The 72,089-nt window shown below is 44.8% G+C and overlaps 1 protein-coding gene across 2 annotated transcripts; it reads left to right on the forward strand.

Moving 5' to 3' along the window:
• Window positions 1-10,120: 10,120 nt before the first annotated feature.
• On the forward strand, window positions 10,121-58,397 carry LOC129708798 (transcription factor E2F3-like). Of its 2 annotated transcripts, none has more exons than XM_055654793.1 (7): window positions 10,121-10,491; window positions 35,064-35,175; window positions 47,185-47,404; window positions 51,066-51,224; window positions 52,316-52,430; window positions 53,564-53,702; window positions 57,886-58,397. In XM_055654793.1, exons 1-7 carry the CDS (start codon window positions 10,318-10,320, stop codon window positions 58,158-58,160), a joined length of 1,194 nt encoding a protein of 397 aa, XP_055510768.1. In that variant the 5' UTR covers window positions 10,121-10,317; the 3' UTR covers window positions 58,161-58,397. The 2 variants fall into 2 exon arrangements, with proteins under 2 accessions (XP_055510768.1, XP_055510759.1); XM_055654784.1 differs by having other exon boundaries at window positions 10,122-10,503.
• The last annotated feature ends 13,692 nt before the right edge of the window (window positions 58,398-72,089 follow it).

Genomic DNA, 72,089 nt, shown 5'->3' on the forward strand with positions numbered 1-72,089 from the left:
TATTCCGAAAAATGCAAGGAATCATGGGGTTTGTCAGAGTTCATTCGAGGAAAAAAAAGCGAATGGGGGTGCCAGGTAGCGTGAGAGCGGGGTGTAACAGCGAGAGAGGGGGCGGATGCGAGTGGGAGACGAGGAGAGACTGGACCGGCGGAGAGACGGTGAGAGGTGGGGGAGAGAGAAGGGGATAAAAGACGTGCGTGTTTGTGTTTTGCTCACACATCTGTTTAGTTTAACATTCTGCTGGGGTTTGCTGGGGTGCTGGGGTTTGCACGTTTGTTGCAAAGGCGAGCAATATCCCCCAGTCCATCCCTCCAGTCCGGGGCAGGGGGATGGGGAGGTGAGTGGGGGTGGAGGGGGGGGGACTGTCCTAGCGCCAGGGAGTTCTTGTGGAGACGGGGGTGACCGGGTCTGCAGTGAAGCCGCGATAGTGAGTTGCTCTCTCCCCATCTCTCTTCCCATCTCTCTTCCCATCCCTCTCCCCATCTCTCTCCCACGCCGCCCCACCTTTACCCGCAGACAGGCGTCGCTCCGTAGGAAGGAACTGCAGATGCGGGTTTACACCGAAGGTAGACACAACGTGCTGGAGTAACTCAGCGGGACAGGCAGCATCTTTGGAGAAAAGGAATATGTGACGTTTCGGATCGAGACCCTTTAGAGATGTTGCTTGACCCGGTGAGTTACTGCAGCATTTTGTGTGTATCCCCATTGATGACTTATGCTCGGCTTTCACCAGCATCGAGGGGGTTAACCGGCAGCCACTGGATAAAGCGAGACAGGAGTTGGAGCAGCGCCGGAGTCCCGGTTCGATCTTGACTACGGATGAAACGCAGGTCTGTATACACACTGCCGAGAATGTGTAACTCCAGTGACCTATGACCTGGGCATGCGCAGTCGGAATACCGAACTTGCTTATTGATAGGCAGATTATAGATGATTGAACAAAAGCCAGAGATGAACCAACAGAAGGTGTGAGACGAAAGGATTGAAGAGTTATGAATTGTGAAGCAAGAGGAAGGTATATAGGTTTAAGGTGGCGGGGGGGGGGGGGGGGGGGGGGGGGGGAGTGGTGAAATAGGTGTGAGTCAGGTGGGGCATAGGGGAGAGTGGGGGAAAGAAGGAGATGTGGTTACATGGGGGAAGTTGGTGTTATAGAGGTTAGGATCTAGAATTCGCAACTCAGGAGGAAAACTGGACAGTTGAGGTAGAGCCAGGGGGTGGACAGAAATAGTGGAAATAGATTGAATTAGGACATGTAAGTATGCATTAAAAAGCTTCCCACTGTACCTCGGTACACCTGACAATAAACTACACTAAATTATTTTAGGGAAAGAAAATACAGTTCCTTGAGTAGATGGCAAGGAAGTGTGATAACTGGATTATGCTTGCATAGAGTTGGCAGAACTTGATGGACTGAATGACTTCCATCTGCACTCTTTCTATGAATCTGAGAAATAAAGACATGAGTTATCTGACATATGAATACATCTCAGGAGACATCTGTGAACTTCTACATTTTACCATAATAGAGATTCAATTTCTATATTAAATATTGGTACATTTTAAAACTTTTATCCCAGTCCTTATACTCGTCGTAGCCCCCCCCCCCCTCGGCCATGACTGACCTTGGGTGATGCATCCTAGTTGTTGGCTGCTTGCTCCAAACCTCGGCTAGAGCAGTGTCGTTTGTGGCTGAAGAGACCAATGCGGGAGTGACAGTCTCCATCGTAAAAGGTCACTTCTTTGTGTGGTCTCTGGTTTGTTGAAGTTGCTGCGCTCCTTTCTGTGTGCCCGCTTGTCTGCCACTGCGTTCATCGGTTTCTCTTCTCCCATTTTGAGGTGTTGGTTCAGGGTACCTCTCCACCTCTTGCGGTCAGCTGCAAGGCCCTCCTAGGACTCCACATTGATGTCGAGCGCCTTCATATCTCTCTTGCAGGCATCCCTGTAACGTAGCTGGGGGCGGCCGATGGTTCTCCTCCCAGATGTCAGCTCTCCACAGAGGATGTCTTTTGGAATACGGCCATCCTCCATGTGGTGGACATGGCCTAGCCACCGCAGTCTGCGCTGCCTGAGTAGAGTGTACATACTGGGAAGGCCAGCGCGAGACAGGATATCGGCGTTGGACACTCTGCCTTGCCAGGATATGCCCAGTATACGGTGGATGCTTCTAAGATGGAAGGTGTCGAGTCTTCTCTCCTGTCTGGCATATGTAGTCCATGTCTCATTGCCATACAGCAGCGTGCTGTTGACGCAGGCGTTGTAGACTGCTATCTTTATCTTCACTGTTGGTCCACACTCGAGTTGTGAGGCGAGCAAGAGTTGTAGCTGCCTTCACGATACTACAAATACAGGATGACATGGGATAGGCTGTGCAGCCCCTTGAATTAACTAAGATCATGATGGGAATCAAAGACCAGAGGACATAGGTTCAAGGTGAAGGTGAAAAGATTGAATAGGAATTTGAGGGGTAACTTTTCCGCACAAAGGGTGGTGGGTGTGTGGAACAGGCTGCCAGTGGAGGTAGTTGAGGCTGGGACTATCCTAAAATTGCAGAAACAGTTAGACAGGTACATGGATAGGACAAGTTTGGAGGGGTATGGGCCTAGTGGAACTAGTGTAGCTGGGACATATTGGCAGGTGTGGGCAAGTTGGGCCAAAGGGCCTGTTACCACACTGTGTCACTCTATGACTCTATCATCATCATCATCATCGTCATCATAATACTTTATTAGCCAAGTATGTTTTGCAACATATGAGGAAAGATGTACAGGTTTGTAGGTTAATTGGCTTGGTATAAATGTAAAATGTGAAGTGTGTCAGGTAGTGTTAATGTGCGGGGATTGCTGGTTGGTGGTGACTCGGTGGGCCGAAGGGCCTGTTTCTGCATTGTATCTCTAAACTAAACTAAGCTAAACTAAATTGAAATGAAAACCTTTGGATGATTTGGCAGTTCCAAAACAACTCCTCAATACTTCACATTGCCTCGGAAAAGCAGCCAACACTATCAAAGACTTACCCACTGCTTATTCCTTCCGCTCCTGCCCAGCAGAAGGTACAAAAGCTTGAAAGCGGGCACAGCCAAACTCAGGAACATCTTCTTCTCCTCTGTAATCAAGCTTCTGAACAGCCATTCCATAAGCAGGGGTACTGTTTGATTCACCTCTACCCCATTGAGGAAATTAGACTTTATCGAAGGAACTGATGCTCTACAATGCGCTACAATGCTGAGAACTATATTCTGCACTCTGTCTTCACCTTTGCTCTATCTTTAGTATGAGTTTGAACTGACTGTGGTATATCTGATCTGTTTGGATTTCACTGTGGCAATAACAATAAACCTAAACCTATTGCTCAGCTTTGACTAGTTCTTATTTCCTATCACCTTATTACTGTGAACACTATGAATTCCTTTCAGAATCCGATATTTATTCTTTATTTTTGGGAAGATGTCTACCTTTTCTAATCTATTCCATTAATGTAATTAAATTTGAAGCTGTTAACATTGTCTTTAGGTCCCACTCTAGTCTGAAGAAGGGTTTCGACCTAAAACATAACATATTCCTTTTCGCCAGAGATGCTGACTCGCTGAGTTACTCCAGCTTTTTATGTCTATCCCAGATTTGAAACTCTGTTGCTCTGAACTATATACTACAATCTGACATGATTCAAGCCATTTAGTGGTTCTTGCAAATTGCAATCAAAACTGCCCACGCAAACTATACCGCAACAGACTGCTTCACATTACTAATGTGTTTAAGAAGGAACTGCAGATGCGGGAAAATCGAAGGTACACAAAAAAAAAACTGGAGAAACTCAGTGGGTGAAGGGTTTCAGCCCGAAACGTTGCCTTGTTCCTTCGCTCCATAGATGCTGCTGCACCCGCTGAGTTTCTCCAGCTTTTTTGTGTACCTTTACATTACTAATGGACAGGTTTGGCCACAATGTCAGGAACTTGGAAGATTTAACAGAGTGGCATAGCAGTAGAGTTGCTGCCTTACAACGCTTGCAGCACCGGAGACCCGGGTTTGATCTTGGCTACGGGTGTTGTCTGTATGGAGTTTGTACGTTTTCTCCATGACTACGTGGGTTTACTCTGAGATCTTCGGTTTGCTCCCACACTCCAAAGATGTCCAGGTTTGCAGGTTAATTGGCTTGGTGTATGTGTAAATTGTCCCAAGTGTGTGTAGGGTAGTGTTAATATGCGGGGATCACTGGTCAGTGTGGACTCGGTGGGCCGAATGGCCTGTTTCCGCGCTGTATCACTAAACCAAACTAAACTAAATCTGGTTTCTCACATTGGACTTTCACTATATAATTTGTTGTATTGAATAGAACTTCTTTACTTTCAACATCTTATCACTCTAATCATAGGTTTAATCGAGCCAGGCTTTATTGAAAGGAAAATAGGCCACAAAATTAGTCAAACAGCTAATTTTCTATCCTCTAAAAAAACATAAAAATATAACATTTTGTTATCCAAAGTAATATGACAAATATGACAAGTATATTTAGAAATTATCATAGATAAATACAAGTGAACTTACTATAAGTTATTTAATTAAATGGATTATATGAATGAATTGATTTAATGTCAGTTATTAAAAAGATTCTTTAAACCATGAATATTAGGTATAGATTGCTTTGTAAAAACTGTTATATTTTGAAACCAATAAAAGCAAATCTATAGATAGGAACTGCAGATACTGGTTGACAAAAGAAAACACAAAGTGCTGGTGTAACTTAGCGGGTCAGGCAGCATCCCTTGAGAACATGGATAGGTGACTTCGTGTCAGGACCCCTTCTTCAGACTAAATCTATCTGACATTGCCAAAAATGTGTTGAAATTCTACTGGCAATGCTTTTGTCATTAGTTCTTGCAACATACTTCGCCATCTAGTGGTTTGGAGAATTGCTGTCAATAAATAAAACAACTGAGGGAAAGGATTTTATTTAGTTGAGTTAAATTTTATTTTGGTTTAGAAATACAACATGGAAACAGGTCTTTCAGTCCACCGCATCCACCGACCATCGATCACCTATTTATACTTGTTTATGGTACCCCACTTTCTCATCCACTTGGGCCACACCAGGGGCAATCTTTACAGAGGCCGATTAACAGACAAACCCTCACAAACTAGACTACTAATTGAATTAAAACCCGATAATTTAGTTTACTACTATCACGTATACTGAGGTACAGTGAAGCATGCTATCCAGTCCAAGAAAAGACGATACATGATTGCAATCAAGTCGCATATAAAGATTTGGAGAGGGGGGGGCGTATATATACGAGAGGGGGGGGGGGAGGAGAGAGAAGAAGGGAGGTGGGAAGAGAAGGGACGGGAGAGGGGAGAAAAAAAAAAGGAGGGGGGGAGTAAGGAGGGGGAGCGGGGAGGGAAGGGGGGGAGAGGGGAAGGGAGGGAGGGGGGGGGAGGGGGGAGGAGGGGGGGAGAGGAGGGGGGAGGAGGAGGGGGAGAGAGGAGGGGGGGAGAGGAGGGGGGGAGAGGAGGGGGGGGAGGGGGAGGGGAGAGAGGAGGGGGGAGGGGAGAGGAGAGGAGGGGGGGGGAGAGAGGAGGGGGGAGAGGAGAGGGGAGGGGGAGGGAGGGGGAGAGGGGGGGAGAGGAGAGGGAGGGGGAGAGGAGAGGGAGGGGGGAGAGGAGAGGTAGGGGGGGAGAGGAGAGGAGGGGGGGGGGGAGAGGAGAGGGGGGAGAGGAAGGGAGGGGGGGAGGAGAGGGAGGGGGGGGAGGAGAGAGAGGGGGGAGAGGAGAGGGGGGGAGAGGGAGGAGGAGGAGGGGGGGGGGAGGGAGGAGGAGAGGGGGGGGGGGGGAGGGGAGAGGGGGGGGGGGGGGGGAGAGAGAGTACCTTTTTACTTCAACCCAAACCCAAACAACCATTTGCAGGCAGTGGTTTTTTACCTCTAACCATATTTTAATTTTCAAACCAAATTAAGGGTACTCACAGTGCTGTAGACATTTGTCAGTGTCATTCAAAGCTCTGATTGAGGCGCACCACTTGTAGAGACTGAGTGAGGCACACCACTCCCTGGTTTTATAGTCCCTTCCCCTGCCTTCAGCGGGGGCAGCAGAGAGAATGGGGAATTTAGTAAAAACATTAATATCTCTGTCATATTTCATCGACGGGAAAAATCCTCGGCACACATACGGCGGAGGGGGGCTCTGAGCGAGGTGGCCAAAAATGCAAGCCATAGGTGGCGGCGTTCTCTCGGAAATCGCAGCACAGATCGCCAAAACCGGTCAAGAACAGTTTTAGTAATATAGATATATATATATATATATATATATATATATATATATATATTAGTCTTGTGATTCTGGAGTAGTTCCTGAAGATTGGCGGGTAGCAAACGTAACCCCACATTTTAAGAAGGGAGGGAGAGAGAAAATTGGGAATTACAGACCAGTTAGTCTAACATCGGTAGTGGGGAAACTGCTAGAGTCAGTTATTAAAGATGGGATAGCAGCACATTTGGAAAGTGGTGAAATCATTGGCCAAAGTCAGCATGGATTTACGAAAGGTAAATCATGTCTGACGAATCTTATAGAATTTTTCGAGGATGTAACTAGTAGCGTGGATAGGGGAGAACCAGTGGATGTGGTGTATCTGGACTTCCAGAAGGCTTTCGACAAGGTCCCACATAAGAGATTAGTATACAAACTTAAAGCACAAGGCATTGGGGGTTCAGTATTGATGTGGATAGAGAACTGGCTGGCAAACAGGAAGCAAAGAGTAGGAGTAAACGGGTCCTTTTCACAATGGCAGGCAGTGACTAGTGGGGTACCGCAAGGCTCAGTGCTGGGACCCCAGCTATTTACAATATATATTAATGATCTGGTTGAGGGAATTGAAGGCAATATTTCCAAGTTTGCGGATGACACTAAGCTGGGGGGCAGTGTTAGCTGTGAGGAGGATGCTAGGAGACTGCAAGGTGACTTGGATAGGCTTTGTGAGTGGGCAAATGTTTGGCAGATGCAGTATAATGTGGATGAATGTGAGGTTATCCATTTTGTAAATTGTAAATTGTAAATTGTAAATCTTTATTGTCATTTCCTGAGTATTCGCATACTCAGAGGAAACAAAAAAACGTTTCTCAACCAGTGTCCATTCAGTTTTCGTTACAAAATAAATAGCAATTAAAATTAAAATACATGTCATGAACAATTTAACCCTCTACTAACATTCAATAACATTCAACAGCCGTTCCGACCGGCAGCGGCACAACAGTGGCTCTGCTGCAGTGTGGGGGGTTTGTGCGCGATACTTGGCAGGGGGGAAAGTTCATTTAACAGTCTTATAGCCTGAGGAGCATCCTGCTGGTTTTGCAGCTGATGCTCCTGTACCTCTTCCCAGATGGGAGGATGGTGAAAAAGTCATGCGATGGGTGGTAAGGGTCTTTGATGATGGAGATGGCTCTGTTGATGCATCTCTTCTTGTATATGTCCAGCAGGAAGGGGAGTGGAGCACCAATAATCCTGCTTGCGGTCTTCACTATCATGTCCAGTTGGTGCCGTTCGTACGCCTTGCAGCTCCCGAACCAGGAAGTGATGCCGTATGTCAGTGTGCTCTCGACAGTCCCCCCTGTAAAAAAGTCCGTAGATGTGTGGTGGGGAGGCCTGCTTTCCGTAGTCTTCGGAGGGGGGGGTGAAGTCGCTGCTGGGCTCTCTTGACCAGAGCTGTGGTGTTGGCCGTGGACGTCAGGTCATCAGACAGGTGTAGTCCTAAGAACTTCATGCTGCTGACCCTTTCCACATCAGCTCCGTCGATGTGCAGAGGTGCATGGTGATGTTTCCCCGCCCTCCTGAAGTCAACCACCATCTCCTTAGTTTTTCCCACGTTAAGAATGAGGTTGTGGGATTTGCACCAACCTGTGAGCAGCTCCACCTCCATCCTGTACGCCGATTCATCATTGTCACTGATGAATCGGCGTTTTGGTGGCAAAAACGGGAAAGCAGACTATTATCTAAATGGTGGCCGATTGGGAAAGGGGGAGATGCAGCGCGACCTGGGTGTCATGGTACACCAGTCATTGAAGGTAGGCATGCAGGTGCAGCAGGCAGTAAAGAAAGCGAATGGTATGTTAGCTTTCATTGCAAATGATTTGAGTATAGGAGCAGGGAGGTTCTACTGCAGTTGTACAGGGTCTTGGTGAGACCACACCTGGAGTATTACGTACAGTTTGTTCCCGATGTTAGGGAAGTCCAGGACAAGGGGTCACAGCTTAAGGATAAGGGGGAATTCCTTTAAAACCGAGATGAGAAGAACTTTTTTCACACAGAGAGTGGTGAATCTCTGGAACTCACTGCCACAGAGGGTAGTTGAGGCCAGTTCATTGGCTATATTTAAGAGGGAGTTAGATGTGGCCCTTGTGGCTAAGGGGATCAGGGGGTATATGGAGAGAAGGCAGATAGACGGGATACTGAGTTGGATGATCAGCCATGATCATATTGAATGGCGGTGCAGGCTCGAAGGGCCGAATGGCCTACTCCTGCACCTAATTTCTATGTTTCTATATATATATATATATATGTATATGTGTACATATATAGAAATAGACACACACATGTATACACACACACACTCTTGCCGAGAGTAGGGGAATATATATATATATACACGTGTGTAATATATATGTGTGTGTGTGTATGGAGAGGGGGGGGGGAGAGGAGAGGGGGGGGGGGGGGAGAGGGGGGGGGAGGAGAGGAGAGGGGGGGGGGAGAGGAGAATGCGGGGTAGGAGAGGAGAGGGGGGGGGAGGAGAGGGAGGGAGAGGAGAGGGGGGGGAGGAGAGGGAGGGAGAGGGAGGGAGAGGAGAGGGGGGAGAGGTGTGTGAATGTTCAGTGATAACTGAATTTGTTTATCGCTTATTATATTGTTCGCAGAATACGATGTTTACATATTCTGTTGCGCTGCTGCAAGTAAGAATTTCATTATTCTGTTTGGGACATATGACACAAACAAAACACTCTTGTCTCACGGCAGTGGAGGCGGAGGAAGATCAAGGGGAATCTCCTGTGGACGTCAGAGCGTGGCGTGGCGCGGCCTGACGTGTGCGCGGAGCCATGGCAACGGGGGAAGCCACGCAAGCCGGAGGGATTCCCCGCCCGTCTCCGGCGCCCCGTCCCCTCCCCGGCGACCAATGGGAGGGCGGCAAGCGGATGATGTACTGGAGGGGGAGGGGTCTGTATCGCCCCACCTCCTCAACGTCGACCAATGGGAAGGCCGGTGAGCTGGTGACGGCGAGGAGCGGGGCGGGGCATGCAAATCAGGTTCGAAAAAGCGGCGGGAAATGAGAGTTTCGCGGGAGGCTTTTACGCGCGAAAAGTGGCTCCCTTCATACATTTACTCATTCATCGTCAGCTTCCTGGAGCCATTTTCACGACTTCGGGGCTGCTTTCGGGACTTTTAAATCGTTCGCGTCTGTATGCCCTACCCCGCCTTCAATCGTCTGCCGTGACCGAGCCCACAGTCACCCCGGGGGGAACCTGCCTGCACTTGGCGTTACAGGGGAAGTAGAGGGATGCTGCTCCCACGTTGCACTTACTTTGCACAAAGGGGTGGGGGTCTGTCCCCACTTGGCACCAGGGGGAAAGGGGGTGTTTGCACTCGCTTGTGACAAATGGGAAGGGGTGTCTGCCCCCGGGGGAAGGGGTGAAATCTGTACCCACACAGCACCAGTGGGAAGGGGGGTATGCACCCACATAGCATCAGGGGAAAGGGGCGGTATGCACCCACTTAGCACTAGGGGATGGCCATTATTTTGTTCTTTATTTTCCCTGTGGAAGGTGGCGGCTGGTTATTTTGTTCTCATGAATTTGTAGTCGGCAGGGCAGTACTCTGCCTATCGCCAACTTTATTCCCTTTATTTTATTTTTCTGGTGGAGAGAGAGAGAGAGAGAGCGTGGAAGAGAGATGGTGGTGAGAGAGAGAGAGAAGATGAGACGGGGAGAGGAGAGAGAGACGGGGGTGGGGGCGAGAGAAAGGAGTGCGGGAGAGAGGGGTGCGGGTGAGAAGGGGAGGGAGGTAGAGAGGGGGGAGGTAGGGAGAAAGAGAGAGAAAGGGAGGGAGGAGCGAGGAGCGAGAGGGGGAGCTTTTTTTTTGTTCTGTCTTTATTTTATTCCCCCGTTGTAGGAGGAGGAGGCAGGAGAGGGGGCTGGTTGAACTCGTTCTGTCTATCTTTATTTTATTTCCCCGGTGAAGGGGGAAGAGGAGGACCGAATAGATTAAATTCCGCCGGCTTGCGGCGACAGGGGTTGGTTGTGTGTGTGTGTGAGTGAGAGAGAGAGAGAGAGAGAGAGAGAGAGAGATGCGGAAAGGAAGCCAGCAGCACAGTCCGGCCGGAGCAGCGCTGGAGAGACCGGCGGCCCACGGCGTGTTGGCCGCGAATGGCAGCCCCGGGGTCCGGCTCTTGACTCAAGCAGCGGCAGCGGCAGCGGCGGACGGGGGCTGCTCCAGTCCCCGCATGGCGGGCTTGTCGCCGGTAAGGACTCCGGTAAGTCGGGGCATGTGTGTGTGTGTGTGGGTCGCTGGGCCTGGAGGCTGGGGAAGGGGGTTGGGGGGAGGATGATGTGTGACAGACAGATCATTGCCCCTGTGGCCCGGGGCCCACCTCCCTCCCACCTCTCACCCCGGGCTTTCGCTTCCCTCAGCCGGGCCAGGCTTTTACCTCAATCCCCCACCCCATGGGCCTCGGTCCATTCAACCTCCCTGCCTGGGGCCCTCGGTTACTGCAGCCGGGCCAGACATTTACCTCACCCTCCCCTCCCCGGTCTATGGTTCATTCAACCCGGCTACACTTCCCCCTCCTGTTCCCTCTCATTCCTCTCCCCGGTCTATGGTTCATCCACGGACCTGGCATCTACCCCCCCCCCCTTCTTGGGCCATGCTTCACCCCCCCCCTTCCTCCCGGGCCCCCCCGGGTTACACCGGGCCAGACATTTACTCGCCCTCCCCTCCCCGGTCTATGGTTCATTCAACCCGGCTACACTTTCCCCTCCTGTTCCCTCTCCTCCCCCTCCCCGGTCTATGGTTCATCCACGGACCTGGCATCTCCCTCACATCCATTTTTGCCCCGGCCATGCTTCACCCCCTTCCTCCCCGGGCCCCCGGTTCCCACAGCCGGGACAGACATTTACCTCCCCCTCCCCCCGGGGGTTCATCACACTCACCACCCAACAGGCCCCTTGATGTCGGCGCCCTCTCCCCCCCCATCAGCCCCCACCCCGGGGTGCTAGGGAGAGGGGTGGAGGGTGAGGACGGAGCCGGGCAGGCGAGGCAGGCAGGGCGGGTGAGGGATTGACCGGGAGCCGGGGCTGCTCGGTGCCGCCGCGTGTCTCCACAAGGGCCTAGTAAGAGTCTTGCAAAAGGGCTCCCGAACCACCACAGCAAGTGCAGGCCCCGAATTAAATCTCCTCGGCTTAACACACGGGTCGGCCTCTCCACCCCACACCCTTCCCCAAGATCATATTTTATTTTCTCCTGTTCTCTTCCACTTTAAATTGTTCAGAAGTTCACAGAGTCGGGCAAAACGTGGCGTAAATGCATGAAGAAAAAGAAAACCGCTCATGTGCATAGACGGTCTTGTCCAAATTTGCAGTGATATTCATTAAAATTGTGTTGATTTAGTGTAATACCTTCATTTTGCTTCGCCCCTCACCTCGCTTTCAACAAGCAGATGTTTCATAGTTTAGTTTATTGGTTTAGTTTCTTCAGGCAATTGCATTTCAAAAGGCACGAATTCCCATGAAATAATTTGTTTACTGCAACATAAATGCATTTTAATTGATTAGAAATGGTTTATGTGCGCTTGATTTTAAATATTCCAGTCAAACTTGGTGGTATGTGATTATTGCATTTCTTAAGTGAAGGACTTCCTTTGCAAGGTGCCATCAGTCCACTCTATATTGAGGGGAAACCTTCCTAACTATGACTGGGCAAACAGTTGTCTTTTTGTTGGGTTGTTTCAGTTTTAGATGAAGTTTGCAGCAATTTGAAATGTTAATAGAATGTGATCCAGTTTAGTTAACTTCAAGCAACTGTTTAAATTATGTATAACTATCTTCTTCGCTGTTTTAAAGCTGCAAGGAACACGTCATGGTACTTTAGCCAGCAGACATTTCAAAATGTCTTCTGTTTATTCTGGTTTCAAATTTTAAGCATTAATTTTGCAAACCTAATCACAAGTGACCACTTTTATTTTGCATGTCTGAGACAATCCCTTGATGATCGAATCCAGCTTTGATCTCTTTCCCTAAAAAATGTACATGCCATAACTTCTTGATTAGTACGGTTGTCAGGGGAGAAGGCAGGAGAATGGGGTTAGGATACATCAGCCATGATTGAATGGTGTAAGACTTGATGGGTCGAATGGCCTAATTCTGTTCCTATCATTTATGAATATAGGGGAGAGCAGTGAAGGTTCAGTAGGCTAGTTCAAAGAAGGTGTTGAGTTGACTCTCTCCTGTAGAAATCTGAGGCATGAGAGGTGATTTTGTTGACACTTTAAAATAGTTGAAAAGACTGAGCAAATTTGGGCCCTATATCTGAGGAAGGATGTGCTGGCTCTGGAGAGAGTCCAGGGAAGATTTACAAGAATTATTCCAGGAATGAGTGGGTTAGCATATGATGAGTGTTTGACAGCACTGGGACTCTACTCACTGGAGTTTAGAAGGTTGGGGGGGGGGGGGGGGGGGGGGAAGGACCTCATTGAAACTTACAGAATAATTAATGAAAGGCATAGATGGAGTGGATGTGGAAAGGATGTTTCCACTGGTGGGAGAGTCTGGGACCAGAGGTCTTAGCCTCAGAATTAAAGGGTGCTCTTTTGGAAAGGAGGTGAGGAGGAACTTCTTTAGTCAGAGGGTAGTTAATCTGCGGAACTCATTGCCTTAGAGGGCTGTGGAGGCCAAGTCAGTAGATATTTTTAAGGCAGAGATAGACACATTCTTGATTAGAACAGGTGTCTAGGGTTATGGGGAGAAGGCTGGAAAATGGGAATCGGAGGCAGAGATCAGCCATGATTGAATGGCGGAGTGGACTTGATGGGTCAAATGGCCAAATTTGTCTTCTATCTTGTGAACTGGCAGACGACGATGTTTCCCTTGGCTGAAAGTCAAGGACCAGAAGACTTCCCCAAATAAAGGTACACAATAAAGCTGGAGAAACTCAGCGGGTGCAGCAGCATCTATGGACGGAGGAAATAGGCAACGTTTCGGGCCAAAACCCTTCTTCAGACTGATCGGGGGCGGGGACAAAAAGGAAAAAAGAGGAGCCCGAAGGCTGGGGGATGGGAGGAGACAGCAGGAAGGCTGGGGGATGGGAGGAGACAGCAGGGGGACTGAGGAAGGGGAGGAGATAGCAAGGACTAACAAAATTGGGAGAATTCGATGTTCATGCCCCCAGGATGCAGATCCCCAAATAAAGGGTTGGCCTTGTTGAACTAATTGAGGAAAGAAATTGTCACTCGGAGGCTGCTGAAACTTTGGAATTTTTTGGCCTGGTGTTCAAATTATCCCTGCTCATCGTTTTCATTCAGAACACCGATCAATAGTTTGGAGCCAAAGGAATCGGGGATCTGGGGATAGTGTTGGGAAGTGGGCTGAGAAGGTTGACCAGTCGTACTCTCAATGAATGGTGGAGAAGTGCGAACCATTGGGTTTGGGATTTCTTTCTTCCCTGCTACTAGAGATGTCAAATTGTTCTTCGCTCTAAGTAACTTAAATTTGAATGTTTTCTCATGCAGCCACTTTGACTCAAGCTAAAGTTCTTAACTTTTAAAAAAAAGCTGGGTTTTGACCAGTGCAGACAATGATGTTCATAGAGCCATGCAGTGTGGAACCAGGCCCTTTGGCCCAACTTGCCCACATCGACCCACATGTTCTATCTACACTAGTCCACATGAATGTGCTTGGACAATATCCCTCTAAACCTTTCCTATCCACGAACCTGTGGAATTGCTTCTTTAGTTTATGTACGCCTGATTTTAAACTTCCATTTGCAAGATACCTCTATGCTGCAAATGTAAGTTGCTTCAGGTGAAGAACAATTTACCATATCTAGTGGTAGGTATGGTTGGTAGCATTTGACAAAATTTGATGCTAAGATGTGAGAATTGAATACATAGTTTAATTCTTTCAGAGCTGCCGTTTTTGTAAGTTGCTTACGATCTGGTAAAGTTATGTGGGAATGTCACCAATATGATTATCAGCATACTAGTTTCAGAAATGAACGTACTGACTGAATTTGGCTTATGGTAGTCATGCTCCTGATTGCCCAATTGGAACTGCATAGCTCTGCATTTTTTTGATATTTAAAAAAAAAAGAGGAAGCTGTTTAACACATCTAAGGTGGCATGGTAGCACTTTGTAGCTTGCAAATTGAAAGACACAAAAAGCTGGAGTAACTCAGTGGGACAGACGGCACACCTCTCTATATCACCGTCGATATCTCTCGTTTCTCATTCCCCTGACTCTGTCTGAAGAAGGGTCTCCACCAGTACTCTAGGGAGAAAGTACAAACTCACACAGACAGCAATCATAGTCAGGATCGAACTCGGGACTCTGACGCTGTAAGGCAACAAATCTATTGTCTCCCTAAAATCAAGATCAAGATCAAGATACAATAGACAATAGACAATAGTGCAGGAGTAGACCACTTGGCCCTTTGAGCCAGCAATGTGATCATGGCTGATCATCACCAATCAGTACCCCGTTCCTGCCTTCTACCCATATCCCCTGACTCAGCTATTTTTAAGCCCTATCTAGCTCTCTCTTGAAAGCATCCAGAGAACCCGCCTCCACTGCCCTCTGAGGCAGAGAATTCCACAGACTCGCCACTCTCTGTGATAAAAAAAGTTTCCTCGTCTCCGTTCTAAACGTCACCTATTCCTTTTCTCCAGAGATGCTGTCTGACCCTGCTGAGCTCCAGCTTTGTGTGTCTTTCTTTGGTTTTAAAACTGGCATCTGCAGTTCCCTCCTACATATTTTGGCTTGCAAATGTTCAGTTGTCATCTCAATCAGGCCAGGATGGAGTGGATGTGGAGATGATGTTTCCAGTATTGGGAGAGTCTAGGACCAGAAACAGAATTTTGCTGCTTGGCCCAAACAGTTAATGTCAGCATTAATGCTCCACTCCAGACCCCTCTCCTCATCTTTCCTTGTCTGCGTATATTGCTGTGACTCGTACTCCTTTCTGTTCTGAATTTGAATATGTCAAAACTGCACAAGAGCAGGATCTTCAGCCCACAAAACCTTGTTGAACTAATCTCTTCCGCCTGCACGTGATCCACACCTCCCCATTCCTTGGACAAACGTCTCTCTCCGAAGCCCCTTATCTGCTTCCACCACCACCACTCCTGACCGTGCGATCCAGGTACCCACCACTTGCTGTGTCCTGCATATCACTCCACTTCTGACCATGAAGGTATACCCACTTGTCTTTGACATTTCCACCCTGGGGGAAAAGGGTACTGACTGTCTACGCAGTCTCTGCCTCTCAGAATTCTATATACTTCTGATTGAAGTCTCCCATGAACCTCCGGTATTCCAGAGAAAAAAAAATCCAAGTTTGTCCAATCTCTCCATCGAGATAATACTCTCTAATCAGGCGGCATTCTGATAAACCACTTCTGCAGCCTCTGCGAAGCCTCCACATCCTTCCTGTAATGAGGCAACCCGAACTGCAAATAATGCTCCAAATGTGGCCCAAGCAAAGTCCTATAAAGCTGCAGCATAACTTCATGCTGCTTATTACAAGTGCCCTGACTGATGACAGCACGATTACCGTAACTCCTCCTTATCGGTCTTTTCTACTTGTGTTGCCACTTTCGGGGGGGGGGGGTTAGACCCCAAGAGCCTTCTGTACGTCAATTTTATTTAGGGGTATGCCGTTAACTGTGTTGGGGGTGACAAAAGGGAAAGGGGGCGCTCGGATGGGAGATGAGCATATGGAGGGGAAAGGAGCAGGGCTGTGAGTTCATAAGGTCATAAGTGATTGGAGCAGAATTAGGCCATTCGGCCCATCAAGTCTACGCCATTCAATCATGGCTGATCTGTCTCTCCCTCCTAACCCCATTCTCCTGCCGTCTCCCCATAACCTCTGACACCCCTACTAATCAGGAATCGATCTATCTCTGCCGCAAATATATTCATTTCCTTGGCCTCCACAGCCTTCTGTGGCAAACAAATCCACAGATTCACCACCCTCTGACTAAAGAAATTGCTTCTCATCTCCTTCCTAAAAGAACGCCCTTTAATTCTAAGGCTGTGACCTCTAGTCTTAGACTCTCCCACGAGTGGAAACATCTTCTCCACATCCACTCTAGCCAAGCCTTTCACTAGTCTGCATGTTTCAATGAGGTCCACCTCATTCTTCTACACTCCAGTGAGTACAGGCCCAGTGTCGACAAACGCTCATTATAGGTTAACCCACTCGTTCCTTGGATCATTCTTGTAAACTTCCTCTGGGTCCTCTCCAGAGCCAGGACATCATTTCTCAGATATGGTGCCCAGATTTGCTCTCTATAATCCAAGTACGGCCTTACCAGCGCCTTATAGAGCCTCAGCATTGTGAGAGAAATGCGTGCGCTCTGGGGTTGAAGGATGGGGAAAGAAAATGGGTTGTGTTACTTGAAATTGGACAATTCAATGTTCATGCTGTTGGGTCTTGGGTTGTGGTGAGGTTGTAAAATTGGTCAAAAAGAGAAAAGAAGCACATACAAGGTTCAGGAAGATGAAATCTGGGCCTTTGAGGAATAGAAGGCAAGCAGGAAAGAACCTGAGCAGGCAATTGGAAGGGCCAAAAGAGGCCACAAAATGTAATTGGCAGATCAGATGAAAGAAAATCCCTCGCTTTTGCTGTCCAAAAATGAGGGAATTTGCCCGTGGAGTCCAAGAGGATGTAGGCAAGGTTCAAAATGAGTACTTTGCATCTGTATTCACCAAGAACCTTTCCTTTAGAAGGATGAGGAGGGACCCTCATTGAAGCTTATTGAATAGTGAAAGGCCTCCAGAGTGGATGTGGAGAGGATGTTTCCACTAGTGGGAGAGTCCAGAACCAGAGGAGGACATGGCCTCAATAAAAGGACGTATACCTTTAGAAAGTAAATGAGAAGGCATTTGTTTAGAGAGGGTGGTGAACCAGTGGAATTCATTGTCACAGATGGCAGTAAAGGCCAAGTCATTGGGTATTGCAGGTGTCAGGGATGATGGGGAGAAGGCGGGAGAATGGGGTTGAGAGGGAGAGATAGATCAGCCATGATTGAAGGGCGGCGTGGACTTGATGGGCCGAATGGCCTAATTCTTCCCTTATGACGTATGAACTTAATACATCAATTCCGTTGGTGTTAACTGTTCTCTGAAGTTCCACATTCTGTCTGTCTTATTAGTTATGCTTTTCCTGTCGATAAAACAGTTTTTTTTCATTTTCTATTGTAAAATCTTTCATACTTTTTTAAAAGTCCTTTTTCCCTGAGCCTTCTCAAGAGATGAATCAGCCTATGTAGTCTCTATCCTTCGGTTATTTTTCCAATTTTTGCCGAAACTGTCAGTTCTCAAAAGCCGTAGCAAAATATTTAATATTTTATTTGCTGTGGCCTGATCTTCCAAGTCTAGATGCCCATTTCTGGAGACTTCAGTTGCTCTTTTGCTTTCATTATGATTATAAAACCCTTTAATAAAATATGCAATGTTTGCTTTGCTGACTTTAACACTTGGTGCATAGTGGAATGGTTTAATGTCTGAATGCAGTTCTGTTGTATTTTGTTTAAAGTTGGGAAGCCTTTGTTTTGCTGAAATTCCACAGAGCTGTTAGGTCGGGTTTTGATACGGTTTTCAAGGCAGGTTACTGACTTGTTCATCTTTGCATGGTGTTGAAGGACATTAAATCTTCTAAAATGGCAGGCAAACTAATCATTTCCAATGATGCAGGGAGCCCTTGGCATGACCTGTCTACTCCTCAAAAGACTAGTAAGGGTGTTGATGATTATGGGAAGAACGCTGGAGAATTGGGTTGAGAGGGAAAGATAAATCAGCCATGATTGAATGGCAGACTAGACTTGATTCATAAGTGAGTTCATAAGTGATAGGATGAGAATTAGACCTTTCGGCCCATCACAGTGGGGTAACATATGATGATCAGTTCCTGTGGATTGGAAGGTAGCTAATGTTATCCCACGTTTTAACAGTGGAGGGAGAGAAAACGGAATTATAGACCAGTTAGCCTGACATCGGTGGTGGTGAAGATGCTGGAATCAGTGAAGATACTGGAATAAATTATAAAAGATGAACTAGCGGCAGATTTGGATAGCAGTAACAGGTTTGGTCCGAGTCAGCATGGATTTACGAAGGGGAAATCATGCTTGACTAATCTTCTGGAATTTTTTGAGGATGTAACTTGGAAAATGGACAAGGGAGAGCCAGTGGATGTAGTGTACCTGGACTTTCAGAAAGCCTTTGATAAGGTCACACATGGGTTATTAAGTGGACAAAATTATTGTGGGACATGTGGGACATGTTATTGGGGGTAGGGTACTGACATGGATAGAAAATTGGTTGGCAGACAGGAAGTGGGGATAAACAGGTCCTTTTCAGAATGGCAGGCAGTGACTAGTGGGGTGCTGCAAGGCTCGGTGCTGGGAAGGCAGATTATTATCTGATTGGTGTCATGTTAGGAAAAGGGGAAGTACAACGAGGTCTGGGTGTCCTTATACATCAGTCTATGAAAGTAAACATGCAGGTACAGCAGGCAGTGCGGACAGCTAATGGCATGTTATCCTTCATAACGAGGAGTGGAGTATAGGAGCAAAGAGGTCCTTCTGCAGTTGTACAGGGCCCTAGTGAGACCACACCTGGAATATTGTGTGCATTTTTGGTTTCCAAAGTTGTGGAAGGACATTCTTGCTATTGAGGGAGTACAGCGTGGGTTCACGAGGTTAATTCCCGGGATGGCGGGACTGTCATGTGTTGAAAGAATGGAGCGACTGGGCTTGTATACACTGGAATTTAGAAGGATGAGAGGGGATCTTATTGAAACATAAGATTATTAAGGGATTGGGCATGCCAGAGGCAGGAAACATGTTCCCGAAGGTACACAAAAATGCTGGAGAAACTCAGCGGGTGCAGCAGCATCTATGGAGCGAAGGAAATAGGTAACTTTTCGGGCCGAAACCCTTCTTCAGACTGACAGATCAGTCTGAAGAAGGGTTTCGGACCGAAACGTAACCTATTTCCTTCGCTCCATAGATGCTGCTGCACCCGCTGAGTTTCTCCAACATTTTTGTGTACCTTCGATTTTCCAGCATCTGCAGTTCCTTCTTGAACAAACATGTTCCCGATGTTGGTGGAGTCGAGAACCAGGGGCCACAGTTTAAGAATGAGGGGTAGGCCATTTAGAATGGCGATGAGGAAAAACTTTTTCACCCAGTTGTGAAACTGTGGAATTCTCTGGCTCAGAACGCTGTGGAGGCCAATTCTCTGGATGTTTTCAAGAGAGAGTTGGATAGATCTCTTAAGACAGTGGAGTCAAGGGATACGGAGAGAAGGCAGGAACGGGGTACTGATTGTGGTTCAGCCATGATCACAATAAGTGCCGGTGCAGGCTCGAAGGGCCGAAAGGCCTACCCTGGACCTATTGTCTATTGTCATTTGACAGCACTGTGCCTCTATCCGCTGGAGTTTAGAAGAATGAGGGGGACCTCACTGAAACTTAAAGAATAGAGAGTGGATGTGGAGGATGTTTCCACTCGTGGGAGAGTCTTGGACCAGAGGCCACGGCCTCAATAAAAGGACATTCATTTAGGAAGGAAAGGAGGAATTTCTTTAATCAGAGGGTGGTGAATCTGTGGAATCCATTGCCACAGAAGGCTGTGGAGGCCAGGTCAATGGATATTTTTATGGATAGATTCTTGATTGGTATGGGTGTCAATGGTTGTGGGGAGATGGCAGGAGAATGGGTTTAAGAGGGAAAGATAGATCAGCCATTATTGAAATCACGCTTGACTGATGATCTTATGAAGACTGCTGGAGCCATCCGTTTGTAATGTTTGTGAAATTAGTTTATTCTGCCTCACACAAGTATTTTATAGGCAGCCATATCTTGTTGCTGGGGTTTAAGCAAGGCTTTCACAAGGCTGTTGAGTTGCAAAATCTTGCACATGGCTTTTGGAAGAAAGTTGCTGCAAGAGTAGGGACCGAACATTACAAAAGAATTGTTCGATGGTCACATTGGCCTGGGATGTTTTCAGTAGAAATTTGTTGCCAAGTAGTCTATACGGTTAATTGTAAATGTAGCTTTTACGTTTGGACATTGGAGGACTTCAGGCAATGGTTACAAGTATTTAATTTTTTGTTATGCCTCCATGTTGGAATTTTAATGTTGCTTGGCTGTACATCAGAAAAACAACCAGAGATCAAGTTCAAATGTCCTGCTGAGTTACTCCAGCATTTTGTGCCTATCTTCAATTAAAAATGATATGCTTCAGCTTTAGTGACAGTGATGGGGCTAAATATGTTCCACATCATTTGGGGGAAGCTTAAATTGGTAAAAAAGAATCAGCATGGCTTAACTTCAAGTAACAGCTGTATACCACCTTTTTCCATTCCTCCCCCCATCCAAGTCATAAGTGACAGGAGCAGAATTAGGCCATTTGGCCCATCAAGTCTGCCATTCAATCATGGCTGATCTATCTCTCCCTCCCAACCCCATTCTCCCGCCTTCTCCCCGTAACCCCTGACACCTGTACTAATCAAGAATCTATCTATCTCTGCCTTAACAATATCCACTGACTTGGTTTCCACAGCCTTCTGTAGCAAAGAATTTCACAGAATCTCTGACTAAAGTAATTCTTCCTCATATCATTTCTAAATGAACGTTCTTTAATTCTGAGGCTAAGCCTCTGGTCAGACTCTCCCACTGGCAGAAGCATCCCCTCTACCCAAGCCTTTCACTAATATGTATGTTTGAATGAGGTCCCTCATTCTTCTAAACTCCAGCGAATACAGTGCCATCAAACGCTCATCATATGTTAACCCACCCATTCCTGGGATCGTTCAGGTAAACCTCTTGTGGACCCTCTCCAGAGCCAGCACATTCCTATTCATCTCCTTGCTAAAAGAACGGCCTCTAATTCTGAGGTTATGACCTCTAGTTCTAGAGACTCTCCTACTGGTGGATACATTCTCTAGTGGAAAATCGTTTCCGCTTCTCATTCTCACCCAGCAAACAGCTAATTATGGCCTGTTTCCTTTATCATCGTTACTTTTATTGCCTATCTTTCCTTCGCTTGTTATACATCTCTCGTCTCCCTTCCCCCGTCCCCCCCGACTCTGTCTAAAGAAGGGTCTCAACCCAAAACGTCACCCAATCCTTCTCTCCAGAGATGCTGCCTGTCCTGCTGAGTTACTCCAGCATTTTGTCTGTCTTTGCTGAAGACTATTTGTGTTTGACTAACTCAATTTAAAAAGAAATGAAGTAATTGAGAGGGTGAAAAGGAATGCAGTGGATGTTGTTTATATGGGTTATCAGCAGGAATTTAATAGCTGATTAATGATTCCAGGTGATGTGTGGGTTAGCATATGATCAGCGTTTGACAGCAATGGGCCTGTACTCGCTGGAGTTTAGAAGGTTGAGGGGGGACCTCATTGAAGCTTACAGCATAACGAAAGCCTTGGGTAGAATAGATGTGGATGTTTCCACTGGTGGAAAAGCACCCTCAGAATTAAAGGGTGCTCTTTTAGAAAGGAGGTGAGGAGGAATTTCTTTAGTCAGAGGGTAGTTAATCTGTGGAACTCATTGCCACAGAGGGTCGTGGATGCCAAGTCAGCGGATAATTTAAGGCAGAGATAGACAAGTTCTTGATTAGAACGGGTGTCAAGGATTACGGGAAAAAGGCAGTAAAATGGGATTCGGTGGGCAGAGATCTGCCACGATTGAATGGCGGAGTGGACTCGATGGGCCAAATGGATTAATTCTACTCCTATAACTTGTGAACTTGTCAAGTGAAATAGAGGTCCATGGAATTAAATGGTCAGTAGCATCCTGAGCAAGGAGTAAACTCTGAGGTAGACAACTGTAGAACAGTACGGAATGTATTTTTCCCCCTGACTGGATTGTGCTAAATGTAGTGAGCGTCAGTGGTCTGACTAAGAAGGTTGTGTACCCACCTGTACAAAACATTGTTCAGGCCACAGTTGGAATGGTGTTCAATTCAGATCATCATATTTTCGGAGGGACGTGAATATCTTGGGCATTGGTTCGAAAAGTGGTGGAAATTACTTGAGGGAGAAAAAACAGAGCTGGTGAAACTCGACGGGTCAGGCAGCATCTGGGGAGGGAAATGGGAGACTAAATTTCCAGTCGGGGCCCTTAAGAATGATGGAGTAGAGCAAAAAAAGCTGGAAAAGAGAGGTTGGGGTGAGGCATAGAAAATAGGTGCAGGAGTAAGCCATTCAACCCTTCGAGCCAGCACAGCCATTCAATATGATCATGGCTGATCATCCAAAATCAGTACCCCGTTCCTGCTTTTTTCCCCATATCCCTTGCTCCCGTTGGCAGGTGAGGGGTGAAAATAGTGGCAAAGGCTATAGGTGAAATGGAGACAAGGGTAGTTTAGTTTATTGTGACATACACCGAGGTTCAGTGAAAAGCTTTTGTGTTGCGTTCCATCCAGTCAGCAGGAAGCCTATGTGGATTACAATCAAGCTGTCCAATGTACAGGATAAAGGGAATAAATAGGGAAATAGAGGATGGAGCTGGTGACAGTGATGGAAGCGCAGGACGAGTCCGGTAGCAGAGGGGACCGGCGGTGTGGCTTACCGCACCCTCAAAATCGTCTGGGAGGGACCCCGGAGCACAAAGGTGGGCGGGAGGGGGACACACGTCACGTCCGAGGGAGACAATAGATGGTGGCCCGCAGCAGCTGGGGCTTGCCTGGATCGGGCACTGCTCAGAAGAACGAGAGTGGAGACTTTGAAAATGGTGCCTCTTGCATGAAGGCTCAGTTCTATACACTTGCCAGTCAAGGATGTGTTTAGGTAGGGGACTACTGCACTGGACTGTATGTGAAATAATTTCACTGTGCATTCACACGTGACGATGAAAGCCCCACTGTATTCATCATTGAATGCTTAGTGCAAGGTTAAGTCTGATTAAAGATACTCCAATGAGGTAGATGGTAGATCAGGACTGCTCTCCAGTTGGTGATAGGATGGTTCAGTTGCCTGATAACAGCTGGGAAGAAACTGCTCCTACATAGAACATAGGTGCAGGAGTAGGCCATTCGGCCCTTCGAGCCTGCACCGCCATTCAATATGATCATGGCTGATCATCCAACTCGGTATCCTGTACCTGCCTTCTCTCCATACCCCCTGATCCCTTTTGCCACAAGGGCCACATCTAACTCCCTCTTAAATATATCCAATGAACTGGCCTCAACTGCCTTCTGTGGCAGAGAATTCCAAAGATTCACCACTCTCGGTGTGAAAAAGGTTTTTCTCATCTTGGTCCTAAAAGATTTCCCCCTTATCCTTAAACTGTGACCCCTTGTTCTGGACTTCCCCAACATCGGGAACAATCTTCCTGCATCTGGCCTGTCCAACCCCTTAAGAATTTTGTACGTTTCTATAAGATCCCCCCTCGATCTTCTAAATTCTAGCGAGTGCAAGCCGAATCTGGACAATCCTGAATCTGGAGGTGTGCGTTTTCACACTTCTGTACCTCCTGCCCGATGGGAGAGGAGAGAAGAGGAAATGACCCAGGGGTGAGACTTGTCCTTAATTATGCTTGTGGCCTTGACAAGGCAGCATCAGTAGGGATTTAATGTGCAAGATGATTCTTCAAAAGCTGGGCGTATGTTATCTGGTCCAAGGTTGGGGGACGTTGTGATCGAGCTGTACAAGATAGGGAAGCTGTTCCCACCTGCAGATTGTCCAAAGCCAGGAGGCTTTTGGGGTTTAACCTTTCTTACAAAAGATACAAGACACAAGGAAGACGTAGACAGAAGGAACTACTGAGGCTGGTTTACAAAAAAGGCACGGAGTGTTGAAGTAACTCAACAGGTGTGACATCATCTTTGTGTAGTTTAGAGATGCAGCGTGGAAACAGGCCCTTCAGCCCACCAAGTTTGCGCCGACCTGCAATCCCCACACACTAGCACTATCCTACACACACTAGAGGCAATTTACAATTCTGCCAAACCAATTAATCTACATACCTGTACATCTTTGGAGTGTGGGAGGAAACTGGAGATCCCAGTGAGAACCCATGCAGGTCACGGGGAGAACGTACAAACTCCCTACAGACAGCACCCGTTGTCAGGATTGAACCTGGGTTTCTGGTCATGGGCAAGGTGAGCTGAAAGGCCTGTATCCATGCTGTATAGTTCTATACATTCATGTTCTAGGAGCAGAATTATAATAATAATAATAACTTTATTTATGGAGCACTTTAAAAACAACCCCTGTTGCCACAAAATGCTGTACATGAATAATCATGGACAAAAAATTATTACACGGCAATAAAAACACTAGAAGAGAAAGGAAAAACAATAAAATTAAAAACATTAAAAGCACTAAAACAGGAGCAAAGTCTCAAGCAGGGTCAAAAGCCAAGGAATATAAATGTGTTTTAAGATTGGTTTTGAAGATGGACAGTGAGGGGGCTGTCTGAGAAGGCTCTATCCCCTCTGAGCTTCCGCTTAGACCTCGGTACCTCCAGGAGCAACTGATCAGTGACCTGAGGCACCGGGCAGGAGCGTATGGATGAAGCACCTCAGAGAGGTAAGGCAGGGCGAGCCAAATTAAGCCATTTGGATCATCAAGTCTACTTTGCCGTTGAATCATGGCTGATCTATCTTTCCTTCTCAACCCATTCTCTTGCCTTCTCCCCATAACCCCGGACACCTGTACTAATCAAGAATCTGTCAGTCTGCGCCTTAAAAATGCCCAATGACTTGGCATTAACAGCCGTCTATGGCAGTGAATTCCACAGATTCGCCACCCACGACAGAAATTCTTCCTCATCTCCATTCTAAAGGTACATCTGTTTATTCTGAAGCTATGGCCTCTGCTCCTGAACTCTACCACTCGTGGAAACATCCTCTCCACATTCTCAATATCCAGGCCTTTTGCTATTCGCTATGTTTCAATGTCCTCCCCCTCATCCTTCTAAACTCCAGCAAGTATAGGCCTAGTGCTGTCAAATGTTCAATATATGTTAACCCAATAATTTTCTAAGCCTCCTCTGGAACCCTCTCCAACGCCAGCGCATCTTTCCTCAGATATGGGGCCCAAAACTGCTTACTATGTCTTTGTTCCAGCATACAAAGCAGAAGAGAGGACTGGAACAGTCATAGAATTGCAGAGCAAGAAACCGGGCCCTTCGGTTCAGCTTATCCACTGTGGATCCAGTGGTGGAGCAAGAACATGTACGAAGAAAAGAAAGAACATGTATGAAGCATGTACGAAGGAACTGTAGATGCTGGTCTAAAACAAAGATAGACGCAAAAAACTAGCTCGGCGGGAGAGGCAGCATCTCTGGAGAAAAGGAATGGGTGATGTTTCTCAAGAAGGGTCTCGGCCCGAAACATCACCCATTCCTTCTCCCCAGAGATGCTGCCTGTCCCGCTGAGTTACTCCCGCATTTTGTCTATCATGAGAAATTGGTACCTGACCTTTGGACATGTTTCTGAATTCCAGCAGTGACACAGCTTGCAGTTCACCAGGGAGCCTTTTGCAAAGCACATAACTTTGTAGTTTGGATCTTTTCTTTTCCAGGGTAATTTAAGGGAGCTCTTTCTGGTAAACTTAGAACATAGAGGAGAGGATGTTTCCACTAGTGGGAGAGTCTAGGACCAGAGGTTATAGTCTTGGAATTAAAGAACATACCTTTAGAAAGGAGATGAGGAAGAATTTATTTCGTCAGAGGGCAATGAATCTGTGGAATTCATCGCCACAGACGGCTGTGGAGCCCAAGCCAATGGATATTTTTAAGGCGGAGATTGACAGATTCTTGATTAGTACGTGTGTCGGGATATGGGATGAAGGCAGGAGAATGGGGTTGAGAGGGAAACATGGATCAGCCGTGATGAAATGGCGGAGTAGTTTAGTTTATTGTCACGTGTACAGAGGTACAGTGAAAGGCTTTTGTGTGTTATCAGTGGGAGGATACCACATGATTACAATGATTACACGGCCCGAAAAGTCGCCTATTTCCTTCGCTCCATAGATGCTGCCACACCCCGCTGAGTTTCTCCAGCATTTCTGTCTACCTTTGATTTTCCAGCATCTGCAGTTCCTTCTTAAGCATGATTACAATCAAGCTGTTTCGAGTGTGTAGATATGTGATAAGAGAATAACGTGTAGTGCAACTAAAGCCAGCCAAGTCCGATCAAGCATCAAGTCCCAGGGATCACCAATGAGGTAAATAGTAATTCAAGTCAAGTCAAGTCAAGTTTATTTGTCACATACACATACGAGATGTGCAGTGAAATGAAAGTGGCAATGCTCGCGGAACAACAAAACAACCAAACAAATTATAAACACAATCATAACACACATATTATTTTACATAATATGCACATAATCAGCACTTTATTTGAAGGGCCGAATGGCCTAGTTAATTGCCCCATATAAGCTAGTGCCATTTGAAGCAGGCCAGTTTCTCTTCAGATAATGCAGTTGGGTTGCTGTGTCGAGGGAGATTCCTTGCTGGGAGTGAATCCTTTGAAGCCGACGGATATTCTGCCAGGCTGCATCCACAATATTGGTTCATGAGCAATGCATGAACAGCGTAGGCAGCCAAGCAATAAACCTGGCAATAAAATCTGGAAATGTTACCCAGGAAATAAGAAGGCGCAATTGATCAAGTTGCCATTGATTATTTTACACAAGTTAAAAGCATCTGCAGTTCTCGCTGTTTTTGAATGATAATGCTAATGTGAGGCTGTTACTTATGTTGAAGCCATTGACTGGAATTGTTGGTTTGGGAAGAGGTGATAATGAAGGGACACAAGGACAGGAACAGTGGAACTAGTAGGATTATCCTTGATTATCTGCTGTCTTTGCTGAGGCAGCGTGAGGTATAAATGGAGTCAATGGAATGGAGGTTGGTTTGTGTGATGGTCTGGGCTGCGTCCACAATTCGCTGCAATTTCTTGCAGTCTTGGATGGAGTTGTCCCCAAACCATACTGTCTTCTTCTTCTTCGTCTTGTGTATGGCGTGCACAGCCTAAAGTTTTCGGACAACTTGTTCAATTTGATCTTATTTGATTGTGCACGCCGGGTTGATTGCATTCGTTGAAACAAGGCGGACCACGTGAAGGTTGCAATCTTCCACCCCAACCATGCTGTGATGCATCCTGATAAAATGCTTTCCCTGTCGCATCTGTAGATGTATAGCTACAGGTTTGCTTGCTCACTGTTCCGGTTCCTCAGTGCAAGCAAAGGGTCTGTTATCCTTTAGCAATCTGAATTACCATCCCCACCAGCACTCCTTATTTGGAGGCAGTGAATCATGAGCCTAAATGGCACCTATCCACATCCTCCACAGATGCTGCCTGATCTGCTGAGCTACTCCAGCACTGGTGAGTTCTAGTGCTCCCCATCTTTTGGCCTATTTGTAGCTCTGATGAAGCTACGTTTATGTTTGTGGGCGGGAATGATGATTGCCTGTGAATAAGGTAGACAAAAATGCTGGAGAAACTCAGCGGGTGAGGCCGCATCTATGCAGCGAAGGAAATAGGCGACGTTTTGGGTCGAGACCCTTCAGACTGATATGGGGGGGGAGGACGAAAGGAAGAGACGGAGACAGTGTGCTATGGGAGAGCTGGGAAGGAGGGGAAAGAAGGACAAAACAGGGACTACCTAAAATTGGAGAAGTCAATGTTCATACCGCTGGGGTGTGAACTACCCAAGCGAAATATGCGGTGCTGAGCCACCGGGAGATCAGGTTGGTTATTGCGAACTGAGCGGAGGAGTTGGGCGAAGCGATCGCCAAGCCTACGCTTGATCTCACCGATGTAGAGCAGCTAATGTCTAGAGTAGCGGATGCAATAGATGAGGTTGGAGGAGGTGCAGGTGAATCTCTGCTGCACCTGGAAAGTGCTTGGGTCCATGGATGGAGTCAAGGGGGGAGGTCTGTGAATAAAGTAAGTTGTATGTTGCAGGCATGAAGGGGAGAATTTTCAGATGATTAATTCCTGGAATGTTTCTTCTGTTGTGGAAGAGTCCAAGACCCAAGAAGTTGACAGTTTTTTCTTTTCACGTGCTGTTTCACCTAGATTTTCGCCAGCATTTTCTGTCTCGGCTGCACTCCTACAGTGGGTTAATGCAGTTTTATGTTGGGGATAGGAAAATCGAGAGCTAGAGGGCATAGGCTTAATGTGAGAGGAAAGATTTAATGGGACCCCGAGGGGCAAAATGTTTCTACATAGAGTGCTACACATGGATTGAGCCAGCCATGATCACATTGAATGGCAGTGCTGGCTCGAAGGGCCGAATGGCCTACTCCTGCACCTATTGTGTATTGAGCTGCCAGATTAATTATTTAAGGTACACAAAAAAGCTGGTGAAACTCAGCGGGTGCAGCAGCATCTATGGAGCGAAGGAAAAAAAATGCTGGATTAATTAGTTGGGGCAGATACACTCATGGCCGGTTCTCATGGTGCGACCTGACGCAAGATGTCACCAGACTGAAGTGGTCGTGGTCCAGCACGAGCTCCGCACGATATAACGGGGGATAGATAAAGAGTTCCCACGGTACTCGGCAATTCTGTCATTTGTGCGAGTGACTTGTCCGTCTCCCGATCTTTCCCGTTAATCGTGAATGAACATCGTGGACTGTAGTGTAGTTAATCACGTGGCACAAATGATGTCACTTTTTTTCACACACTATATAAATATCCTCCGTTCGTAGAATTGGCTCATTTGCAGACATGCCTATACAAAGTTGGTTCAAGTACAGGCTAGTTGTTATTTTCATTGACGCGCTGTATGCATTAGCGCAACATGTGCATCGAAAACGCTTGCGTGAAGGCAGAAAGGTGAGATTAATTAAAAAGAGAATTAAGAGGAAGTCTCACTGGGTTAAGCCCATGTTTCAACGGAGACCTCAATTTGGACAAAGATTCTCAAATAATGACAATTAGGTGGGACGTCCTCGATAGACACATGGTCCATTGGCGATATTGAGACCACCTTTTTTACTCGCCTTATGTCCCCTCTGTCAAGCTTCCGGGTTTACCGTTCGCAGGAGTTCCCACGGTACCCGCAAGAGTCATCACGGATATCGCACTGGCATCTGCGTTCATACAATGTTGCAACGCTCACCAAAAAGTGCTCAAGTCACTCTTGGAGAAATTCAAAAATGTTTTAATTTTCTCCCGACCGTACAAAGTTACACGACTGCCTGCCGTTAGCTCCACGGAGGTCCTCGGTGGTCCACGAATGCCGTACTGTTATCACAGGAGGTTCCCACGATGTTAAACTCTTGTTAAGTCTTGCGTCAGGTTACACCGTGAGAAAGCCCTTTAACAACATTAGAGACAAATTTGGAAGGAACACGTTTGAGAGACGTGTCAAATGTTGAAAATGGGTCAAGCGTAGATGGGCACTTTGGTGTCGACCAGATGGGCCTGTTTACATGCCGTATGGCTCTATGGATGGGGTTATGAAAGTTTGTGATTGGTAGCTATGCAGCATGGAAACGGGCGCCAGTGCGCAACTTGCCCATGCTGACCAAGATCCCTCATCTACACATGTCTCAACTCAACACGTTTGGCCCATGCCCCTTAACACTCAGTCTGGCTTCAGGACTGCTGATGCAGGATTCCAAAGAAGTTAATCTGCAAGTCGAATCGGCAGTAAAGAAAGTAAACTTAATGCTAACATTTATTTCAAGAGGGCTTGTATACAAAAACAGGAATGTAATGTTGAGGCTCTATAAGACCGCATTTGGAATATTGTGAGCACTTTTGGGCACCATATCTGAGGAAGGATGTGCTGGCTCTGGAGAAGGTCCAGAGGAGGTTTACAAGAACGATCCCAGGAATTAGTAGGTTAACCTACAGGCACTGGGCCTGTACTCGCTGGAGTTTAGAAGAATGAGGGGGGTATCATTGAAACATACAGAATAGTGAAAGGCATAGATGGAGTGGATGTGGAGAGGATGTTTCCACTAGTGGGAGAGTCCAGGACTACAGGTCATAGCCTCAGAATCGAAGGATGTTCCTTTAGGAAGGAGATGAGAAGGAATTTCTTTAGTCAGAGGGTGGTGAACCTGTGGAATTCTTTGCCACAGAAGGCTGGATGCCAAGTCAGTGGTATTTTTAAAGCAGAGATAGATAGATTCTTGATTAGTACAGGTGTCATGAGTTGCGGGGAGAAAGCAGGAGAATGGGGTTGGGAGGGAGAGATAGATCAGCCATCATTGAATGGCTTAGTAGACCTAATGGGCAGAATGGCCTAATTCTGCTCGTATCACGTGACCTTATGACCGTTTCTATTGAGGCACAATTATGTCGCAGCAAGAAACTTAGCTTTTCATTTTGCTTCATCATTTGTCCTATCTTTCTCCACTTCCAAGCCCCTATTTGAAGGAATACAGTGGCAAAGTAACTGCGGGTTAGGCAACATCGCTGCAAGACATGGTGATGCAGCAGCGGTAGAGTTGCTGCCATACAATGCCAGAGAGCCGGGTTCGATCCTGACTATGGATGCTGTCTGTACGGAGTTTGTACGTTTTCCCAGTGACCTGCGTTTATTTTCTCTGGGAGCTCCAGTTACCTCCCACACTCCAATGACGTCCATGTTTGTAGCTTAAATGGCTTCGGTAAAATTGTAAATTGTTCTTAGTTTATGTAGGATAGTGCTAATGTGTGGGGATCGCTGGTTGGCTTGGACTCGGTGGGTCGAAGGGTCGGTTTCCCCACTGTATCTCTAAACTAAACTAAAACGGACATAGAAAGGCAATGTTTTAGGTCGGGTCCCTTCTTCACATGCAGAGTCTTCCAGAGATGCTGCCTGACCTGCTGAGTTACTCCAGCACTTTGTGGTCAATGCAAGATTCCAGCATCTGCAGTTCCTTGTGGCGTCTATTTGAATGGTTTTGTTTGACCATATTAAGTAATGCTATAATTATTTGTAGGGACGAACTGCAGTTGCTGGTATAAACGGAAGACAGACAGAAAACAGGCAGGTAGAAGGGTCTCAACAGCAAACATCACCTATTCATTTTCTCCAGAGATGCTGCCTGACCCGCTGAGTTACTCCAGCTTGTTGTGTCTGTCTTCATGTGATCATATTACTTCATAGGTGACAGGAGCATAATTAGGCCATTTGGCCCATCAAGCCCACTACTCCATTCAATCGTGGCTGATCTATCTTTCCCTCTGAATCCTATTCTCCTGCCTTCTCCCCATAACCTCTGACACCTGTACTAATCAAGAATCTATCTATCTCTGCCATAAAAAGATCCACGGACTTGGCCTTCACAGCCGTCTGTGGCAATGAAGCCATTGTGTTTTAGCTTACTTGAATACAATCACATTTTGGAAAATGAGCTGGTTTACAATTAATTAAAGTGATTCCAGGTGCTGTGACGATATCCAATCAGTAATTATTCTTGTCCCAAGGTTTTATTTGCAGATTAAGATGTTTATGGTTAATTAGATTGAACAAAAACATATAGATCTGCACTTGTAATGTTCATTGCCTGAGAAGAAATGCAGTAATTAGTTATTTACTTGAAGAATCCAGTGTATTAATGCAGGTTGACTGTCCTGTTCACAATCCATCGCCAGTGATAGTGGTGCACAACAGGCCATTCGAGTTTACCTCCACCTTGGTTTGTTCTCATTACCTGAATGTTTGAGCTCTTTAATTCTCAAACTGTAACCATATAACCATATAACAATTGCAGCACGGAAACAGGCCATCTCGGCCCTACAAGTCTGTGCGGAACAACGTAGGATATTCCAAAGATAGACAAAGTGCTGGAGTAACTCAGCAGGTCAGGCAGCATCTCTGGAGATTCAGGATAGGTGATGTTTCAATTCGGGGCCCTTCTTCAAAAGCGACATGAATCGTCATGTAGCCCATATAGTTATATAATAACTGGTTTCGAGTTTGATTGGAATTGTGCAATTCTCAGATTTTACCACCAAGTTTGAGCTACATGGTATTCCTTTGAAAGTCAACCTTGTTTAGAAAGGAACTGCATATGCTGGTTTAAATTGGAGATAGACACAAAATGATGGTGTAATTCAGCGGGACAGGCAGCATCTCTGGAGAGAAGCCATGGGTGATGTTTCAGGTCGAGACCCTTCTTAACCTTAAATGGAAATGATCTCGACCCAAAAGAGCGCCTGTCCCACAGAGCTTATCCAGCATTTTGTGTCTATCTTTGTGAAGTTTAATCTTGTTCCTGTTGATGTCATTGTGCATTTTGGAGTTTTTCCAAGAGGGTTTGTGGAACCAAACAACTGCAGATGCTGATTTATTCCAAAGATAGACAAAGTGCTGGAGTAACTCAGCAGGTCAGGCAGCATCTCTGGAGATTCAGGATAGGTGATGTTTCAATTCGGGGCCCTTCTTCAGAAGCGACATGAATCGTCACCTATCCTTTCTCTCCAGAGATGCTGCATGACCCGTTGAGTTACTCCAGAACTTTGTCTACCTACAAGAGGGCTTATTGGCATATGGTCTGGTTAAAAACCGGATCAATGAAAATCTTACCTGGTGATGATTTAAATGGACATTAGAGCCAAAAGGACAAAAAGGACAAATGATGTAATATGTCAGTTATTCTAAGTAAACTCGGCCATGACGGTACAAAAATCCATATTATGCAGAGCAACCGTAGTCGTGCACAGTCTATAGTGGTTCTGTGCTGAGGTGGGGTTGTGGTTAATTTTGTGTTTGGTGCTTCAAAAACCTGCTGGTTGATGGGCGGAGGCTGTTCTGGAATGTGCAGATAATGGTTTTTGGGCTCCTGTGCCACCTTCCTGGCCACTCGTTCTGCATCCCCTGACCAGCTCTGCTCTCTTCAGTCGCTGCTTATATGCACGATAAAGGAGCAGAGCCAGGTGATCTAAATGTTTCCGGAGCAAGGGTGAAGTTTGCCGTGAGAGGAGTCTCTCATGGTGCATCAGTTGTTGTGTTTGATCCAGTGGCACTGCAGGGGATGTGCTAATGGAACCTTGGAAGAGTCCTCACCCAGCCAGCCTTATGGAAGTCACAGTTATAGTCGGGCAGAGTGGAAACAGGCCCTTCGGCCCAACATGTCCCATCTACACTCGGCCCGCCTACCCGCGTTTGGCCCATATCCCTCCAAGTCTATCCTATCCATGTACCTTGCCTCAACTAAAACCACCGGGTGGCTGCAGGAATGGCTGCCTCGTCAACTATCTGTCTGTCCCTTCCTTCTCTGTTAAATGTATGTTTTTAGTGTTCTTTAGCTTGTTCTATGTGGGGGGGGGGGGGGGGGGAGGAGGAGTTTGGGGGAAACATTTTTTAAATCTCTCGCCTCGACGAATTCCGATTTTGTCCGGATCGCATCTCCGTCAACACTGTGGCCTAACATCGAGGAGCTGGAGGTCTTTGCTGGAGACCGACTTCTGGAGCTCCAACTGCGGGAGCCTGTGGACTTTAACATTGTGGAGCTTGCGGTCTTTGGTTATAGACAATAGGTGCAGGAGTAGCCAGCACCGCCATTCAATATGATCCTGGCTGATCATCCCCAATCAGTACCTCGTTCCTGCTTTCTCCCCATATCCCCTGACGCCGCTATCTTTAAGCCCTATCTAGCTCTCTCTTGCAAGTATCCAGAGAATCTGCCTCCACCGCCCTCTGAGGCAGAGAACTCACAACTCTCTGTGTGAAAAAGTGTTTCCTCATCTCCGTTATAAATGGCTTACCCCTTATTCTTATACTGTGGCCCCTGGTTCTGGACTCGCCCAACATCGGGAACATTAGAGATGGACATTGGGAGCTCCAATCCGCGGGAGCTTCGATCGCCTCGACAGATTGTTCGATTGCGGGAGAAAAATGAGGGAAGAAGATTAGACTTAATTGCCTTCCATCACAGTGAGGAATGTGGGGAATCTGCTGTGGTGGTTGTTCATGTTAACTTATGTAGTTGTGTGTCTTGTTGCTTTTTTTGAAAGTATGGCTGTATGGTAATACGACTATCATTGTACCTTAATTGGTACATGTGACAATAAAAGGCGTTTGAAACCTTTGAACCATAGAACTACTTCCTCTGCATTGATGTAGAAGGCATCGGAACATGCTGCCTGGTGTTTGTTGACCATGGCTTATAATTCGAGTGTCAGTCGAACATCTGCCTGGGGTGGGTTGTAGACGGCAGTCATGATGATGGAAGTGATTTCCCTTGGGAGATAGAAGGTGCGGCACCTCACTGCTAGATGTTCCAGCGAAGGGGGTGGGTTGCTGAGTTGCAGACGTTGAACATGACCGCCATGTCTGAGCACAACAAAGGGTTTACCGAGGGGCAGACACTGCCAACTTTATCATAAGACCACCACCTAGCTCATCCTTTTGCTGATAGCTCTGTCCAGTCCACGCGATAAATCGAGATCTGTGTGTGTTTGGGGAGCGTGGGATATGCCATGTTTCTGAAACAAGGTACACAGCATTCCCTCTAGTCCTCAATCATCTTTTTCAGGGGCTTTAGACTGGCCAAGAGGTGTTGGGGATGGTCTCACTCCTTTGAGAGATACAGCGTGGAAACGGGCCCTTCGGCCCACGGAGTCTGCGATCCCCGTACATTAGTACTGTGCTGCACACTTGGAACGATTTTACCATAATGTTTTTTCACCCAAGCCAAATTAACCTACAGGCCTGTAAGTCTTTGGAGGGTGGGAGGAAACCGGAGCACACGAGGAAAACCCATGCTGGCACGGGAGAAGGTACACATTCCGTACAAACAGCACCCGCAGTCGGGATCAAACCCGGGTCTCTGACGCTGCATTCGCTGTAAGGCAGCAACTCTGCCACTGTGCCACCATGACCGCCCTCATTAGATTGTTTTTCATTGCTACAGGCAAAAAGAAGATTGGCATTGGATGAAAGTGACCATCATTATCTGACTGCTGACATGTGCACCCCAAAAGGAAAAGGAAGGGGTGCAATGAGAAGCCCAAGTAGTCCAAGAAGTAAGTATAATCTGGTTGTACCTTGTGTATTCAATGTTTTGTTTCGGTCATAAATGATAGGAGCAGAATTAGGCCATTCGGCCCATCCAGTCTATTCCGCCATTCAATCATGGTTGATCTATCTCTCCCCCATAACTCCATTTTCCTCCCCTCTCCACATAACCCCTGATACCTGTACTAATCAAGAATCTATCTGTCATTGCTTTAAAAATATCCATTGACTTCGACTCTACAGCTTTCTGTGGCAAGGAATTCCACAGACTCACCACCCTCTGACTAAAGAAATTCCTCTAATCTTCTTAAAGGAGCGTCCTTTAATTCTGAGGCTATGACCTCAACTCTCCCACTAGTGGAAACATCCTCTCCACATCCACTCTATCCAAGACTTTCACTATTTGGTACTTTTCAATGAGGTTCCCCCAAACTCCAGCGAGTACACGCTCATCATATGTTAACCCACTCATTCCTGGTATTCTTGTAAACCTCCTCTGGAGACTCTCCAAGGCCAGCACATCCTTCCTCAAATATGGTGCCCAAAATTGCTGACAATACCAATGAGCCTGCACTACTTTACAGGACATTTACACTAATCGCCTTATTTTTTTCTTTGTTTTATGTTAGCTGAGAAATACATGATAATAATTTCCTTTTATGTTTATTTATTGCACTATTATTTATTGATTTGTTTTCAATATATATTAAAGCAAATATATATATCTATATTACTAAATCTCTGATCTTGACCGCTTTTGGCCCACTGCTGCGATTTCTGACAGAACGCCGCCACCTACGGCCGTCATTTTTTGGCCACCTCGCTCAGAGCCCCTCTCAGCCTTACGGGTGCGGAGGATTTTTCCCATTGATGACAAATCGGAGAGATATTAATGTTTTTTTAAAAATCACCATTCTCTCTGCTGCCCCTGCTGGAGGGAGTGGGAGGGACTATAAAACCAGGAAGTGGTGTGCCTCATTCAGATGGATGAAGCCAAGGGTCACGTCTCTCTGAGCTCTGAATAACACTGAACAAATGTCTACACAACAGTGAGTACCCTTAATGTGGTTTAAAAATGAAAATATGGTTTGTTTGAAGTAAAAAGGCACTGCCTGCAAATGGTTGTTTGGGAGCTTTGGCTTGAAGTTGAAACATAGAAACATAGAAATTAGGTGCAGGAGTAGGCCATTCGACCCTTCGAGCCTGCACCGTCATTCAATATGATCATGGCTGATCATCCAACTCAGTATCCCGTACCTGCCTTCTCTCCATACCCCCTGATCCACTTAGCCACAAGGGCCACATCTAACTCCCTCTTAAATATAGCCAATGAACTGGCCTCAACTACCCTCTGTGGCAGAGAGTTCCAGAGATTCACCACTCTCTGTGTGAAAAAAGTTCTTCTCATCTCGGTTTTTTTTAAAGGATTTCCCCCCTTATCCTTAAGCTGTGACCCCCTTGTCCTGGACTTCCCCAACATCGGGAACAATCTTCCTGCATCTAGCCTGTCCAACCCCTTAAGAATTTTGTAAATTTCAATAAGATCCCCTCTCAATCTCCTAAATTCTAGAGAGTATAAACCAAGTCTATCCAGTCTTTCTTCATAAGACAGTCCTGACATCCCAGGAATCAGTGTGGTGAGCCGTCTCTGCACTCCCTCTATGGCAATAATGTCCTTCCTCAGATTTGGAGACCAAAACTGTACGCAATACTCCAGGTGTGGTCTCACCAAGACCCTGTACAACTGCAGTAGAACCTCTCTGCTCCTATACTCAAATCCTTTTGCAATGAAAGCTAACATACCATTCGCTTTCTTTACTGCCTGCTGCACCTGCATGCCTACCTTCAATGACTGGTGTACCATGACACCCAGGTCTCGCTGCATCTCCCCCTTTCCCAATCGGCCACCATTTAGATAATAGTCTGCTTTCCCGTTTTCGCCACCAAAATGGATAACGTCACATTTATCCACATTGAAAGGCATTACTTACTGCAAATGGTGACTTGGGAGCTTTGGTTGAAAGGCACCACTTACTGCCACTGGTGGTTTGGGAGCTTTGGCTTGAAGTTGAAAGGCACTACTTACTGCAAATGGTGGCTTGGGTGCTTTGGCTTGAAGTTGAAAGGCACTACTTACTGCAAATGGTGGCTTGGGTGCTTTGGGTGCTTTGCTTGAAGTTGAAAGGCACTAGGTTTCACCCTGTATGAAATGGTATGAAGATGCATTTGAATTTGGTGGCCTTGGACCCTGCTTGAAGTGGAATGAAACTGCACTTGAATTTGGCGACCTTGCATCCTGCTTGAAGTGGTATGAAATTGCACTGAATTTGGTGGCCTTGCGCCCTGCTGGAAGTGATATGAAACTGCACTTGAATTCGGTGGCCATGCACCTGCTTGAAGTGGTTGGAAACTGCACGAATTCGGTGACCTTGCACCCTGTTCATAGTGGTAAGAAACTGCACTTGAATTTGGTGCCCTTGCACCCTGCTTGAAATGGTAGGAACATGGATTTGAATTTACTGCACATTAACACTATCCTACGCACACTGGGGAGAATTTCTAATAATGCCAATTTGTACATCTTTGGAGTGGGGGAGGAAACCGGAACACCAGGAGAAAACCCATGCAGGTCACGGGGAGAACGTACAAACACCGTATAGTCCAGATCGAATCCGGGTCTCTGGTGCTGCAAGGCAGCAACTCTACCGCTGTGCCACCGTGCCGCCCCGTCATGCTGGGGATATCAGCGTAAATTTTTCAAACATTGAATCTGGGGTCAACCTTTAGTTTGGTTGCAGGAGTTTTCCACGAAAAGAGCATGAGGTGCAATATTAAAGTAACTGGGTGGCTCTGCAATTGCTGTAAACTTGATGGCCAGCGGTAAGCAGCATTCTGGCAGATTTCCTGTTTCACTTTTAAGCTCAAAAAATCTTTTAATACCTTTAAGTCAAACAAATTTCAGTTTTCAACTTCTGCTTGGTTTTAATGAAACGTTGTTTAAATACACGTTGACATGAGAGTTTAGTTTGGAAAGATTATTTGGGTAATTTGAGTTTCTTGCTCAGCAGTTAAAGTTCAATTATCGAGCCTGCTCTCATGATGTGTTGTGAGCTGTAAAAATATTGTTTTGGATAGGGTTCAGTGCCATTTGCTGACTTCAATACTAGGGAATGTCACTGACTCCAAATAAATTATTTATTGCATTCAAATGCAATTTTAATTTGGGCCATCTGAAAATGAGTTCTTAGTTGGTCAAAGATAGACACAAAACGCTGGAGTAACTCAGCGGCGTCAGACGAGATCGATGAGATGTTTTGGGTCAGGACCATTCAGAGGGGTGGCTGGGGAGAGAACTGGGGGAGAAGGAGGGCTGGATGAAACACGGCTGGCAACAAATGCCCGTAGGTGACGGGGTTCCCTGATAGGGAGATTGTTGGATAGAAACAGAGATGTGAGCTACAGAAGCCCATAGTTGTGAACTGTAAAGCTTGTTTAGTTTAGAGATACAATGCGGAAACAAGCCCTTCAGCCCACGGAGTCTGCGCCGACCAGCCATCCCCGCACATTAACACTATCCTACACGCACTAGGGACAATTTACACTTACACCAAGCCAATTAACCTACATACCTGTACGTCTTTGGAGTGTGGGAGGAAACCGAAGATCTCGGAGAAAATCAACGCAGTATCGGGGAGAACGTACAAACTCCGTACAGGCAGCACCCGTAGTTGGGATCGAACCCGGGTCTTTAGCGCTGAAAGCTTGTTGAAATACTTTTTCTTTCAGGGGTGGGGGGGTGGGGAGAAGAAGAGAGCAACGTGAGGTCAGCCAGGGTGGGGCATTCAGCAAAGCAGAGTCTGCGCATGGTCTCACCGATGTTCAGGGGCCCACATCGAGGTTGATAAGGGCAGGGATGTAGATGTTGTATACATGGATTTCAACAAGGCATATGACACTGTTCCACATGGTCGGCTGCTCTGAGAGGCTGGATCGCATGGGATCCAAGGTGAGATTACTCTCTGTTCAAATTTTAGAAGAGATTTTTGACATGAAATGTTAACCTTGTTTCTCTTTCCACAGCTGCTACCTGATTTGCGGAGTATTTCCAGCATTTCAGTTAATTTAGATTTCCAGCAGCTGCAGTCTTATTCAGTTTGGAAAACTAACGTTGTTTTCCTTCCTAATTACAGTACCCTGTAGGTTAACCTTCAGTTATTTGCAGACAAGGACACTAAGTCTCTCAACACTCTAAATGTCTTGGCATTAAAATAAAAAACTTTTTTTTAAATTGGAACATGGAGTAGTACAAGGGACCAGCCCTTCAGCCCACAATAACATGATGCCAAAACTAGCTCTTACCTGCCTGCACATAATCCCTTTGTTCCCCATATATACGTGCCTATCCAAAAGTGTCAGCAAATGCTGCTATCATATTTGCCTCTTAATTATTCTGTTTTCGGGATATGAAAATAAAACATTCTTGATTCAACTCGACCACCAACCCTGGCAGCACAGTCTAGGCACTCGCCACCCTCAAGAATCTATCTGTCTCTGCCTTAAATATATCTATTGACTTGGCCTCCACAGCCTTCTGTGGCAAAAAGTAAAACTTGCCCTGTATACCTCCTTTAAACTTTGCCCCTCTCACCTTAAAGTTATGCCTCTAGTGTTTGATTTTTTTGGGGGGGAAAGGTTCTGACTCTCTCTCTCCTACCTATACACCTCATTGTTTTATATTCTTCCATCAGGTCTTCCCGCAACGTCTGGCGTTCCAGAGAAAACAATCCGGACCTCTCCCAGTAGCTAATACCCACTAATCCAGTCGACGTTCTGATAAACCATTTATGCACCATTTGCAAAGCATCCACATCCTCCCTGTAATGGGACAACCAGAGCTGCACGCAGTACTCCCAATATGGTTTAACCACAGATAGACATAAAATGCTGGAGTAACTCAGCGGGACAGGCAGCATCTCTGGAGGGAAGGAATGTGTGACGTTTCGGGTCGAGACCCTTTAGACACGAAATGCAACTCATTCCTTCTCTTCAGAGATGCTGACTGTCCCGCTGAGTTAGTCCAGCATTTTGTGTCTATTTTTGGTTTAATCAATCAATCAATCAATCAACCTTTATTGTCATCTTGCAAGCAACAGTTGTTACAGTGCAAAATGAAAAGACGTTTCCCAGTGAATAGCGGAGCATCGCACATGAAATTTAAACACTTCACACATAATAACACTAAAAACAATCCAGTTCCTGATGGAACAGTATAAATAGTTAAAAGCAGGTAAAAAAAACAAAAAAAAACACAATGTTAAAATTCAATAAACCAATCATAAAAAATGTCCGGGGCCGCTGATTTGAGTGGCCAGTGCCAGTATTAAAGTGTCCGTGCCAGCCGCAGAGTCAAGTCAAGTGACTGGGTGCAGAGTGACTGTTTAGCAGCCTCACAGCCTGTGGTAGGAAGCTGTTTAGCAGCCTCGTAGTCCGGGCTTTGATGCTTCGATATCTCTTGCCTGATGGCAGGAGATCCAGGTGTGCGTGGAGGGGGTGCAGTTTGTCCTTGGCAATTCTCTGTGCTTTCTTCAGACAGCGGCTCTCAATCATTAAAACTGCATCTGCACAGTTCTTTATAGCTGCATCATGACTTTTGTACCCTGTGAAGGCGTATCATTAGCTGACTTTACCACTCTATCCAATTGTGTTGCTGCTTTCAGGGTGCTATGGACATGGACAAATAAAATTCTTAAGGGATTGGACAGACTAGATGCAGGAAAAATGTTCCCGAATGTTGAGGGAGTCCAGAACCAGGGGTCACAGTTTAAGAATGAGAGGTATGCCATTTAGGACTGAGATGAGCAAAAACCTTTTCACCCAGAGTTGTGAATCTGTGGAATTCTCTGCCACAGAAGGCAGTGGTGGCCAATTCACTGGATGTCTTCAAGAGAGAGTTAGATATAGCTATTATGGCTAATGGAATCAAGGGATATGGGGAGAAAGCAGGAATGGGGTACTGATTTTGGATGATCAGCCATGATCTTATTGAATGGCGGTGCTGGCTCGAAGGCCGAATGGTCTACTGCACCTATTTTCTATGTTTCTATGAACCCCAAGATCCCATCTTTTATCCTATTCTTTTATGTAAAGCAGATTACTTTGCGTTTTCCTACATTGCATTCCATCTGCAATGTCCTTGTCTCACTCACGCAGTTCCTTGCTGGCCTCCTGCAGCATCTTGGCAGGCCTGCATTGCTGCAGAGTAATGCAATATCGCAATTGATCTCCAAATGTTCATTAGTTTTTGTCAATTGCGAGCAGTGGAGGTGCCAATCTGATCCCTGTGGCACTCGCATTAGTTACAGCCACCCAAACTGAACATGATCCTATTTTTTGTTTTCTCTACTATCATAAGACCAGAAGTAATAGGTGCAGAATTAGGCCATTGAACCCATCAAGTCTACTCCGCCATTCAATCATGGCTGATCTATCTCCCTCCTAACCCCATTTTCCTGCCTTCCCCATAATCTCTGACACCTGCACTAATCAAGAATCTATCTATCTCTGCTTTAAATATATCCTTGTATCTCAATAAATTCAATTAAAATTAAATCTGAATCTGAAATTCCACAGATTCACCATTCTCTGACTAAAGAAATTCCTCCTTATGTCCTTCCTAAAAGAACATCCTCTAATTCTGAGGCTATGACCTCTTGTCTTTGACTCTCCCACTAGTGGAAACATCCTCTCCATTATGTTCTATGTTCACCAATATATTTGAGTTTAGTTTTATATTTTAAAGGTACAGAGCGGAAACAGGCCCTTCGGCCCACCGAGTCCACGCCGACTCATGATCCCCGCACTATACTGCACACCAGGGGCAATTTACAATTACCTCCGAAGCCAATTAACCTCCAAACCTGTACGTCTTTGGAATGTGGGAGGAGACTGGAGCACCCGGAGATAACCCATGCGATCCCGGGGTATACGTACAAATTCAGTACAGACTGCACTAGTGGTCAGGATCGAACCGTGGACTCTGGCGCTGCAAGGCAGCAACTTTACCTCTGTGCCACCATTCCGCCCTTATATTTAATTTCTTTTCTTTTTTCTTTTTTTTTTTGATGGGTTGTATAGAGTACAATCTTTACATATCAGTTGTGCTACTGCAAGTAAGAATTTCATTGTTCCGTTTCCGAACAAATGACAATAAAGCATTCTTGACTTAACTTATTTTGGGCCTCCTTAAAGTCTAAATGAGCTGTATTTACTGATTCCTCTAGCCTATTCTGCTAGTTGCAGCCTCAAGAAAAAAATCTAATCCATTGTCAAACATCATTTCCTATGCATTATTCCATGTTGACATTGCCCAGCCTTCTGATTATATTGGTTTTCTGTGCAAAGATATTAGATGATGATTATCTTTGTTTGCCAGTGCCTGGCTATTGGTGTGTAAGTTTAGTGCTGTTTCAGACCATGTTATTTTTCCAGCAATCAATCTAGTTTAAATTCTTGTAAACTATTGTTGAAGACCATAACGTCGGTACCTGAAAGATGAAATAACAAATCCAGTCTGGTATCTAGGTTCCTTGTTTGTCAACTGTCTCTTGAAACTTTGTCCAGAATTTCATGTCCTCTATTCTCATGTTAATTGATATTGTGTTAATGAATGTTTAAGTCTCCTTATCCACATAAATTGGATGATATGACATGCTGAGGTTGCTGATTTAAGATTAGTTGTCTCCATTTTACCTTCCTAAGGCCAAAAATGTGCCGGTATTTGTTAAAGCAAAGATTCAAGCAAATGCTTTAAGGGGGAAAAAAAAACCAATTTTGGGATCTTCTGCCCATCTGTGAATCAGCTGCTCTGATTAGAATGTCTGTGGTAATTGAATTTAAAGCATTTTCCTATTTCCATTTATGGGATAATGCACAAATTGTGTTTGAGTGGGAGTTGTGAACTAAAGCCAGCTTGGTTACCAAATGGAGTTCACCTGTTTTTGGTTTGTGGGCCTATAGTGGTTCATTCGATTGTGTAAGTTGGCATTGCAGTGAGGTAGTGTATTCAGTATCAAGCTTGTACTGTTAGTTGATAGTATGGAGACTTCAAGTACAAGGAAGTCACTTGTCTCGCTGTACCTGTCCAAAGTTGAGGATAAACTAAGTACCGGCAATCGCTAGTTCTTTGTTTATATCACTGACGTTTTCCTCGACATTTTTATTAAATTCCCTTTTTCAAAGATACAGTTGCATTTGTTTCCTCTGCTTGTCAACAAAGCATTCCAGGTCATCCTAACACATTCTTTCTTTCATCTCAGAAGTTGGCCAGTTATCTTGTATGTGTGTTGAATCCTGGGTGACCAGAAGCTGTTTCTTGTTCAAGCTTCTACCAGTGATAGATTTTGACTGCTTTTAGATCTCCTTTTTTATCTTTTTCTCTGTTTAGTTTAGTTGAGAGATTTGATGCAGAAACCGGCCCTTTGGCCCAACAAGTCTAGCGCCGACCAGCAATCCCCGCACACTAACACTATCCTACACACGCTAAGGACAATTTACAATTGCACTAAGCCAATTGGCCTGCAAACCTGTACATCTTTGAAGTGTGGGAGGAAACTGGAGATCTCACTGGAAAACCCACGCAGGTCACAGGGAGAAAGTGCAGACAGCACTCAAGGATCGAATCTGAGTCTCTGGTGCTGTAAGGCCGCAACGCTATCGTTGCGCCACCGTGTCGTGTTATGGAGAGTGATTCCAGCCTAACGAACGTGGCCACATAATGTGGGTCTCTTGTCCTTGGCACCATTGAAATATATTTAACTGGATCAATTTATCCTTTCAAAGATCTACAAAACTATGCAACCTTTCAAGCTATTCCCATATCCCTCATTTTCTATTTTTGCATGGTATTTCCACTCCCTTGTATCAAATTTAATCTCTCCATCCTTAGTACTTGTTAATGTTCAGTTTCTCATTTCTCTTGGTTATATGTTATTGTCAGACTATGACATTTTATATTATCCATCCAAGGTCAGGTCATTTATTACATGTAGAGTAGAACAATACTGACCCCTAGGGGACAACACTGACACTTCCCTTGATGGTTTGCAAGGTCTCAACCCAAGATCCCTTTGCCTCCACAGATGCTGCTTGAACCACTGAGTGATTCCAGGAGTTGTTTTTTTGCTCCAGATTCTAGCAAATACAGTCTATTGTCTTCCTCCATTCTCATCTATGCCAAATTTTCCATCCATGATGACAAACTGCCTCATCTCATGAGCAGACACTGGAGAGAAGGGATGGGTGACGTTTTGGGTCCATCTCAATCTTGTGTTTCAGCTAATGTCTATTCATCAAAGTCCTTTTCAAAGTCTACGTGCAACATCAATTGTACGGCCAAATTAAAACAACTGGAGACGGGCACAAAATGCTGGAGTAGCTTGGCAGATCAGGTAGCATCCCTGGAGAAAAAAAAATAGTTTCCATTTTGGGTAGGAACCCTTTTTCAGACTGAAGTCAGAAGTCTGAATAAGGGTCCCAACCCAAAACATCGCCCCTTTTTTGTTCTCCAGAGATTCGGCCTGACCTGCTGAGTCACTCCAGCATTGTGTGTCTATCTTTGGTATAAACCAGCATCTGACGTTCCTTCCTATGCAGATGCTGGAGATCTGAAGTTAGTTTAGTCTAGTTTAGAGTTGCAGAGCGGAAACAGGCCCATCGGCCCACCGAGTCCGCACCGAGCAGCGATCTCCGCACATTAACACCATCCAATTTTTATACTTATAACAAACCAGTTAACTTCCAAACTAGTATGTCTTTGGAGTGTGGGAGGAAACCGAAGATCTCTGAGAAAACCCACGTGGTCACAGGAAGAGCGTACAGACAGCACCCGTCGTCTACCGCTCTACCACTGAGCCGGCCTTAAAACGGGGAAACATTAGAACACTCTTCAAGCCAAGTGTATCTGTGGCAAAGAAAGCAGAGTAAACATTTGGATGAAAGACAGAAGAGAAACGAGTGGAATTCTTTGTTTGCATACCATGCCAAGGTATGCAATAGTTGCCCATGAAGGGCACTTGCATAGTTACAAATCCCCCCCCCCGTTCAGGGTTGTCCCCCCCCCCCCGGCTCCTCCATTGTCCATTGTTCTTCATAGCAGTCCCCCCCCCCCCCCCCCCCCCCCCCCCCCCCCCCCCCCACGCTGGGTCCTCATTGCTCCTCCCCGTCCCCCACGCCGGGTCCTCCTTTGTTCCATCTCTCGGTAGCGGCGTCCTCACTTCCGCATGTCCGTCAGTCGGCGCCATCATCGACCGCTGCACCAACCTCTCCGCTGACGCCACCGGGTCCGCTCATCAGGCCGCATGACGTGGCGACGCGTCAGGTGAGGGCCCCACCGGCCGCTTCTGAAGGATTCCAACCTGAATGTACGTCTGTCCATTCCCTCCATGGATGCTGCTTGGCCCGCTGAGTCACTCCAGTGCTTTACTTTTTGCTTTTATCTTTCCCAGTTTTTAGCGGCCTTTGGTCTTAAGCAGTGTATAGAAACCACCTAACCTGAATGTTTTCAGCATTTGTTTTCATATCTACTGCCCCTCCCTCTTAAAACTTCCACATTATTTCATCGAAGAACTTAATCAATGGCATAGGGACTTCTTTGTACTTGAGAGAATAGAACCACAGTTTTTTTTTTAATGTTTAAAAAGATGAATTGAATACATCTGTTCTCTGAGACAGGCTGAACAGCTCTTTCTTTAATGTGGTAATGTGAAATACCAATGATTTAACATTCAACCAGGACAGTGCTGGTACATTCTGTACTCGACACCGTTAAAATGTTCATGCAAGTACATGGATATTTCATTGAGATTGGCCCCGTGTTTCCAAAATTTACAATCAAAAGATTGTGTGTTGGTAGTGCACAATTTCTAGGATAAATAATAGCAAATAAAAATGTTTAGTGTACTGAATTATCTTTGTCTTTTTGCACTTTTTAAAATTATATATACACACATTCGCACTCACTATTTGTTATGTCATGTGTGTCATGTCATGCGCATATATATATTTCGTGTGTGTGTGTATATATATATATATACACGCACGAGCACACACGTTTACACATACACATACATACTCATAAACAATAATAATGCAAAATAATTCAGCATATTAAAGTGGTATTTTCGTATATTATATTGCTTTTGCTTCCGACGTTTGCAAGAGCAGAAATATTTCCATAACTAAATTTCACTCTCCTTTCACTCTTCTGATAGGAAATGGTATGGTTATGAAATCTTAAACGGACAGTTGTGTAAATCATAGATAGATTGTCAATGTTTTCATACATTACATTTTTTTGTGTCTACTGGGAAAAATGTTGCTCAGATGTATTGAATTGCAATTTTTCTCATGTTTATATTTGGGGCTTGTCCCTTGTTAGTGTAAGCCCCATGAGTAAGTCAAAATTCTCCCACATCAATCTATCTACCACTCATCCTTGCAGGCAATTTACTTTAGACTTTGGAGATAGCAGCGCAGAAACAGGCCCTTTGGCCCACCGAGACCATGCCGACCAGCGATCATCCCCTAACTAACCTACACACCCTTGGGACAATTTTACAACGAATCAAAGCCAATTAACCTACGTCTTTGGAATGTGGGAGGTAACCGGTGCACCCAGCAAAAACCCACATGGTCATAGGAACACGCGCAAACTCCACATAGACAGCACCCACAGTCAGGCTCGAACATTGGTCTCGGGCATTGTATGGCAGCAACTCTACAATTGCACCACTGCTGCCCCATTTGAAGCGTTTTTACTGTGCGTTTGCTGTGACCACATTGAAGTCTGATAAATGAGGCTTTTGAGGTAGGTTAACTAATATCAGTTACGAACGGGCAGCTGCTAAGTACAAGGCACCTTGTTGGAAAACAGAGCGACAAAGTTTGAGAGTGACAATGTTTAAGTTTGCATTTCACATGGTGCGCGTCAGTGATGGTTTGCAATTCCTTCCTCACCACAGCTCCCAGGTCCCCATCGGAGAAGACTCGCTACAATACCTCGCTCGTCCCCCTCACGAAGAACGTCGTTCAGCTCTTAGGTCAATCACTAGATGGCGTGCTGGATTTGAACAGGGCTGCCGAGGTCTTAAACGTGCCGAAGCGAAGAATCTACGACATTACAAACGTGTTGGAGGGTATTCACCTCATTGAAAAGAAATCCAAAAATAATGTTCAGTGGATGTAAGTTCTCTCTTTAATTTCTGTTGCTGCACAATTTTCTAAAAAAACCTGGATATTTGCAGTGACTGAAGTTGAATTTTAATAACTCCAGCTTAGTTTATTGTCACGTCTACCCAGTACGCAAAGAGTAATTGTAATTGGAGTAATGACAATCTACTTGGTTTTGTTTTTTCATGTTACCAAACTCTCATGGGGTATTGCCACCATTGTTTCTTGTCCATTCTTAATTGCTCCTAAACGTAGAAGGCAGCTGAGTGTTGACCACAGCTCTGGGTCTGGACTTGCTTGTAGATCAGGCAGGATATAAATGGCTGATCTCCTTCCTTCTCTGTAGAACATTGTTTTTTAGGTTGGTATAGTGATTACACTTGGTGTTAAATTTGCAGATACATTTGCAAAACTTCATTATCAGTTTAGTGGTAGACAAAAATGCTGAAGAAACTCAGCGGGTCAGGCAGCATCTATAGAGCGAAGGAAATAGGCAACGTTTCGGGTCGAAACCCTTCTTTAGACTCCCTCCCTACCCATGTTCAATGTTCCCCAGCTCCGCATGGCGCGATTTTACCTTCTCCCCCAAAATCCACAAACCTGACCCATTGTTTCTGCCTGTTCGTGTCCTACTGACCTTATTTCCACATACCTCGATTCCATCCTATTCATCCCCACCCTCTTCACAACGCAATGGTCTTAAAATGAAACACTCATGTCAACAGTTGGGGTGGAAGAGGATTTAAATAAATTAACTTTGTTGTCTCTTTGTAATTCAAGGTGCAATAATCTTGCAGTAATATTGTACTATCAGGCAAATCTTCCGTGTGTGTCTTTACAATGGCTGAACAATGGGGTTCCTTCATTTTGCAGCTGTTTTCTCTTGCCTGCTTTTTTTTCCATCTTGTTTGCATGTGATTTGGATGTTATCTTGGCTTGTTAACTATACTACTGGCCTAGGGTACTTAAATGGATAACAGTGACATGCAGGATTCTTCGGCAAAGGGTGCAAGGTGTGATACAGCACGTGGAGAATGTGCAGAATCCACACTGACAGTACCAGAGATCCTGATTCAACTTGGGTCTCTGACATTGTGATGTGGTGTCGCTATGAGCTGTGTCACTGTGCTGTGTGCTCATACTAAAAATGTGCAAACTCCATGCAGTATCCGAGGTCAGGATCGTACCTGGGTCTCTGGCGCTGTGAGCCAGCATCTCTACCAGCTGTGACTATGGTGGGTCACACTCTGCATCTGACATTTGCACCGTTTGATAGCAATGATACTGTTTAAACTGATTCCAAGCATACTTGGTATGGAGCCTGTTTTAGACAACTGGGAGTGGCTTTCTCCCAGCTCTAGAATAGTGACAATGTGTAATTTATCCCGAGCCATTCGTTGATCTGCATGCATTGTTCTTTGTGCTGTCAGGCAAACAAGATTGAGTTTCTTGTATGGCGTCACTTGTACAAAATCAGCTTTGATTTTAGTTTAGTTTAGTTTATTGTCCCGCCTTCCGAGGTACAGTGAAAAGCTTTTGTTGTGTGCCAACCAGTCAGCGGGAAGACAACACATGATTACAATCGAGCCGAAGATAGGCACAAAAAGCTGGAGTAGCTCAGCGGGACGGGCAGCATCTCTGGAGAGAAGGAATGGGTGATGTTTTGGGGCGAGACCCTTCTTCGGAGCCATTTGCAGTGTACAGATACATAATAAGGGGATAAAATATAGTGCAAGATAAAGCCAATAAAGTCTGATCAAAGATTCAGGCTTGCAACTTTTTCTTTGTCCTTTCTGCCATCATCTTTTGTAATCACTGTCAGCTCGTGTGTGGAAACTTTCTGTTAAATTATAAAGGTATTGAGCTCTGGGCACATCTAATGATTTTTAAACACTGACATGCAGGATGGTTGATATTGAAAAGCAGTACGAATGAACTGTGATCTGTTCAAGCATACTTTTTGAAAATAAATGTTGCCAACTTTTTTTTGTTCTGGTGTTTATGAGGTTGGAGAAGGGCTGAATGGAAAGTTTCAATTCCCCGAAAGCACATATTTCATTCTTTAAAGAATGAGTGACGTTGTCTTGGTTTTGTCTAAATTCAAGGCAAGAAATCCAAGTGTGGTTCAAATTAGCAAGACTGCTTTCCCTTGTAATACAGCGGGGAAACATTCCCTTCGGCCCAACTTGCCCACATCGGCCAACATGTACCAGCTACACTAAACCCTGCCTGCGTTTGGCCCATATCCCTCCAAACCTGTCCTATCCATGTACCTGTCTGTTTCTTAAACATTGCGATAGTCCCTGCTTCAACTACCTCTGGCAGCTTGTTCCATACACCCACCACCCTTTGAGTGGAAAAAGATATCCCTCAGATTCACATTAAATATTTTACCCTTTACCTTAAACCTATGTTCTCTGGTCCTCAATTCCTTACTCTGGGCAAGAGACTCTACACATCTACTGATCTATTCCACTCATGATTTTATATGCCTCTATCAGATCACCCCTCGTCTTCCTGTGCTCTAAGGAATAGAATCCCAACATATTCAACCATTCCCTATAGCTCAGACCCTCAAGTCCTGGCAACATCCTGGTAAATCCTCTCTGCCATTTCTAGGTTGACATCTATCGTATAACATAGTGCCCAGAATGTTCAACAATGCATCTTCAGAAACATAGAAAATATGTGCAGGAGTAGGCCATTCGGCTCTTCGAGCCTGCACCGCCATTCAATATGATCATGGCTGATCATCCAACTCGGTATCCTGTACCTGCCTTCTCTCCATACCCCCTGATCCCATTAGCCACAGTGGCCACATCTATCTAACTCTTAAATATAACCAATGAACTGGCCTCAACTACTTTCTGTGGCAGAGAATTCCACAGATTCACCACTCTATGTGGGGGAAAAAAAAAGGTTCTCATCTCGGTCCTAAAAGACTTCCCCCTTATCCTCAAACTGTGACCCCTTGTTCTGGACTTCCCCAACATCGGGAACAAATCTTCCTGCATCTAGCCTGTCCAACCCCTTAAGAATTTTGTACGTTTCTAAAAGATCCCCTCTCACAATCTTCTAGATTCTAGCGAGTACAAGTCAAGTCTATCCAGTCTTTCTTCATATGAAAGTCCTGACATCCCAGGATTCAGTCTGGTGAACCTTCCCTATACTCCCTCTATGGCAAGAATGTCCTTCCTCAGATTAGGAGACCAAAACTGTACGCAATACTCCAGGTGTGATTAATAAAGCATTAACAGGATTGATAAATCTGCTATTCTTTGTGTTGATGTAGAATAAGTTCTGTGTAAAGATAGTGTGTGGGGGGGGGGGCTTTTGCCCACCAAGACCACGCTGACCATCTATCTCCATCTCCAGCTGACACTAGTTCTGTTATCTCACTTTCCCATCCACTCTGCCACACAGTCGGGGCAATTCAACAGAGCCCAATTAACCAAACAAACCTGCACGTCTTTGGGATGTGGGTGGAAACTGGAGCAATCCAAGTGAGGTCCAAATTTGCACGGTGTAAAAGATCAAAGAAGTTGCTTCCTTGAGCATTAAAACGATTAATGTAGACAAGAATGTTCTTTTTTTACATTTACTTTTTGAGACTGGGAATTGTGTTTCGGTTGGTTAATTTGAGTAATAGCCGCGGTGCTGCTCTGTCTCCTAGGGGTTGCAGCCTGACAGACAAGGACGGTCTGCTGAAACGATGCCAGGGACTCAACCGGGAGGTGGCAGAACTTAGCCTGAAGGAGAAGAAGTTGGATGACTTGATCCAAAGCTGCGCTATGGACCTCAAAAAGCTGACGGAGGACTCAGAAAACCAAAGATATCCTTGCTAAATTTCCCCCCAAATTCTCAACGGGTTTGCTAGCCGTGTTTTGGCCGTGAGGAGGTTCCACAGCTAATATGAAGACATTTCTCAGAAGAGCTGCAGAGAGATTGGAAAACATGTTGCGTAACAAGGTAGACACAAAATGTTGGTGTAACTCAGCGGGTGAGGCAGCATCTCTGGAGAGAGGGAATGGCCGACTTTTCTGGTTCGACCTGAAACTTAGCCCATCCCTTCTCTCCAGAGATGCTGCCTCACGCGCTGAGTTACTTCAGCATTTTGCGTCTACCTTCGATTTAAACCAGCATCTGCAGTTCTTTCTTACACATTTTGTGTGACAAGTTGACTTGGACTAGGCTCAACAGCTTGACTGATTTTGGTAGTCGATTTAAACGTAAATTAAGCGGAAAAGGGGAAATTTGCCAGACCCGGGGGAGGGGTGGGGTGGATGGCGGTGGGAAAGCACGGGAGTGGAACTAATGGGCTCGTGGGCTGAATGTACTTTTTGACTGGTAACCAGATCCAAATTTGTAAGACATCTTTGAAAATTAGATCAGTGAATGTTCCAGCGAAATGACGGATAAACAAGTAGAACACTGAGGAGAGAAAAAAATCCCATCTTTAATTCAGAGTGCCATCGTCCAAAATGAAAAGCGTAGATAAGTTGCTTACTTAAGTTTAAATTTATTATTGGCACTTGTATTGAGGTACAGTGAAAGGTTTTGGTTTGCAAGTCATCTGATCAAATTGGATAATGCTATACATAAATGCAATTGAGCCAAACTCTAGTACAATGTGTACAGCAATGGGGAAGACAATGTAGGTCTCGGCATCATAGTTCACCATTTCCAGAGATAAAGTCCAATATCTGCCATGAGGTCGAGGATAGTTGGACTGATATCTAGCTTATGCAAGGACTGTTTCGAAGCCTGACAAGATGGAAGATGTTGATGCAGAAGCTTTTTTAATTTTTTTTTAATTTTATATAAATGGGTGGAAACCACTTTAGACTTTCTTATTGACCTGCACTGACCGAATGAGAAGATTTGAATTGTGATGCTTGGTTCATTGTCCTTAACATCTACCACATTAAATTATGTAACATATCAAGACGTCAGAAAAATCCAGAGTTTTAAGGGCCAGGTGGTAATAGCTGTTAAAGCCCCTCCGGAAACCAGGCTGGAAGTACCTGACCCTTACGATGTAAGTCTGGTCTCAGAGTTGGCTGTGTGAGATTTTGATCAATATTTGTAACAGCAAGTGCTGATAATCCAAAATAAAATCCGAACATGATAAATACAAATCAGTGATGATGCAAAAAGGGCCTGTCCCACTTTCCCGAGTTATACACAAACTCTCCCGAGTTTTCCCCTTGATTCAAACTCTCAGAATGTTTGTAACGAGGCTGCAGGAGTCCGTGGATATAGCGTAGCGGCTCGTTATGCCAGCCATAGGTACTCGGGGCTGTTATTTTACTCGTGGACTCGTGGACATTTTTGATCGGGCTGGAAAAAACGTCCGGACTTACCTGATGACCCGAGTACCTACGGCTGGCACAATCAAGGGGAAAACTCGGGAGAGTTGGTGAATAACTCGGGAGAATTCGTGAATAATTCTGGAAAGTGGGACAGGCCCTTAACAAGGCGGGGGCGGGTCAGGCAGCATCTCTGGAGAAAAGGAATAAGGTGACGTTGAGAGTCGAGATTCTTCTTCAGACAGAGATAGGAGAAAGTGAACCAAGAGATACAGACGGTGATATAGTGATATATAGAACAAATGAAATATATGCAATAAGCAACGATGATCATGTGAAGGTGGATCCCACAATGGTCCATTGTTGGCTGTGGGCTAGGTGATAATGGGTTACAGACGGTGAATCTCAACAAGACGATAGTGAAATTAGTATGGGGACTGGATGAGGGCGGGGGGTGGGTGGGGGAAAGGCAGAGGGCTGGGCAGAGGGAGGGAGAGAGAGAGGGGGGGATGTAAGGGTGACGAAGTTAGAGAAGTCAATATTAAAGCTGCTGGGTTGTAAACTCCCCAAGCGAAATACGAGGTGGTTACTCCACAATGGAGGACGGAAGGTCAGTAGGGGATGGGGTGTTTTTTTTTGTTTTTTTTTGTAAAGCGTAGTCTATTTATGGCAAATTTACATGTCCCTCTGTTTGCATTGATCAAAACAGAAGTGATTGAGTTAAACTTTTGAGAATTCTTCATTGAAGTACATTTACAATGAAAAATTATACTTGGCCTATTGTTCAAGTGGATTGTGTTTGCCATCTATTTCCATATAAAATTCTAACTTTCTATGACCATTGTCTTTTAATTTCATTCAGAACTTGCAGATACATTTGTCGAGTACGAGGGGGCCGATCGAGGTTTATTTATGTCCCGATGATTCTGCGCCATCAAGTAGCCCAATGAAGTCCAGCAGCAAGGAACATTCTAGAAATATTTCTCAGTTACGTGTCCGAGGTACGCCCTATACAAAAATTACTGACGGAGAGAAGAGTGCGCATGCGATATGCTTCATCTTTTGTATTTGGCCTCGTGGTGAAGTCATTGGGAAATTAGTGGGGAAATAAAGGCTTGGTTGCAAAGAACTTGTGACATTTAGTGAAGAAATCTGGTGACAGTGCAACCTGGAGACCACACACCTGTGTTTGATGACTCGTGCCCAATGGGCCTGTCCCACTTAGGTGACTTTTTAGGCGACTGCAGGAGACAATGCAGTCGCCACATGTTCGCGGGTGGTTGTCGGGGAGTCGCCTTCATGGTCGTGAGGAGTTCCCGCATTCTGGGAACTAGTCACGGCCTCATTATGGTCTCCGTGAATTTTTCAACACGTTGAAAATTCTCGTGCCGTAGGTGGGTTGCCAGGAGGTCAAAGGTTCTTGTAGGTTGTAGCCGGTGCTGACCGGTGAATTTCATTGGCTCATTGGGGGGGGGAAAACGTAAGCAGTAGTTTTCAGAACCAAGGATAACCGACTGATAATGTTAAATGTCTGCCGAGCTTCACAGCCGTGTATCTCTGACTTCTTAAAAGTTGTCTGGCTTCTTTAAAGTTGTCTCCACTCCTTTTCCCTTCTCCCTCCATCTCCCCCCCCCACCCATTTCTAGGCACCATAATGTTGGGGAAACAGCAATGTCATGTATTTTGTTGCAAGCAATGCAGCCATCTTTAGCTTATGCTTGTTTTGGGGGTTAGTCCCCTTCAGTTTTCTCTTCAGCAGATAAAAGGCATGCTCAGTTGGGTTCAGATTGGGTGATTGATTTGGCCACTCAAGAATTGACCATTATATAGCTTTGAAAAACTGCTTTGTTGCTTTAGCAATATGTTTGGGATCATTGTCTTGCTTTAGATTGAACTACCGGCCAATGGGTTTTGAGGCATTTGTTTGAACTTGAGCAGATAGGATGTGTCTACACACTTCAGAATTCATTATGCTACTAACACCAGCAGTTGTAGCATCAATGAAGATAAGTGAGCCAGTACCTTCAGCAGCCATACATGCCCAGGCCATAACACCCCACCACTGTTTCATAGATGAGGTAGTATGCTTTGGATCTTGGGCAGTTCCTTCTCTCCTCCATGCCATCCTTGCCATCACTTTGATATCAAAGGTATCAAAGGCATTTTATTGGTCACATTCACATACACCAAGGTGCAATGAAGTGAAATGCTTTTTGCCATTTTGCAGCACACAAAGAAAGAATACAGACATAACACCAATGAGAGTCTTAAACACAAAGAACATCTGATATAAGTTGATCTTTGTCTCATCTGTCCACAAGACCTTTTTCCAGAACTGTGGTTGCTCTTTTAAGTACTTCCTGGCAAACTGTAATCTGGCCATCCTATTTTTGTGGCTAATGAGTGGTTTGCAGTTTAGCCTCTGTATTTCTGTTCATGAAGTCTTCTGCGGACAGTGGTCATTATCAAATCCACACCTGACTCCTGAAGAGAGTTTCTGATCTGTCGGACATGTGTTTGGGGGTTTTTCTTTATTATCGAGATAATTCTTCTGTCATCAGCTGTGGAGATCTTCCTGGGGAGGGACTATGTATAAACACAGCTGTAATTTCTACATGGTGAAACCAAAATGTATAAAACCACTCTTTAATAAAATTTGACAATGTGCACTTTAACCACATGTGATTTTTTATTTTTCTTAAATTGCACTACCTTTCTCTTCAGGTTTGTGCATAGCACAGTACTTCGTTAGTTATAACCTCAAGTAGTATGCTAAAGGATTTCTTCAAACACAAAGATAAGACTCTATACTGGGAGCCCCTGATCCAATAAGTCTGAAGAAGTATCTTAAGAGGCAAATTAATAAATGATGGGTCTTTGTCCCAAAAATTATGGAGGGCACTATCTTTTTTGCAGAGGAAGGGAAATTGTGAGGAAATTGGTGTAGGAAGGAACTGCAGATGCTGGTTTAAACCGAAGATAGACACAAAAAGCTGGAGTAACTCAGCCGGACAGGCAGCATCTCCGGAGAGATGGAATTGGTGATGTTTCTGGTCGAGACCCTTCTTCAGACTTATTGGATCAGGGGCTCCCAGTATAAAGTTTTATCTTAGTGTTTGCAGAAATCCTTTAGCGTGCTACTTGAGGTTGTAACTAATGTGGTTCTGCCAGGTTCTGTGCTATGCACAAACCTGAAGAGAAAGGTAGGCATTCATTCTTGAAGATACTGCTCACCCATTATATTTTTATCCGATCTAGTGAAATCTCAGACTGGGTTGTTGCTTTCTAGACTGCTATTCCCTTTGTCTTGTGTAGCTATCTCCTTTGGAGATAAAACAATTAGTTTGCTCTGTACCTCGGTTTGAGCTGTAGGAGTTTCAGTACCATGCTTTGGCAAAAAATAATTTTTGCTTAATATTCTTAAATAAAATAAGACCCTTTTTAGTGCAAGGTATTTATTGATCCCAACCTAAATGGTAGGAATAGTTTACACAGCAAAATAATGTTATTTCAATTCATTTTGTCTTGATATTATTAAGAGACATAGATTAATGCAGTGTAGAAACAGGCCCTTCAGCCCAACTCGCCCACACCGGCCAACAATGTCCCAGCTACCCTAGTCCCATGTGCCTGTGCTTGGTCCATATCCCTCCAAACCTGCCCTATCCACGTTCCTTTCCAACTGTTTCTTAAACGATGGGATAGTCCCAGCCTCAACTACCTCTGCTGGCAGCTTGTTCCATACACCCCCCGCCCTCTGTGTGGAAATAGTTACCTCTCGGATTCCTATTAAATCTTTTTCCCTCACCTTGAACCTATGTCCTCTGGCCCTCGATTCCCCGACTCTGGGTAAAAGACTCTGTGCATATACCTGATCTATCCCTCTCATGATTTTGTACACCTCTATAAGATCTCCCCTTATCCTCCTGCGCTCCATGGAATAGAGACCCAGCCTACTCAACCTCTCCCTATAGCTCACACCTTCTAGTCCTGGCAACATCCTCATAAATCTTTTCTGAACCCTTTCAAACTTGACAATATATGATCTATGTTCACATTTCTGATGTGCTTTGAGCTTGCACTGTTGACATTCTCAGTGGTGAATTTTTTTGCTTTCCTTTGGACAAAGTTCATCTGTGCAGAGATAGCCTCTGGTAGACAAAATGGGCATGAGCAAGACAGTTTGCTTGAAGGCGGCCAGAATTTAAACCTCTGTTGTATATATTTCAACATGTAGATCCTTTGCTTAAAGCTACATGATCTTGAGTGTCCTTTGCTTCCATCCCTTGCTGAAGTAGTTGTTCAGGTCCTTCACTGCTGGACCTGTTGACACAAGGAACTGCAGTTAGTCATCACACACAGAAACAGGCCCAACTTGCCCCTCTTGTCTAAGATTTCTCATCTACACTAGTCTCACCTGCCTGCATTCGGCCCATATCCCTCTATCTTTCCTATTCATGTACCTGTCCAAATGTCTTTTAAATATTGTAGTAGTATTGGAATTGTGCGGAGATCTCAAAGTGCTGGAGTAACTCAGCAGATCAGGCAGCAGCATCTCAACCTAAACCCACTGCGTTATTCCAGCACTTCTTCGTCTACCTACTCTGTCAGTTTCATTTATTTTAAGAAAAATATTCACTCGAATTGTTAATGACCTGAGTTCGACACACAATGCTGGAGTAACTCAGCGGGACGGGCAGCATCTCTGGAGAGAAGGAATGGGTGACATTTCGGGTTGAGACCTTTCTTGAAGGCCACAGTTTAGGAATAAGGGATAAGCCATTTACAACGGAGAGGAGGAAACACTTTTTCACCCAGTTGTGAGTTTGTGGAATTCTCTGCCTCAGAGGGCGGTGGAGGCTGGTTCTTTGGAAAGTTTAAAGAGAGAGCTAGATAGGGCTCTTGAAGATAACGGAGTCAGGGGATATGGGGAGGAGGCAGGAACGGGGTACTGATTGTGGATGATCAGCCATGATCACATTGAATGGCAGTGCTGGCTTGAAGGGCCGAATGGCCTACTCCTGCACTTATTGTCTATTCAGACTTAATACACCTGGTATTGTGGTTATTCGCTGGGTGAATAACTCATAGCTGGTATAATTGCATTGAAATGGAAGTGGCGTGTGTTCTTGAAACAGTTAAAAGAAATGAGACTTGATTATTTTAATTTGTCCTTTTTGGCAGATTCGGACATTTCAAATGGGACACAGCATGGAGACGATCCGGGCTCACAATATTCTTACCTATCACCATTGAGCTCATTGAATAACCTTTTGCAGCAAACTGAAGATCAGATTTCAACGCCCATGGAAGAGGAAGGACTGTTTGTAAATTTGTCCCCGTCACTATCTCAGGAAGATTACCTGTTGAGCATTGGTGATAAAGCAGGAATCAGTGACCTGTTTGATTGTGATGTTGATAGGTTTTTCTCGGTGGAAGGTTTTTATGTAGGTAATTAAGTGCCCTTCGATATTACATAATTGCCGGTGTGGACCTGAAAACTCGATACGAGGTTGGGTGCTGGTGAGTGAATGGAAATCTGCTTCAGTTACAGGAATAGTAATAGAACTTTTTGCTGGTAAACCCACAACCGGATGTGTTGACCGTAAGTCTATATCGGCTACTGAAATGATTTACATTGGTATTTTATATAAATTATGTATAAGCATGAAATGAAACTTCACTATTGAGCATCATTTCTGTCTGGTGTGGTTTTTTGTTTTTTTTTGGCCTTGAACATACACAATGGAACTAATCATTCAAACATTTCAAATCCCGGTTAGCAATTTGACCAGTCTTCCAAGGTTGATTGATAAGTTGTTGAAATCCTTTTAATTGAGGTGTGCAAGAAAACAATCTGCGAGAAGGGGCTGTCACTGTGCTGGCAATGGACAAAAAGCTGGAGTAACTCAGCCGGTCAGACACCATCTCTGGAGAAAAGGAGGTGACGTTTTGGGTCGAGACGTTTCTTCAGACTGAAGGAATCTGAAGATGGGTCTCGACCCGAAATGCTATCTCTTTTCTCCAGAGATGAGTTTCTCCAGTATTTTGCATCTATCTTCGGTTTAAACAAGCATCTGCTGCTCCTTCCTACACACCCCACTGGCAGTGCTTTGTCCTGTAATTGTGCTTGAATGTACTGGTGTCAGTGTGTACATGGATTGGTAAACCTGCTTTTATTCTGCGTCACCTTAGGGAGGAGGAGGGGTGGTGGTGGTGGGGGGGGGGGGGAGAGAATAAATCTTCAGATAGCAATGAATCCATTTTTTAATTTTTTTTTAAATTGTGGGTTTGATTATTTTTAAATATTAAAAAAAAAAAAACCTGCTGTTACTTGAAACCTGGAATAAAAATACCAAACTGCTAGCAAAACTCAGCAGGTCAGATAGCACCTGTGGGGAGAAGAAAACGGTTGATGTTTTGGGTTGAAGCCTTTCCGTCAGGTTGGGTATAGTTTCTTTAAAAGGCTGAGGACTTGAAGGGGTTGAGGGGCAGTGCAGCGGTTGAGTTGCTGCCTCGCAGCAGCAGAGATCTGGGTTCGACCCTGACCACGAGTACCGTCTGTACATTCTCCCCGTGACCTGCTTGGGTTTTCTCCGGGTGCTCCGGTTTCCTCCCACACACCAAAGACGTCCAGGTTTGATGGTTAATTGACTTGGTGAAATTGTAATTCGGGGTGTTGGTGTTAGTGTACGGGGATTTCTGCTTGGCTCCGGTGGACTGAAGGGTGTGTTTCTGTGCTGCATCTCTATACTAAACTAAAGCGGGGGTGGGTTTTAAACAAAGGAAAATCCAAATTTACAATTGTGGCATTAACTAGCAGCAGTCCCGTTTGTTCTTTGTGTTACCTGTGCTTCCTATTGACCCATCTCTTTGCCTCCCAGTGCAGTGCTGACCCATTCGCAAAAGTAAAATCTGGCCAATACCATGAGACGATCTTCACCATGATTTTACTTCATGGAGAATATGTCTTCCTGTTACTCTTATCATGTTTGCGGTGCAACTGGCCAAGTAAGAGATAATTGAGATAAACCCATCCTACTGAACTCAGCAGAGTGTCTGTCCCAGTCCAAGTGCATGGGAGTGTTGCTGAATTTATGGATTGGATTTGACAAAGTGCTTAAAAATAGCTTGATGAGTAAAAACATCCTGCTTCATTGACCCTGTAAATGTGTTTATGCATTTTTCAATGTGGATATTGGAATCCTTGGACCAAAGACATGGTTAGTTAAGAGATCAGTCATCTTATTGCGCTTGGAAAGGTTTTTGTAATTAACCTGATCCCTGTTAACAGGAACCCTGTGCAGCAATCATTCTCCCAAGTCTTCAGCACCTTGATTTCAAGCTCGGAAGTTGCATTGTAGACATGATATTGATCTAGCTAATCAAAATGTCATTGCCCGGAGGAACACGTCATCATTTGAACAATAAATGCAGTTACTGCAGATGCAGACATCATGGTTGGTGGAGGAAGGAAAGAGAATGGGCTCCCTGCTCTCTTGGGAAGAAGCAGTGACTAATGTAGAACCAAGTCATGAAGACTACCTTTGAATGTGGTATATTTGACCTGCCATTTGTTTGCACGGTCAGGAGTGAAGCTGTGGCTTTCCTCATGAAGGAGGGGATAGATCAACTGAGGGTTGACATGAGTGAACTACATTTTTATATCTGATGGTCAAATTCATACACTTCCTTGATGCTTGTATCGCAGCAGTTTGGATGGGACAATGAATCTCCAGCTCAATGAAGCTTAATGCAAAAGTTGCACATGCAAATCGATGCCTTCCGGACTGGACAACTGGAAGTCCAGTGTGATATATGGACTTTGCCATTTGACAAAATTGTTGGAGAAGGAGATGAAGTTTGATGTTAGGAGTAAGAATGTGTTGTTTTTATTTGTGTATTTTTGGATGTGGAGGTATCACATCCTGAAAGAAATTACTACAAATATACCATGCCCTTGGATTGCGAGGGAAGCCATATTGAACACTATTTTCCTAAAACGTAGTCCTGACCTTACTGATCCCTAGCGGATTTTGCTTATCTATTAATTTTGCATGTATTGAGTATTTCCATATTTTTGTCATATTTTGAAGGAGACATTTTTTTCCAAAGGAGGAAAAATAAATGAAAGAGACTTTTTCCAAAGGAGGAAAAATAAACAACTTACCTTTGAGTTACAACTTTAACATCTTGACATCTATTGTTAGGTTTTATGGTATTCTTGTGCCCATCTTTGAAGCTATCAAATTGGCATGCTTTTCACTACCAAGAAGGGGAGTCTTACAGCATGGAAATAGCCCTTTGTCCCATTCGCTTTGTGGAGACCATTAAGTATCCTCTTGCTTTAATTCCATTTTATTTTTTCTGCATTTTCATCATTAACTTGCCGCAACATCTTCACCACCACCATTTTTTCCACTTGCTTGCAGGCAAGACAATTTATGAAGTGTTAACCTGAAACAGCATGAAAACAGATCCTTCGGCCCGCGAAGTCCATGCTGACCATCAATCGCACATTCACATTTGTTCTGCTATTCCACTTTCTCACCACTTCTTACGAAATAGGGGCAGTTTACAGTGGTCAATTAACCTGCAAATGCATCTTTATGCCCCTGTCCCACTTGGGAAACCTGAATGGAAACCTCTGGAGACTTTGAGCCCCACCCAAGATTTCCGTGCGGTTCCCAGAGGTTGCAGGTAGTGGAAGCACATAGGGAGACTGACAAAACCTCCAGGAACCACGCGGAAACCTTGGGTGGGGCACAAAGTCTCCAGAGGTTTCCTAAGTGGGACAGGGGCAGTAGGATGTGGGAGGAAACTGAGGAAGCCCACAGTGGCAGAGAGAACATGCAAACTCCACACAGACAGCACCCAAGGTCTGGATTGAATGCTGTTCTGTGAAGCAGCAGCTCTCTGGGCAAATTTCACACAGGCAGCACTGGAGGTCAGTATTGGACCTGGGTCACTGAAGCTGAGGCAGCTACTTTAGTATCTGTGCCCCTGCTTTGGCTGTAAAGTGTGCTGAACCTTCAGGGGATGCCGATGTATTACATCTCTATCCTTGTGTCAACTGTTTGCAATAAAGTAATACCAATGAATCACATCATTTGAATTTGAACATTTGAATTGTATTTAATGCTTTATAAAAACATTCCTCCATCTTCAATGCCTCTGCTGTGGAATGGACATTTGCTAGTCGGGTCAAAAGTCACGGTGGTGCTGGCACACGGGTACTCTGCCTTTGAGTTTAACAATGTTAAAATTGTGTGTGTCCTTATTCTGCCAATGTAGCTTCCTGCTTTCCTCACTCACTATCCATCCAGCCCCACCCCCAACAACACTGCATCAGTTTACCAACTTTGCATGCCCACAAGGTGGCACAATGGTGTAGCGGTGGAGTTGTTGCCTTGCAGTGCCAGAGACCCTGGTTTGTCCTGACCATCTGTGATGTGTGTACGGAGTTTGTACCTGCTCCATGTGGCCGGGTGGGTTTTCTGCGGGTGCTCCAGTTTCCAGCCGCACCCCAAAGATGTGCAGGTTTATAGGTTGATTGGCTTCAGTAAAATTGTAAATTGTCTCAGGTGTGTAGGATAGTCTGGGGTGATCGCCGGTCGGCGTGGACCCGTGGGCCGAAGGGCCTGTTTCTGCGCTGGATCTCTAATCTAAACTACTAAAGCTCCAAGGGTTTACTTCCTTCATACCATGTTCTTTCTGAGGAAAACCTTTGGCTGTTTATGATCTCACTCCAGTAGCTACATGTTCTTCTGCCTAGTACGTAATACAGTATTGGTTCAAACATACAGGGATATCCATTATGATTTATTTTTTTTGTGAATGGTTTGATGATTTGGACAATGTTGTTGGTAAACACAAACTGGCGCAGGTTTAATTTTTTGTCCACTACCCACAAAAAAATCGATCTATTTAAAATTTTAATCTTCACAGGCATATCCAAAAAATGTTTTGGGTTCTGATCCTTTCAGACATATTCCAACTTTCTTCCTTTTGAATAAAGGCCCAGAACTTTGGCAACCTTGATTTATGTTGTTGCATTTGAAGCTGTACAGTCAGAATCCGGCGTCATTTAAGCTGTGTAAATGTGTACAGAAAGATCAGTGTAGGACGATGTAAAAATGAACTAAAAGCATAAATGTCCAGCACTGACTCTTGTGAATAGAAATCATGAAAAAGAATGATCTAATATTCTATTTAATTACTTCAGTGGTATTCATTGTTCTGCCTCTTTGCACATGTTTATTCACCACCAATGCATTTTTGGATTTTTCCGAAGTTAAGGTGGTTGCTGCCACTTTGTATCCTTGTAAAGTTTGGATCACCTACAATTGTAACACTTTTTTTCAAGAAAAGGTACTGATTCACCTTTGAGATGGATGCTGGTTAAAAGATTTGTACATAACATTTATAAAGTGTGCATCACACGTTAAACCTGCAAAATAGCAGCACAATTCTGCATTGTGGTCGTACATTGAACATGTTAAACATTTTGAGCTTTGTGGAGAAGCTCCCCTTGAATTTCTAATGTTTAAACTTAGATCAGTGTGAATAAAATATTTGAATTTAAATGATGTATTTCTCTGAATTTTGTTTAGACATTTATGCATGTTGATGGGCAAAAGATCATTGGGGACGACTTGGGGTGAGATTAATTTGGGGCATGTGCCTAACTTGCTGACTGTACTTGGGCATAGTGTAAAGGGCAACATGACGATTCCTTCGCTGAGTTACTCCAGCATTTTGTGTTTATGATACCTTCTTTGGTTCTGATAGTTCAAAGTTTTTGGAAAGATTTGGCAATTTTTGGCCTGCTAAAATTACGGACTTTAATCTTTTAAATAATATTTGGGACATTCAACAACACTTTGCACTAAATGGACTAATTTTGAAGTGCACAATAAAATATGCAGGAGTAGCAATCCATACCTTCCTGGGTGTGTTATGATTCAACAGTGCGATGGCTGATGCTTACGGGCCTGTCCCACTTGGACGACCTAATCCACGAGTTTAGAAGACCCTCGCCGAGTTGAAAAAAATGTCAAGGTCGTGTTGACTTGCCGAAGTAAAAGACATCCTACGACTATGTCTATGACCTCCCTCGACCTAAGACCAACTACGAGTGGAAAATGATCAAATGGTAAAATTATGTCATGTTCGCTTTTTTTTCTCGGGCCAGTTACAGACCTACGACTACCATCACGACCTACCTACGAGTAAAAAGAGTCAATTTTTTCCATGCCGACCTTTTTTTTTAACTCGTGGACATTTTTTATCAGGCTGGAAAAAACACTGCGACTTACTTGACGGGAAAGGGTGCCCAAGCATGAGGAAGTTACAAAGACTACCTACAACCTTGTGGCGACCATGCTGCGAGTAGGAGTCAAGGGCAGACTCGGCAGAGGTCGCCAATTAGGTCGCAAAAGTGGGACAGGGACTTTAACTTGCCATTTTTCAGCACAATTCCTTTACCCTTCGATGCTGAGATTTCTGGAGATGCAAGGAAGTACAAATGCTGGAATCGTGAGCAAAAATCAAATAACTGATGAGTGAGATGTAAAGCTGGAGGAAGGGATATGGTGAGAGGGGATCCTCTTTCTTTATTTGATGCCCTTTTGACTCTGGCCTCTTGTCACTTCACCATCTGCCAATCACTATATCCATCTATGACGTGCCTGTCTGTGCCCCATCTCCCCACTCTTGTTCAGATTCTCTCTCCCTACCCACCCCCCACCCCCTGGAAGGATGGTCTTGATTCAACATCATCTGTCCATTTCCCTCCACTGGTGCTGCCTGACCTGCTCATTTTCTTTGTATTTTGCAATACATTTTTGGATATCGCTTTCAATAAACTTGAGTGAATCTCAGTCTTGCACCTTTTCATCCGGAGATTGCGACTCTTAGTTCTGGACTCATTAGCCAGGGAACCTTCAAGCCCTAGGGGAATGTTGTTGACTGACATGTGAGTCTGATCTACTCAAATTCCCCTCATGACAAAACTACCACTGCTGGACCCAGCCTCTCAAATATTTCTACTTCCTCCGTCACTTCTTGGGTAAGGAGATAATAACTAAATGATAGTTTAGATGTTGGCTCACCAAGGTCCTGTTCAATTGCTGTATGACTTCCTTACCTCTGTATTCAAATCCTCTTGTCATGGCCACAGAGTGGCCTGACTTGCCCACGCTGACCAACATGCTCTAGACTACTCTAGTCCCGCATTCTTGCGTTTGGCCAGAAACTTGTCATATCCACATGGCCAAATGTTTCTTAAACCTTGTGATCCTCCCAGCCTTAACTACCTCCTTCAGCAGCTTGTTCCATACACCTATCTGTAAAAGAATAAAGTTACCCTTTGGGTTCCTATTAAATCTATCCCCTCCCTCACCTTAAACAAATGCTCTCTGGTTCTTGATTCAACTGCTTTGGGCAAAAGACAGTGTATTTACTCGATGTATCCCTCTCATGATTTTGTACTCTTTGAAGATCCACCCTTCATCTTTCTGCGCTCCAAGGAATAAATTCCTAGCCTGCTCAACCTATAGCTCAGGCCCTCGTCCTGGTAACATCCTCATAAACCTTCTCAGTACCCTTTGTCCTTTTCACACCTTACACTTCCTTATCTATGTAAATCCCTTTCCCCAGACATCAGTCTGAAGAAGGGTCTCGACCCGAAACGTCACCTATTCCTTCTCTCCAGAGATGCCGCCTGTCCCACTGAGAGCTTTTTGTGTCTATCTCCCAACTTTTATTCTCTGTATTCTGACTGATGAAGGCCAATGTGCAAAAAGCCTTTTTGACCACCCTATCTACCTGTGATGCCATTTTCAAGGAACTATGTACCTGCACTCCAAGATCCCTTTCCCCTACAACACTCCCCAGAGCCTTCCATTCACTGTAGGTCCTGCCCATGTTAGACTTTCCAAAGTTCAACAGTTCAACACATTTCCCAATTAAATTCCATCAACCATTTCTCAGCCCAACTCTTGTAATAAAGGCAAACGTGCAATTTACTTTCCACACACTTGCACCTGCACAAGCACGCAAGACAGAGATAGAAAGATTCTTGATTATTACAGGCGTCAGAGGTTATGGAGAGAAGGCAGGTGAATGGGGTTAGGAGGGAAAGATAGATCAGCCATGATTGAATGGCAGAGTAACTTGTTGGGCCGAATGGTCTAATTCTTCTCCTATCACTTATGACCTTATTACCTAATGTGTTGGGATGGATATGAAAATGGGATAGAACTACAAGTGGTCGATGGTCGGTGTGGACTTGGTGGGCTGAGGGACCTATTCCCATTTGCTCTAGCTCTAAACTAAATCACCAGATAATTGGGTGAGTATTGAGATTGAAACCGCTATTACGATGCATGAAGTAACTAGACTATCCTTATGCCATTGCATTGGATATCCTACTCTACCTGGCAGTAAATGGGGCTGTCAGTCTATGTTTCATTGGTTGCTATCCTGTGAACGAAGATGTGAGTCCCGTATAAACGCCTGCTTTTAAACTTAAATAACTGGCCGATGGTGGCTTTTGACAATGTACGCTGGGATTTGGTTGTTCCACTTACAATTTATGGGGCGGAACGGTTGAGATGCTGTCTTACAGCGTTAGAGATCTGGGTTTGATCCTGACTGCGGGTGTTGTGTGTATGGAGTTTGTATGTTCTCCCTGTGACTGTGCATAAAAGTCACAGATTGGAAAGGTTTGGATGAACATGGCGCAAGCGCATTCAAGTGAAAATGTGGTCAGTCATGGATGAATTGGCAGAAGGGTACATTTTCTTCCTTTATAGATCTATGACTGTGTGGCTGGAAGAACATCTCAGTGAAAGACACACTTTGATCTGCCTTAAGTTCATTGATCTTCCAAGAGACGTTCATGAGGGGTCGCTGCCGACTGCCACAAAAGACGTTAACTATTTTCTAAATGGGGAAATAATTCAGAAATTGGAGTTACATAGGGACTTTGGAGTGCTGGTGCATAATTTCCAAAAAAATTATTTTCAAGTCAAATCAGTAGTAAGGAAGGCAAATGCAAAGCCTGCATTTATTTCGAGAAGGCTAGAATACAAAAACTGATGTAATGCTGGGGCTTTAAGGCATGATAAGGCAAGAACGATTGGGTTAACATATGAGCATTTGAAGGCACTGGGCCTGTACTCGCTGAATTTTAGAAGGATGAGGAGGGACCTCATTGAAGCTTAGCGAACAATGAAAGGCCTGAATTGAGTGAATATGGAGAGGATGTTTCCACTAGTGGGTGAGTCTAGGACCAGAGGCCGTCACCTCAGAATGAAAGGACGTACATCTATAAGGAGATGAGAGCGAATTTCATAACTTCTCGGAGTGGAATCAGGCCATTTGGCCCATCTAGTCTACTCCACCGTTCAATCATGGCTGATCTATCTGTCGTTCTCAATCCCATTCTCCTGTCTGCTCCATAATCCCTGACACCCGTGCTAATCACGAATCTGTCAATCCCTGCCTTAAAAATATCCATTAACTCGGCCTCCACAGCCATCTGTGGCAATAAATTCCACAGATTCACCACTCTGACTAGAAATTCCTTCGCATTTTCTTTCTAAAGGTATGTCCTTTTATTTGGAGGCTCTGGTCCTTGACTCTCCCATTAGTGGGGATGGCGAATCTGTGGAATTCATTCCACAAACGGCCACGAAGTTTGTCAATGGATATTTTAAAGATGGAGATTGACAGACTCTTGATTAGTACAGGCGTCGGGGGTTATGAGGCAAAGGCAGGAAAATGCGGTTGAGAGGGAAACTTAGATGAGCTAAGATTGATTGGTGGGCTAGGCATGATGGCCGAATGGCCTAATTCTGCTCCGAGAACATGGACTTATTTCAGCGTACTGCAGTACATGCTGAAGGACGCACTGAAGTGCAGTGTAGCCGCTGCAAAGGCTCCATGGGTACGGACCACTGTCAATGCTCGTTTCTCTACTGGTAATGGAGGGGCTGGTGTGGAGGTCCCTCCAAAGGTTGAATCACCCACATGAATGGTGATGGTGCTTTTGCCCGTAAAGATGTGCTAAAATGGGAACCGAAGGAAATGCAGATGCAGGAATTTTGAGCAAAAGAAAATAATAGACTATCTTTGAAACATCTCTCCCCCCCTTTGATCTGTCTCCATCACGGGACGGCCAATCGAGTGATGTCTACTGCAAACCCACCTCCTCCCATCCTGCCTCTTGCAAAGATGCTGTCCCCCATTCTCAATTTCTGTCATCTGCATCTATTCGCAAGATGAAGCTTATTATTCCAAGACTTCCGAGGTGTCCTTTTCTTGGGTATGTTTTCTCACCTCTTCTCCCCCTCGGGTTATAGATGGATCCCTCAGCCGTGACTCCTCTCCCAGACGGAACAAGGATAATTCCCCAGGTCCATACCATTGACCCCAACATCCTCTGCATCCATAATATCGGCCACCTATCAACGTCCATAATATCTGCCACCTATCTATTTTTTACATATGATTAGCTTATTTTTTTATCACAATTTCTCTCGGAACCCTAGCGCTCCGGGGAACCCTGGTTGAGAAACGCTGCTTGAGACTGAAGAAGGGTCTCGATCCGAAACGTCGCCCATCCCTTCACTCCAGAGATGCTGCATGTCCCAATAGATAATAGGTGCAGGAGTAGGCCATTCGTCCCTTTGAGCCAGAACTGCCATTTACTGTGATCATTGCTGATCATCCCCCGCTGAGTTACTTCAGCATTTTGTGTCAGCCTCCAAACCTGTATGTCTTTGGAGTTTGGGAGGAAACCGGAGCGCCCGGAGATAAACCCAACCTCTTGTTGCTCTTTAGCCTCTCCCTGTCCATTAAGTGACTCCTGAATTAGTTCTATATTTTCATTTTGAGACGGCATCATGGCTGCTTTCTTATATTCAGCTTGCTGTTCCATGTCCTGCTTTGCTGTTTCTGTTTCAGGGGGTTTTCTTCTGGTTGAATGCTCCACCACATTGATTTCCTTGTGTTAGTATCAATGTACAGTGGCTTGCAAAAGTTTTCATACCCCTTGAACTTTTCCACAGTTTGTCATGTTACAACCACAAACGTAATTGTATTTTATTGGGATTTTATGTGATAGACCAACACAAAGTGGTGCATAATTGTGAAGTGGAAGGAAAATGATACATGGTTTTCACATTTTTTTACAAATAAAAAACTGAAAAGTGTGGTGTGCAAAAGTATTCAGCCCCCCTGAGTCAATACTTTGTAGAACCACCTTTTGCTGCAATTACAGCTGCAAGTCTTTTGGGGTATGTCTCTACTAGCTTTGCACATCTAGAGACTGACATTTTTGCCCATTCTTCTTTGCAAAATAGCTCAAGCTCAGTCAGATTAGATGGAGAGCGTCTGTGAACAGCAATTTTCAAGTCTTGCCAGAGATTCTCAATTGGATTTAGGTCTGGACTTGGGCCATTCTAACACATGAATATGCTTTGATCTAAACCGTTCCATTGTAGCTCTGGCTGTATGTTTAGGGTCGTTGTCCTGCTGGGAGGTGAACCTCCGCCCCAGTCTCAAGTCTTTTGCAGACTCTAACAGGTTTTCTTCCAAGATTGGCCTGTATTTGGCTCCATCCATCTTCCCATCAACTGCAACCAGCTTCCCTGTCCCTGCTGAAGAAAAGCATCCCACAGCATGATGCTGCCACCACCATGTTTCACAGTGGGGATGGTGTGTTCAGGGTGATGTGCAGTGTTAGTTTTCCGCCACACATAGCGTTTTGCATTTAGGCCAAAAACTTCAATTTTGGTCTCATCTGACCAGAGCACCTTCCTCCACATGTTTGCTGTTAGAAATATTTTCCCAACAAATGACGGTCACAGAAATTTAGATCCAACTGAATGTTTAATACATGAGAGAGGATCGCACAGTGCGGGCAGTGCCCGAACTCATTTCTTTTATACAATGGAGTAAACAAGGATGTATCGCCCACAACTTAATCTCATCACGCAGAACCACAACTTAATCTCATCATGCAGGGTACAACTTAATCTCATCATGCAGGGTACAACTTAATCTCATCATGCAGGGTACAACTTAATCTCATCATGCAGGGTACAACTTAATCTCATCATGCAGGGTACAACTTAATCTCATCATGCAGGGTACAAAGTACAAACCCACAGTCAGCACATTGTGTCATCCCAAAATAGATTTGCCCATACATGATTCTTAAAGGTACAGTCCCCCGATAACTTATGTAATGAATTTTTATATCATTTCCCCCCTGTTTATACAATTATCCAACAATTTATTAACAATTTCCAAAAAATTCCCCCGTCCCGAACGCATCCCCGGTTTCATCACAACATTGCACTTCTTTTGACTTTATGCAATCTGTTCATCTGCGGGGGTCCGTTCAGGCCATGAAGGTATCCCTTAGGTCAATGTCCACTTCTCCTTCCTCAATTCCTTTCTGAGGAACCAACTTGTACACCATCTGCATTTTGTTTTGTAAGGGCTGTTTCTATTAGTCTGTGAGACAACCCTTGAACATTCCTGTAATCACTATGAAGGATGTTAGTGCAGAAATTACAATATTTTTCCATTTCCCAAACCAGCTTTCTGCCTTTAGTTACCTGCAATATTACACATCCCAATTGAATTGGCAACAAAGACCAATGTATTAACAAAGCTCCAAATATCATAGAAACATAGAAATTGGGTGCAGGAGTAGGCCATTCGGCCCTTCGAGCCTGCAACGCCATTCAATATGATCATGGCTGATCATCCAACTCAGTATCCCGTACCTGCCTCTCTCCATACCCCCTGATCCCCTTAGCCACAAGGGCCACATCTAACTCCCTCTTAAATATAGCCAATGAACTGGCCTCAACTACCCTCTGTGGCAGAGAGTTCCAGAGATTCACCACTCTGTGTGAAAAAAGTTCTTCTCATCTCGGTTTTAAAGGATTTCCCCCTTATCGTTAAGCTGTGACCCCTTGTCCTGGACTTCCCTAACATCGGGAACAATCTTCCTGCATCTAGCCTGTCCAACCCCTTAAGAATTTTGTAAGTTTCTATAAGATCCCCTCTCAATCTCCTAAATTCTAGAGAGTATAAACCAAGTCTATCCAATCTTTCCTCATAAGACAGTCCTGACATCCCAGGAATCAGTCTGGTGAACCGTCTCTGCACTCCCTCTATGGCAATAATGTCCTTCCTCAGATTTGGAGACCAAAATTGTACGCAATACTCCAGGTGTGGTCTCACCAAGACCCTGTACAACTGCAGTAGAACCTCCCTGCTCCTATACTCAAATCCTTTTGCAATGAAAGCTAACATACCTTTTGAGGACCTGTGTAGGAACACTTATACCCAGTTGTGAATTCCTTGGGGACACTTCAGTGAGGATGCATTCAACAGCTTGTATTGCTTTCTCATTTATTCCAAGAATTGATTCTCAGTTATCCAATTTCATACATCAAAGTGTACCTTCCCTTTAGACTTGGGTTAATAACCAGCATTTTATTCCGTATTTTTGTAGAATCTAAGTTACTTATGGATGCCAATTTATTTTTTAAAGGTCCAGATAGTTTAGAATAAACACAGGCATTGAATGTATTAATTTACCTATAAAGAACCAATGGTGATAAAATGGTACTGCAAATTTGCACAGATTTCGCGTTTGTGCCTCATTCCCACAGGCTGCACTAAACAGAGTCTAGTGACCCAGAGCACGAACTAAGTATTGAAAAATTATTAGATGACAGCAAAATGTTCAAGGCTTGAAAATAAATTAACATTTCAAATTTAAAAAATATTATTTGCACTACAACTAAAACCAATTGTACAACCAGAACAAGTGCAATTTGTTAACTCAAATGCTCTTTTTAATGTTGTTTCATTATATGGTAAGCCCAAAAGTGAAACACTGACCTTTAGTTATGCATTCAAAAAGAAATCCCAAAGAATCTGGACAGGACATGCTGCTGCACATTCTTCCATCTTCAGATAAATTGCCTTTTAACTTTCTTTGTTCATTTATGGTCAGCAATATGTTTTCAGCATAGTTTAATCTGCTCTTCCCAAACTTTAGTCAGACAATGCAATATTTTCATGTTAAACAATCTCATCAAACATTCCAGTATTTTATTAGCAGCTTTTTGTGAACTACCCTAGCTCTCTGCTCTAACCACAGTCATAAATGCACCTTCAGTATTCAAATTGTACTACTCTCCATCTTAAACCAAGAAAAACATCCTATTTCAAGAAAACTTCAAGTACTATCTTAATTTACACAAGGGTTATAGCTGGGTTCCTCCAAACCATTTTACCCCCATTGTAAAACAAACTTATCAAATCTACTTGGCGACATTGTTTCACAAATCCTA

The sequence above is a fragment of the Leucoraja erinacea genome, chromosome 2, assembly GCF_028641065.1.
Source record: "Leucoraja erinacea ecotype New England chromosome 2, Leri_hhj_1, whole genome shotgun sequence".
NCBI lineage: Eukaryota > Metazoa > Chordata > Chondrichthyes > Rajiformes > Rajidae > Leucoraja > Leucoraja erinaceus.

What these genes read in the sequence shown, in the direction of transcription:
- LOC129708798 (XM_055654784.1), top strand. Translation starts at nt 10,318, where the DNA reads ATGCGGAAAGGAAGCCAGCAGCACAGTCCGGCCGGAGCAGCGCTGGAG. An exon ending in AAGCCCAAGTAGTCCAAGAA is followed by an intron (nt 35,176 to 47,184) that starts GTAAGTATAATC and finishes TCCTCACCACAG; the next exon opens with CTCCCAGGTCCCCATCGGAG. An exon ending in TTCTCAGTTACGTGTCCGAG is followed by an intron (nt 53,703 to 57,885) that starts GTACGCCCTATA and finishes CCTTTTTGGCAG; the next exon opens with ATTCGGACATTTCAAATGGG.